This window comes from Sus scrofa, chromosome X (genome assembly GCF_000003025.6).
Source record: "Sus scrofa isolate TJ Tabasco breed Duroc chromosome X, Sscrofa11.1, whole genome shotgun sequence".
NCBI classification, from domain to species: Eukaryota; Metazoa; Chordata; class Mammalia; order Artiodactyla; family Suidae; genus Sus; species Sus scrofa.
The window spans coordinates 59,960,256-60,032,344 of NC_010461.5; the positions used below are offsets into that span (position 1 = coordinate 59,960,256).

At 39.1% G+C, this 72,089-nt stretch overlaps 1 protein-coding gene across 1 annotated transcript; it reads right to left on the reverse strand.

Annotated features, from left to right (window-relative positions):
- On the reverse strand, window positions 7,457-53,683 carry KIAA2022 (KIAA2022 ortholog). The gene is given in 5 exon segments (XM_003484131.4): window positions 7,457-13,212; window positions 13,806-14,034; window positions 14,037-18,179; window positions 19,137-19,262; window positions 52,799-53,683. Coding segments are annotated over 4 exon segments (4,545 nt in total). The 5' UTR covers window positions 19,216-19,262; window positions 52,799-53,683; the 3' UTR covers window positions 7,457-13,118.

The following is a 72,089-nucleotide window of genomic DNA, read 5'->3' on the forward strand; positions in this document are numbered from 1 at the left end:
AATTTTCTTTCTCATTTCACCATCTCTCATATTCAAATTTCAATAGTTTAAAATATCTGTAAGCAGTGTATTTCTTTTTTCTTTTCTTTTTTTTAAGGGCCGCACCTGAGGCATATGGAAGTTTCCAGGCTAGGGGTTGAATTGGAGCTGCAGTTGCCGGCCTATGCCACAGCCACAGCAATGAGGGATCTGAGCTGCATCTGCGACCTACCACTGCAGCTTGTGGCAATGCCAGATCCTTTATCCACTGAGTGAGGCCAGGAATTGAACCCTCATCCTCATGTATACTTGTTGGGTTCTTAACCTGCTGAGCCACAATGGGAACGCCTTAAAAATATTTGTAAGCAGCTTAAATCTGAACTTTTTTGGCTACTCCTTTGGCATGTGGAAGTTCCCAGGGCAGGGACTGAATGCAAGCCACAGCAGTTAACAATGTCAAATTCTTAACTGCTAGGCCACCAGGGAACTCCCTACATTTGAACTTTTAAAAAGAACTTTTGACATCTATAAACTTTAACTTATTTAATATGAACTTATGTAGTGAGAATGTAGTTGATTCTTAAACAACAGGTTTGAACTGCATGAGTCCATCTATATGTGGATTTTTTTCAGTAAATATAGAGTTGGCCCTCTGTAGTCACCAGTGTTGCACATATAAATTCAACCAACCATCCATGGATGTGAATCTTGATGATAGGAAGGGCCAACTATAAGACTTGAACAGCCACAGAATTTGGTATACATGGGGCGTCCTGGTACCAATCCACCACCAATACTGAGGGAGACTGTATAAGTTTTCTTTTTTTGAATTTTAAGCTTAACAAAGGAAAAAAGGAAAATATGCTTGTTTTCTAATAATCCCACCCAAGAAAATTCAGTCCCCAACACTCAATTTCTTGAGGACATTCAATGACTGAGTTGTTAACTGAGTGACTCTCTTGTAAAATGCAAACTAATGGTTTTCTTACTTTCTAGAAGTCTCTGGGAAAATATACAGAAACTGATGCATATTTAAAATATTTAAAGGTTCAGGATAGTTTGACTGATATAAGTTATTGTACAAGAACGTTTGTGCATTTTATAGTTACAAATATGGCCTAAGCTGGGAAGGCACATGGAGGGCCAAATTTGAGAGGATGCAAATTAGGCCCAGTAAAATTACTTCAAAACCGAAGACAAAGTGAAGACTGTTTACGTTTTACATATGTGTATGTAAGTCTTGTTAATTCAAGTTGATACAATTCTGACAAAAGATGGAAGCTACTTTTTTTTTTTTTTTTGGCTGTGCCCATGGCATGTGGAAGTTCCTGGGCCACACCATAGTGGTGATCTGAACCACTTCAGTGACAATGCCAGATCCTTAATCTGCTGCACCACAAGGGAACTCCAGAAGATATTTCTATTTAATGGGTAAAATAATATCAAAATGTGGCAGTAACATAACACAGATTATCTCACATACCTGCTCATTATGAATTAATTATGGCCTTTCTGATAAATTTTTTTATTCAAAGTATTTCAAAAGTTGCACAAACTCTCAATATTTGCATTGTACTATCTTAAAATTGCATAATTAAAATTTTTACAAATTGTGACCACATTGGAATACATTTCCAGCCACACTGGCTGTCTTCTATTTCTTTAAGTACTGCATGCTTCTTTCTGCCAAAGGACCTTTATATGTAGTGTTTCTGGGAAATCTCCCATTTTCATCTCCATATTCTTCACCTAGGTCAATCCTACTCATCCTTAGGGTGCTCAGCCCCAGGATCAGGTCATGTTTCTTTGTCAATGGTTCTCATGAAACTATGTTCCTTTCCTCCAGAGCTCCTATATCAGTTTTAAATTATATGTAAACAAAATGATTTTTTTAAACTAATGTAAGTTTTATGAGGAGAGTGTCAAAGTCCCATTTTGCTCACCATGGCAATCTCAGTACCTAGCACAGTTCCTAGCATATAGTAGGTGTTCAAAAATAATTTGTTAATTGATTAATGAACAAGTGTCCATGGTTGCTTAAGTAATTTCTAATTTTGCCACAACAACCCAGATAATGGGTTTTAAATTAAAATGAAGTGTCCTCCAATATAATAATAGCTAATATTTGTTGAGTATTTAATGTATGTGCCAGCCACTATTATTTAAAATGCTTTATATGCATTATCTCATTTTATCATCCACCAAATCCTATGAGATTGTTACCATAATTACTCTCAGTTACCGATGGAGAAATTGAGGTCTCACTAGCAAGAGGAGAAGATTGAATTCCATCCCAGGCAGTCTACTTCGCACTCCATTCTCTTAAATGCTAAGCCATCTAGCCCAACCTCTTCATCTTCCAGATGGGGAAACTGAGGTCCAGAAGGGAAGCGACATGTCCAAGTTCTTACAACCAATTTAGTAGCAAGGCCAGGAATAGAACCCAGGTATCTTGATTAATAATTTATAACTTTTGGAATTACCATTGTGGCTCAGTGGGTTAAGGACCCAATGTAGTCTCTGTAAAGATTCGGGTTTGATCCCTGGCCTGGTTCAGTAGGTTAAGGATCCAGCGTTGCCACAAGCTATGGCATAGGTTGCAGGTGCGGCTCAGATCCAGTGTTGCCAATGCTGTTAAAAATTTTTTTTAACTACTTCATTCTGCTACTGATAATAAATTAACTCTAATAGAACTATACACACATGTAAGTATAAAATATACGTTTAATATAATGACTCAATTTTATCTTTAAAAATGGCATCTTTTTCAAATAAAAATCAAAGGGTTTTTGAGCCAGGAATTTAGTAATTTTCTTTGTTTTTAGCCTAATAAAAAGACAAATATTTGGGGGGTAAGATGCTAGAGTGATTTCTAAAAAATCAAAATAAGAACCTTTAAGGAAATACCTGTACACATCTGTTAAACGATAGTGAGTGTTAAGTATTACCTGACTGCCCATTTGGTCCCAAGACTTCATAAGTGTGATCTTTAATCCAATGTAAGTTTGTGGGAGCGATAGTTTTGTTATACTAGTTTTTTTTTCAGCATATACTGTGGGATACAGTGATATTAATTTGTCATAAGTGGTAGATGTAAGCTCACTCTCAACTCTGATTGTAAAATAGGATGGAAGGTGAGCTATTGATTACTGGGAGTGGCATTTTGTGGCATTAGTTCCTCCATAACAATGGATGGAAGTTTTTCTTCTTAGGTGCTTCAGGACAGCAAATCATTATAGGCATAACTTGTTTTATTGAGCTTTCCTTTATTGCACTTTGAAGATACTGCTTTTTTAAAAAAAATAAAGGTTTGTGGCAATGCTGCCTTGAACAAGTATATTGCACCATTTTTCCAACAGTGTTTGCTCGCTTCATGTCTCTGTCGTATTTTGGCAATTCTCGAAGTATTTCAAACTTTTTCTTTATTATTTATTTGTTATGTGATCTGTGTTCGGTGATTATTGAGGTTATACCTATGACTTGCTGAAGGCTCAGGTGATGATTAGCAATTTTTAGCAATAAATTATTTTTAAAGTGTACATTGTTTTTTGTAGACATAATGCTACTGCACACTTAATAGATTGCAGTATAGTTAAACATAAATTTCATATACACTGGGAGGCCAAAAAATTCTTGTGACTTGTTTTAGAGTGATATTTGCTTTATTGCAGTGGTCTGAAACTGAGCCTACAATATCTTGAAATGTGCTTGTAGTTACTTTATGTGTGATTATTAAACAGACAAGTGGGTGTTTTTCTTCTTATATTATTAAATTATACTTCTCTGCTTCATCTGTGATCCCCTAGAAGGCAAAAAATGTGCTTTATACAGTTGACACAGGGGTTGAGGCAATGACCCTCTACCCAGTTGCAAATCCACATGTAATACATGTAACCTTATAGTAGGCCTTCTCTATCTGTGCTTCTGCATCCACAGATTCAACCAAACTCAGATCCTGTAGTACTGTAGTATCTACTATCAAAAAAAAAGCTACATATAAGTGGGCCTGCACAATTCAAATCTCTGTTGTTCAAGGGTCAACTGTATTTAAATTTTTGGTCTTTTTAACATCTAGCACGATATCTGACACAGTCAAATATTAATTGAATACATGTTAATGTCAGCACTCATATTGATAATCATATCTTTGAAGTGGCATAGATAATATAGTTTATACTGGAAATAAAACGACATGGCTTGGATGGGACAAGCATAGAGGGCTTTGTCAGCTCTGGTAAAGGTAGTTGAAGACTATTCATTGTGTGATCTTGAGGAAGTTTACTTTGCCTGTGTTCCAATTTTCTTAATTGTAAAATAGAGAAAGTGTCTCTCTTGTTGAGTTGTTGTGAGAATTCAAGTAAGGTGCCTGGCACATAATAGACAATAAATAAATGATAGTTATTATCTTGGGTCAGTAGAGAGGAGGAGATAGACTAAAACTCTATTATAATGTGGGGAAGATGTTTTGGAGAAATCATGCCCCTAATACAGAAGTTCCTAACCTGTAAATTCTCTGAAATTCTATGAAAACTTTTCAGTATGCTCATTTTTTGGGGGGAGGGGAGCAAAGACCCATTGATTTCATTAGATTCTTAAAGTGGTACATTGCCTGAAAACCTTAATAACTAAAATTCCGAAATTTAAGTAGAAAACTGTGTTAAAACAGTGTCATAATCATTCCTCTCTCAAATTAAGTCCATTAACAACTCAACTCCAAGGAAGCTCCTGTAGCGGCTCAGTGGGTTAAGAATCTGACATACTGTCTATGAGGATGTGGGTTCAATTCCTGACCTTGCTCAGTGGGTTAAGGATCTAGCTTTGCCTCAAGCTGCAGTGTAGGTTGTGGATGCAGCTCAGATCCAGTGTTGCTGTGGCTTTGGCATGGGCCAGCAGGTGCAGCTGCAGCTCCTAATAAGTCCTAGCCCAGGAACTTCCATATGCCACAGGTGTGGCCGTAAAGTCAAACAAACAAAATCTCAATTCCAAGACAGATCATATGTCTTTAGACAAAGGACTTGTCATCTTCTCCCTAAGCTCTGGTTACTATCTAATATAAACTTTGGCCAAAGGAGAAAAAAATGATGTGATGTGATGTGAAACCACTGGGAAAAGCAACCATACTATTAGTTTAATTCAAAGAGGAATCTTTCTCTAGGGCCACGTCCATTGGAATACACCTTTGAATCCTGCACAGAGTGAAGAATATACATTTGTGGTATCCATTGCACAGGGAACTTACAGAAATTGGGAAAAACATAGACTCAAAACATTAGAATGGTCAAATTCTGGGGGTTTTAACTGCTCTGGGCCTCATTCTCTACCCTCCCCCCACTTTTTTTAGTCCCCAAACTCAAAACCTCTTTTTACTCTTTAAAGTAATGGCTTGGATGCTTGGTTTTAGTCTTTCATAGTTGCTGGTGAAGAGAAAAGGACAATATAGTGCATTTTAAATAAATGATAGTCTGTCTTTTGGTGTTAAAATGATCTTTTGTGGATTGATAATGAATAGTTTTATGTTTTAAAATGTCTTTACTTTGAAAAATAAGAAGTTGGTGACTCTATAGAGACTCCCCTTGCCATTTCTTTTTCCTGATTTAAAATTTTCCCAGGCGTGAAATGTAAGTCTGGAAATCACTGAATTAGAACACCATTGCAGTGGTCCAGGTGAAATAATATAAAAGCTTGAATTAAAGTAGTGACAATGGGGATAGAAAGGCAGGAGAATTGAGTGGTCAATTGGATATGAGGGTAGAAGAGAAAGGAATTTCTAGTGAACCTAGAAATTTCTAGTGAACCAACTAGCTTGGGTCACTAATTGGATGAATGGCAGCACTGTTCACTGAGCTAGAACACATTCATTAAAGAAATTTTTTTTGGCCATGCCCAGGACATGTGGAAGTTCCCAGGCTAGGGATTGAACCTGTGCCATAGCAACGGCTTGAGCCACAACAGTGACAGTGCCGGATCTTTAACCCACTGCACCACAAGGGAACTCTGGGCTAGAACACAGTCAGAGGATAAAGGAATTATGAAATGATCAGGGATATATAAGTGTGAAGAACTTGCAGGATGTCCAAGTGGAGAAAGCCAGCGTATAACTAGAAATATAAGCTAGAAACTGAGGAAAGATTTGTGGAACTCTAGGTGGTAGCTGAAGTGGTGGATGTGGATGAGATCATCCAGTGAGAATAGAAGGCTACTTTCTCATACACATTTTTCAATTTCTTTGAATAATGATATTTAAAACCACTGAAATGGCTGCTGGCTTGTGTGTGCCACAATGACCTTTTTGTGGTTAGCCAGGGCTCCAGGCTCTCATGGGTGGTTCACATGGTCTGGGCACTTGGAAGCAAAGTCCAGTTTTTCTAGACCTAGACAATGCTAAAATACTGAGCACAGTGGGACTAGAACTTGAGAAAATCCCAATTAAAGGGAATTATGGAAAAATCTGACATATTTTGGGTACTAGGCAAATTAACATTTATTACTTTTCAATAAACAGTTTTGACACTTTGAGAGGACTGCATCTCTGCGGAATTCATCTGGATCACAAAACAAGGACATCATTTGTTATAAATTCCTTGAAGACTGGACACACTAGAAAATGATTCCCCAATTTGAGGAACAGACAAAAATCCTCTGCACAAAGCTTTAGCCCAGTGCTTCTCAAACTTTAACATGCCCACAAATCACCTGGGAATCTTGTTAAAATGCAGATTCTGATGCAGTAGAATTGGTGTAGGTCCTAGAATTCAACATTCCTAGCAAGATCCCAGATGATGGTAATGCTACTGGGATCTTGGTAATTCCTACTCAAAGTGTTACTCAAAGCATGGTTAGAACCTTTTATGGCAATCTGACATTGGTCCGTGGACTTGTCTCAAAGAGGGTACCAAGTTTTTGCAATTCTTTTTTTTTTTTGTCTTTTTGCCTTTTCTAGGGCCACTTCCCGTGGCATATGGAGGTTCCCAGGCTAGGGGTCCAATCGGAGCTGTAGCCACCAGCCTATGCCAGAGCCACAGCAATGCGGGATCCAAGCTGCATCTGAGACCTACACCACAGCTCATGGCAGCGCCGGCTCCTTAACCCACTGTGCAAGGCCAGGGATTGAACCTGCAACCTCACGGTTCCTATTCGGATTCGTTAACCACTGAGCCACGACGGGAACTCCTGCAATTCTTTTCTATTTTCCTATGTTACGTTTGTTTTGAAATGTAACTTTACATGTTGAATACATTAGAGCTTTTATTTTGCATATCTTCATTTCATTTTCAAAAAATTTATTCTTAATGTGTTTTATAATAATATTAGTCTGTAATTTTTTTTTTTAGTCTGTGATTGAATGGAGGAAAAAAAATGGTCCCTCACCACAGATAGTTTGAGAAACACTGCTCTAGACAATGAAGAATTTTTTATTTGGGACATAGAATTTAATTAGAAATGGCTGTTTTCTGTTACATATGATTCTAAAGCGGTATTTTAAACTTTTCTTTTTTATTTATTCCATAAACAATAACAAAACTCAGCTAGGTAACATCATGACAGTTTCACCATACATTCAATCACAAATATTTAAAACCTTTGCAACAAGAACAACAAAACCAGAGGTGTTACAAGAATAATTTACAAGAAAATCTATAAAACAGCAAGAAGCTCACAAATGTTCATTTTCTTTTGCACAAGATCACTACACTCTTTCACAACATGTTTTGTGTTACAAAATTCCCAACAAAAGTGTATTTTATCTTTGTATTTGTGGTTTCTAAAACCAGAAACTTTGAAGTAAATATCCTTTTATTAGCACCTGGTGGTGCAGAAAAAGGAAAATTCTCACATACAGACACTTCACAGCACTTCTCTAAGAAAAATATACACTTACAAAATATGTTACAAATTGGCACACTTAAAAATATACAAGATTTTGTAGGCGTCTTAAGAGTGATCCTTAAGCTTTATACTTCAATTGACTCTACAGATTATTTATAAAGCTTAACTCTGAAAGAAAAAGGCAAATAATTTTCTAAAATTTTAAAGTTGCAGTGTCATATGTCGAACAGAAACTTAGGCTACATTCATAAAAAGGGCCTCTAACACTTTTATTTTAAATTTTCTTAAATGCTTAGGGAGCTTCAGAGAGGAGAAAAAAATGGGGATAATCATTTTATTTAGCACCATAAATCAGTAACTTACTAAAGAGGTGCATTCAGTTTTATAGAAATTAAATTAAGGACTAGTACATTCAAAACACTGTAGGCAGCAAACTCTAGTCAGTGCTACAGGTATCCCAGTAGAGCATCTTAAGCTTTCTACCCTCCTCACTGGGAGTAAAAAACAAAAGGCCTTTTTTAGTTTTCATTCTAAGCCTTTTCTTTTGTGCTGTAAAACCAGGCATCTCTTAAAGAGGCAGAAAGATTTAAATTCTTCTTTTGAAGGGGATAACTTTCTAAGACTCAGAAACAGCTGAGCCTGTTAGATGGACAGATATCCTTTCCATCTCATGTTGATGAGTGTTTCTTTAGCATCTGTTTACTCAGATAACAATTTTAAAAGCCTCATTCACACCTTCTTAAACTTTGTACTAAGCCTCTCTCTTTTACACTGTCCTTCTCCAATGTTTTACCTCTTAGTTATGATTCTGAAACCAAGAGTACATCTCAAGTATTATGTAGCTGGAATGGGAGCTCTGCTTCATGACTGTAGCTACTGTGTAATGCTCTGAGTAAAAAATGTGCCTTAAAGGGTAGCCTGAGTACTGCCATCAAAATAATCCCATGCTGGCTGAGGACCCTCAAGCTGATGACAGTGTTTCCTAAATTAAATACCCCAGCTGAAATTTTTTCTTTCTTATTTGGGTCCTTGAGAAACCTTAAAAAAAAAAAAAAAAAAAAGCCTGGCCTACACTGTGTTGACAAGATCCTTATTTGTTACTAAAGATACCTTATTTTGGTACAAAATCTTCCAAATATATGATGGGCTTAGTGAATTTTATGATGAGAAAATGAATTTCATAATAGTTTTATTTTATAAAAAGGACATATTCCTGTAGTGATGGCCAGTCACTTTAAAAAAATCTCAATGAAAATAAAAACTCCTTAATTAGATAATTTCTCAAAAAATACAGGAGAAAACAAACACTTCTAGTTCTGGTTCTAGCCCTAGTTTGGATTAGCTAGTGCTGCATTCTCTTCTTCAGCGTAGAAACTTAGCTCTCTTCAATTCTTAAAACTGTTCTGAGAGCATCTGTAAATTAAGATGTGGTTGCTCTGCATCAGACGGGTTCAGTTTGGTAAGAGCCTTGGTTAAGAGGTCCTTGGATATGGTTTTTCTCCTTTAGGCAGTAAATGCTAATTAGAACTTACTAAAAATGGAAATTTACTAGGACTGCAGAACTTCAAATAACAGGACAAAGGATGCTAGCCAGAGTTGTTTATAGCTTGTGAAGCATCCTTTATGCTTCTCTCTCTTTCATACACACTTATCCCCCCTCCCTAGCCTCCTCCCCGCTGCACACATACAGATGATTTCCAGCAAGGAAAAAGGTCAGAGAAGGTGAAAGTTGTCACAGAAGCCCACCTAGCACCAAGGACTTCAGGGAGATGGCTAAAGAAGTGATGGCCAAGGTAGTGCTGGAGGTTTGAAAACATTTAGGAAAAGGTAAGGCTTTAACATAATTACACAGAGTAACAAGTCACAAGAGGAAGCTGGGAGGAAGCAGCATGTGAGGAAGCTGGTATATGAGACACTGAAGAGGCCACTGGTTCAAGCCAGTTATCACAGACCAAACATATCCCCCAAAGTCTTGAAGAACCTTGGTCAAGGCCATTGTTTCAGCATCCTACTCTACATAGTCCAACACCTAACCAGGGCAGAAAAGGATCAGATATATTCTTATAATTTTTCAAGGAAAAAGAGTTTCCAACTTTTCTTAGTCTCGTGATATAATTCTGCATGTGTGTGTGCATGTGTATTTGTGTGCTTAAAATCAGATTTGAAAGTGACCAAGGTACTTAAAGGTAATTAAGAGTGAGAAGGTTTCTCTCTGAACTTCTGGAAGGAAGTAGCCTGGCTAAGGTTCTTGTAGTCTAACACTTTGGGGAAGTGGAATGTAAGATTATAAAAGAAGAAAAATTCTAAGATCAAGGACTGAGATTAAGTAAGGAAAATAAGGGAGGATACTGTTCCCAGGAAAATAAAGATTAAACTGGATTCTACTGGGCAGGAATTAATAGGAAGCAGCTTTTCAGAGAAAGAAGAGGTTAGAAGGGAGTGGCAAGCAAGAATTTCAGACCAAGGAAAATTCCATATAGCTGACTTGAGATATCAGTGTTGGGGTAAAAACACTACTTTGATATCACTGATTCCTCATTCCACTAAGGCAGCTGGTTGAATAGGGATCTCCAAAAAGTCAGGCCTACTATGTTGTGATAGGAAGAAAAAGAATTGTGAGAGCAGAGACAGGATCAACAAAGCCCTAAAAACTGAAGAACTTAGAACATAATGTACTGAGAAGGATATTAAGTACAATTAAGTAAATTACCTATTCTGCCTATCCTGTGGCTCATTTCTCAAACTCAGTTTCTTGTTAATGTTTTAGTGCAAAATGATTGGGTTACAAGTTCACTAATTTATATCTTACAAACATACAATGCACTGTAGGCCAAGGAAAAAGGTACTTTAAAATGGCAATTCTCTTCGGAGAAAGGGATGAACCATGCCCTAGAATTGGCCCCTAATGGGCTCCATAGGAGCAACTGAAAGAGTATGCATTCCAATGGACTCATGATAGCAAGTTTGACAAGGAAAGTGTTTATAAAAGTTCCAGGCTGTCCTTCTACCCCACCTCACCTTATTCTCCAAAGCTGAACTGATAGAGAAACTGGGACAACTGATCTCATATTTATTTTTATAAAACACATCGTTCTCATGGAACACTTTCTTTATTTCTTCCTTATTTGCCACATTTTGATTACTTAGAGAGCACTCCATTCCTGCAAGCCAACAGGTGACTTTGAGGTCTGGAGTCTTAGGGATCACAATACAGGCAGAGTTGGTGATTCCGAACTAAATTCAGCTGCAAAACAGAACAAACAAAAACCAAACCAAAACAAAGACCAGTTCCTAGGAACCAGCCATAGCATTTAGTAAAATCAGCTAGCTAGCAGAGTTTAGAAATAGAAAAAAATGTTCCAGTTTGATTATTTCCCCTTTTGGATGGCTGTTGTAGAGCAGGAGACATGTTGCATCTGGTGCCTTTCCATTAAGTAATTTTCTAGGACTCACCACACACAGAGTGTCAAAGCCTAAGAATAGGCCTGAAGCAGCCTCACAAAATGCTCTTCACCCACTCATCCCCACAGACATACACAATCACACCATCAAGAACAGGCTTGTTCATTTTACTACCTAGCTGTAAGTAGTAGAGGAGGCTAGTAAAAGGAATCATGGACTGGGAAGTGTGTATATGTGACAGGCTTCCTTCCATTTATCTCTACTTTCAAATGTTGCTTCTCTGTTTGTGAATATATTTAGGTGGCAATGACTAGGTAGGTTCATATTTTGCTTAATTTTTTCCTTTTGAAACATCCCTTTTTTTTAAAATCCCCCTTGCCCCCACCCACTTATTCTCCACCCTCCCACCCACAGCCTATATATTCACAAGTTATAGGTTAGTAACAATATTAGTAAGAATAGAAAGAGTAACAACAACAACAACCAACAACATTAATAATATTAATCCCCTATATCTGTATAGCACTTTACGATCTACAAAGCGCTTTTACATCCATTATCTCATCTGTGCCATAATGCATCAGTCATCAGACACACAGGCCTTCAACTGTGCAAGGAAAATAGATCAAATGTTAGAAGTCAAGTGGTGAACAAAGGGGAAGAAAAAGCTAATAGTGAGGGATGTTGAAGCTGTGGAATTTTTTAAAAAAGGAAAGGGCTGAAAAAAATTGTGATTTCAAAAATTTGTATAAAGATTGAGATTTAAGTTTAGTGTGTGGCATAAAATACTTGTCATCCTCAGACTAAGTATATATGGCCCCGATTAGTCATTAGCACTAATTGTTCAGCTTATTGGATATACGTGTGCAATTCATAGGAGTCAAACTGAGATGCCTTAACATTTTCTTTAAATGACATTGGCATTGCAAGATTAAACACTTAAAGAACACTAAAGTCATGATATGAGTGCACTTTTGACAAAACTGGAATAAAACATTTAGGAAACTACTTAAATAAAAGCAATCTATGTAGTTCATTTATCTTAGTGTTGATTTTATAGCTATTTTATAATTTATCCCAGACTATTATAAAATATATAAAACTGAGATATAAAGTATCAGCAATATAACTTTGCACTTTAAATAATTTTCAGCTACAGATTTTGCTTTTAGAAAACAAACTTTAAAGCAGCTGTTTTGTTTCCTTGTAAAAGTTTCTGTAAATGCATATACTTGTGTCCCTGATGGACTTAGCTGTTGTAACTTCCAGACTTTTCCAACATTTTAACCTTTAGGCAATGGAACAAACAAACCTTTATTGTGCCTTGATTAATGGTTCATGTTTTCACACAGGACAGTAGAATTTAAAATTTTAAAATAATGTATGTATGCTTATATATGTGTGTATGTGTATATTTTAAAAATCCATTAATGAGCTTTAAGCTGTGGGGTGAATCTGTGAGATGAGGTAAGGAAATTTGGCACATTTCCAACAGTATCCTTTAAGTTTTGGTAAATTGTGTAACACAACATATTTTTCCACTGTGATCTACAGGTGCTATCCACATAAGTGGGAGTGGTTAATAGCAAGAATCACTGGAATGTTTCTAGTAAATTAATGGGGGCAAGCTCCCCATATACTCACAACCAAATGTTGATATAGAAGTAAAAATATATACAATACAGTCACTTGTTTGTAGTTTGGCACAATGTTTTCCTTTTTTTCCCCTTGGGTAAATAGTGCATAAACTACTTGTACAACTGTATGACTTTAAAGTCTTTTACATAGAACATTGGATTAAAGTTTGCTTCCAAAGACTTATTCCCACATTTAAAAATTCTTTTCTTTAAGCACTTACAGGTCAACATACATACCACAAGGCATATTTTGAAAGAAATAAAACACAAACATCAAATGTCTTTCTGGAAAATGCGAGTCTCTTCTTCGAACACAGGTAAAACCCAAAATGCTGTTTCTGCTTTTAGGAGATTGTAGTCGGAATCCCTGCAGAAAAACCAAACAATTTATGCCATCTTAGTTAGCTTTAGTGTATGTCCCACAAAGGGATCATACAATCTAAATTTGTTTACATCATAGTAGATGCCGTATGATGCAGAGAAAGATACAAATAGCAGGGGGCACTAGAAAGCACTCCTAATTGCCCTATGATGAGATTTTGTTTTCCAAATTATGCTCTTTTTGCTTAAATGATCTTGGCCTTTTGTCTATATAACTTTTAAACTCTGTTGTTCAAAATTTTTCTTTACTGCAAAGCCCTTTGCTTCCCAAAATCACTCATATTTTAGTTCTATTTTTTTTTTCAGTAAGTAAAAACTAATGTTGAATAGCAGAAAAAGTAGCCTTGTTAGAATTTATCCCTAGTCAAGCCACAGCAAAATTGCCCAATCTTTTGGGTAGCTTAAAGGTATAGGGATTTTAATGCACTTTTTTCATTTTAATTTTAAAAAGAAGGAAATGGGACAGTTTCTTTCATGCAAACTTTTGCTTTCAAGAGGGAAAAAATTAGGGACTGTGGACTTAGCAAGTAGTAGGAAAGCTAAGGGTGCATCATCTCAGCCATTTTGGTGCAGTATTACCTCAGTTTTTCAAAAGAAGCTGTCCCAGACTCATCCTTGTGGACCTGTTCTCTCTCCATGCGCTTTCCCTTACACTTCTCATCTCTCAAGGTCTTGGAGCTGGTTTTGTGACGATATAATTTTTTGTGTGTCGGTCCGTTATTGCCTAAAGTGCTCAAGTTATTATATTTTTTGTCAAAGAAGGCAGAGCGAGAGTCCTCATTATAACCAGGCATGTTTGCACGACCAGATCACCTACTGTTGCTTTCCCATTGCTTTTACTCACACCCTTGATGGACCTGTGATTCTTAGTGGCTCCTGGAGAGCCACTGTTGACCTTTTTCTTAGATTCCTGTGGTGTCCCAGCCAATATTTTGAGGGTTTTTAATTTTAGACTATTGGACTCAGAGGAGTAGAATACACTGGGGTCGCCATGGTGCTCCATGGGTTCCCAAAGGGGCTCTATGGAGGCCATCATGAATCTCTGCACATCTGCCATACCAGAGGCAATGTTGGATAAGATATAAGAAGGCTCCTGAAATTCCCGCTGGTCATCATCCAGAAGATTGTTGGTATTGGCATTGATGCTCATGTCACTCCAGCCTGGGCTACTCTCCTTCCCCAAAGACCAATCTCCAGAAAGTCCCTTCTGACTTGACATCTTCATAGAGGCCACAGGGCCACCATGTTGGATACATTCGGCCAATGTCTTCCCTGTGGAAGATATGCTGTTGATTTGGCCTCCTCCACGACCAGTGCCAATTTGCATTTTCTCTCCATTGATTGCAGCCATGTATTTCCCTTTCTTTGTTGACTTAGGGACCTGGCGGGAGGTTTTGCCAGGTGGTTTTTCAATCGCTTTGTTGTTGGCTTTGGGCGATTTTTTCCTGTTGTTTTTCTGAGAACAGCCTTGGTTCACAGCCCCACTCTTGCTGGGTGAACTTTTCTTTCTTGATTTTGACACCTTGTTGTTGGTACTCACCTGACCAGATGGATCATTAAACGTTGATAAGCAAGGGTTTTTTTGGAGCAGGCTGACAGAATCCTCATCATTGAACATATGGAACTGAAACTGATGGCTATTTAAAGTAAATCCATCATCTACTTGGACCTGCCGTGAAAAGGTACTGCAGTCCCACTTGATTTTCTCCATATTGCCCAGTGTTCCTTGGATACCCTCTTGGAACCCCTTTAGTGTTCCTAGTGTTTTGATACTCTCACATCTGGTAATTTGAGGGGAAAGACTGGGGGTGTCAGGTGGGGACATCTCTGAGAGGGAGGAGTGGCGGAATTTGTCAGGAGTGAAGTTAGAGATATCCAGGAGGTCAGTGGACTCTTTGAGTGGTGCTATCTCATCAATGCTCTGCTGGATCACCAGCTTGGGGCTGCAGTGGGCCAGGAAATCATCAGTGATATCATCATCACCATCCTTTTCACAAGACTTCAAGCTTAAGGAACAATAATTGTTTGAGTTGACAGAGAGTGGGGTCATCGAATCAAAGCTAAAGAGCCGACTATCATCCATATTGACTGGGACTTGCTGAAAGGGAAAGCAGATCTCTCCATTATTAAAGTGACATAATTGATACGAGTCATCAGATGGGAGCTGGGCATCTTGCACAGAGGCATATAGGATCTTGTTGCAACTACTGCCACCACCACTGAGGCAGATTGGATTGTATGTTGTAGCTGTAAGGTTATTTTCTATGGAGACTACTTGGGAGACTCCAAATTCACCAGATTGGGTTGGAGTTACATCCCTTGAGGCCTCAGCCACAAATTCTTGGGAGCCAGAAGTAGGTTTGTTGGGCCACACATTTCTATAGTTGCTTGATTCCATTTTGAAATTTGGGGATGATTGCAGCAGCTCAGACTCAGAGGGTGAGGAAAGAACACAGTCCTGGGCAGGTTGGAGAGGTACAAATGATTTTTCTGTTTGAGTTAGGCTGCCTTCATTTTGCTCTGGAGAATGGTGAGTGAAGTATGAGATACCAGTATTATTTGACAAGTCAGAAGCATCTAACAATGTCTGTAGATACCCTCCAGGGATAACAGGTATATTATTGTCAACATGAGCAGATGATAGAGGCATTTCAGAAGAGCAGGTTGTTGGTAGGAAAGTAGAATTCTTAGTAACCTTTGTCTCATGAAATTCAGATAAATGTGAACCATTTGAGTTCCCAGGAATAGTTTCATTCTTTGAATTAGCCTTGGAGGATTGGTCTTCCAAAAGAGGGCTCATTTGAACAACTGGCTTGCTTTCTTGCCCAGCTTTGATCTTCTTGGATTTTAACCTGGCTTCACTTTTAAATTTAATTTTGTTGAGCACTTTCCTCTCTGTCCCCTTAAACTGTGCATCTTGGACTTTGACTTTCACTGATTCAGGGCCTGTGATGTCATTTAAATGTGATCCATTTGCACAGCTGGGGGCAGCCAGAGATGCTGACTTTAGTGTACCTTTTAGGCCTCCATCTTCTTTACGACTACTAGCTTGCCTCTCATCATTGCAGAATGAAACCTGCTTACCACCTGCTGAAGTTGCCACGGATGATATTCTCTGAATCCTGTGCCTGTTGCCAAGTTTAGATTTTCGTTTGCGAGCAGGTGGCAAGAATGACACCTCAAAGCTACCTGCTTCAAAATTCTGCTTTTGGCATAAGGGTGTTTTGTTGGAGTCTGTGTTGCTATTTCTCTGTTTCTTCTTCTTTTGCCAGAAGCCCTTCAAGGGGGCCAGCTTGGAATATTTGTTGAGCTGATTCTCACTCAAATTCACTGTTGTCTCACTGGCATCCACCCGACCCAACTTCACCAGCATGTTCTTCTCACCTTTAAAGCGATTGATGATGATATATTTGATAATAACAGGGGGCTCCTTACGGGTTACTTTTCTTCTCTTTTTGGGACACCATTCATCATCATCTTCCTCTTTAGAACCACCTGGCAGCCATTCCTTCCTCTCATTTACTTTTTCACCCTCTAGTGAGTCAACATCATATAGATAATCTTCACTATACCTGACTTTTCTCTTGGCTCGCAGCCCATAGTTCTGCTGGGAGGAGGAGCTGCCAGAATTAGTATCCCGAGCCATATAGCGGCTACAGTCCTTAATCTCCCCCATGGCATCATAAGAGACCTCAATGAAGGAACTGTCATCACTGAAATTTCCAGATGCCTCTAAGGAATTGGCAAGATGGCCCTGCTTTGGATTCTTAAATTGCCCTACCTCAGTGCCACTGCATGGTTTATTTAAGGCAGATTTTTCTCCATTATCCTTTCCATCTTTTTTCCCTACACCTTTGTCTTCCTGGCCTTCTTCTTTACCTTTCTTCTTGTCCAAGTTTTTATCTTCCTCCCCCCAGATAATGCTCACATCAGGGACCTTAAACTGGGAAAGATCACTGCTCTGCTTCAGGGCCCCACTCTTAGACTCCCGCTTGGGGCAGGTAGTAAAGACACTGGGAAAAAAGTTGAATTGGGCATCTTCTTGCATCAAAAGGGTGGTCTTGTCTCGAACATTGTCCTGGAAGGACTCATATCGAATTTTCAGGGAGCAGACATCACTACCCAGTGTTGATTCATCATCATCAAACATATAGTTATCCACATCTTCTTCAGAGAACAGGTTGACAGACAGCTCATTCTTGGAACAGAGATCAAGCAGTTCAATCTTACTCTCACTAATGAAAGTCTCAAAGTAACCCCAATCTTGATTAGAATTTGCCAGCAAAGCCTCTTCTGTATTGCACTTATCTAACAGCAATGCCTCATAATAACTCTTATGAGCTGGGTCCTCCAAGTCAATGTCAGGTTTCTCTGCTTCTCGTCTATCTCCTGCCCTTGATTTGTGCAGGGGGAAGCCTAGGAGCTGGTCTGAGAGCAGCTGCTCTCCGTATTTTATGTTTTCTCCAGCATTAATACACTGAATCCCTATATCAGAGACTGCACAAGTTTCATAATCCCTATTTAGATCACTGACTTTCAGACTGATCCCTGGCTCAGGATCTACTGCATCCTTGGATTCCATGAAGCAGCCCAAGCAAGTCCGACTTGGCTGCATGAGGCAGTCCCCATTCAGAGCTGACATGCCTGCAGGCTCCATTATGGCAAATGGAGCTTTCTCACACTCATTGGGCAGTGACCATGTGTTCAGGCCTTTTGCAACACCAGATGTAAGGGAGATGGCATTCACAGAAGCACTATTAGCAGCATGCTCAGGTGCTTCAATCAGGCCCAAAGGAGAGGGAGGGCTCTGCATACAGGGCTTCTTAGAGGGCAGAGGCAGGAGACCTCTGGGATACATCAGGTTATCTTTTTGAGCCACAGGTATAGGCTGGATTGGTGCAGCAGCTTCTAGTGCTGCAAATGACTTCATTGCCACATCCTGGTCCTCTGAGTCTAGAGAAAAGGGAAAGAAATGACAGAAATAAAGTTAAAGGTCTTAGACAAGACCCTCTCCCTTGATCAGTTTCTGGTACTTGGTCTTATATATTAAAGCTAAGCTTCAGCTCCTCTAACTTTAGAATTAGAAACCACAAAGTTAAAGAATAAACCCAATTTCATATTGAACATTCATGCAAATGAAAAATAATATTTATTTAGATTCAGCTTTTTCTTCAGACACATAGAAAGCTCTTCTCACAAACGAGGAAAAGATTAGATTGCTTGATGAATTGGAAAGTCAAAGCTTTCAGGATGGGAAAATGCTCAGATGAGTATATTCATGATTTTGAACCATGAGGCACAGTCCTATCCTTCAGACCTCACCTCTGTTTTGGAAGCTCCTACTGAATCTAGATATTCCAAACTTCACATCAAATCATATTTCTAATTCACTAGGAATTTGGAAGGAACTTAAGTATCCATTTGATAGAGATGATTTGGGAGAGCAAAGGGGTTGGATTAGATATCTCTTAGAGGTCCTTCTAGTCCAGTTAGAGATTTGGTGGAATAAAGTTTAGGAGTGGAGTTCCCATTGTGGTTCAGCGAAAATAAACCCGACTGGTCCATGAGAACGCAAGTTTGATCCCTGGCCTTTCTCAGTGGATTAAGGATCCGGTGTTGCTGTGAGCTAAGGTGTAGGTTGCACACATGGCTTGGATCCTGCGTTGCTGTGGCTGTGGCTGTGGTGTGGCTGGCAGCTGCATCTCTGATTTGACTCCTAGGCCAGAAACTTCCATATGCTGCAAGTGTAGCCCTAAAAAGTAAAGAAAAAAAAAGTTTAGGATTATGATTAACATTTATCTCAGAGGCATCCTAACTTAACTTGCCCCAACTTTGTGGATACTGAAAATCTATAATAATAACAAAGAAATACTGGGAGAGATATGACACACAATAATTAAATTTACTTACCATTCTCCTTGACCCCGTTAATCATAGTATTTTCTCCATTGGCTGAGGCAACAACAGCCTTATCTTGTTGGTTATCCATGAATGTAACCTCTTAGTGTTTCATTCCAAGTGCAAATGCTGTCCAACCTGAATATTTCAAATATAGGATCAGACATTAATTTTTTTCTCTGTTTTAAGGTTATTTCAACTAAAGAGGTCTTAAAAGGTTTACTGGAATTTACCTGTTTCTAGACTGGTTTCACTACCACTATTGTTTACTTCATAGTTTATACCTACTAAGTCAATTTGAAAACTCACACTTCATTCATACATTCTAGATCCTTCTATCCCCTCTAGGCTGCAATACTATTCAAAACTGAAACTCAAGCAAGCAGGCAATCTTACATTTTCTTCCAGATAGTAACACATTTAACCTAATCATGGGCATCCAATTAGGAAGGACACAAAGTGGAGCCCAGAGTAACCTGAAATAAGGGGTGTGTACATGTGGATATTGGCTTTATTTCTGTTTCCCTCATTTCTGCTTGAGATGATCTTAAGCTTTTTTTAAAAAGCTATTTCAGGAGTTCCTGCCATGGCACAGTGGGTTAGGAATCTGACTGCAGTATCTAAGGTCACTGCAGAGGTGCAGACTTGATCTCTGGCCTGGTGCAGTGGTTTAAAGGATCTTGTGTTGCCACAGTTTGCCGCTGTGGGCTTGGATTCAATCCCTGGCCAAGGAACTTCCATATACCATGAGTGCAGCCATAAAATATTTTATTTTTAATTTTTAACATTATTTTTGTTACTCGAGGGAATTTATCACATCTGTAGTTATATAATGATCATAACAATCTGATTTCACAGGATTTCCATCAAATAACCCAAGCACATCCCCCCACCCCCCAAACTGTCTCCTCCAGAGACCATAAGATTTTCAATGTCTGTGAGTCAGCATCTGTTCTGCAAAGAAGTTCAGTCTGTCCTTTTCTCAGATTCCACATGTCAGTGAAAGCATTTGATGTTGGTGTCTCACTGTATGGCTGACTTCACTTAGCATGATAGTTTCTAGGTCCATCCATGTTGCAAAAAATGCTGGTATTTCGTTCTTTTTGATGGCTGAGTAATATTCCATTGTGTACATGTACCACTTCTTCTGGATCCACTCCTCTGTCAATGGACATTTAGGTTGTTTCCAAGTCTTGGCTATTGTAAATGGTGCTGCAATGAACAGTGGAGTACATGTGTCTTTGCGAGTCGTGGTTTTCTCTGGATAGATGCCCAGGAGTGGGATTGCTGGATCAAATGGGAGTTCTATGTTTAGTCTTCTGAGGAGTCTCCATACTGCTTTCCACAGTGGTTGCACCAATTTACAATCCCACCAACAGTGTACGAGGGTTCCTTTTTCTCCACACCCTCTCCAGCACTTGTTGTTTGTAGACTTTTGGATGATGGCCATTCTGGCTGGTGTGAGGTGGTAACTCATCGTGGTTTTGATTTGTATTTCTCTAATAATGAGTGATGTTGAACATCTTTTCACGTGTTTCTTGGCCATCTGTATGTCTTCTTTGGAGAATTGTCGGTTTAGACCTTCTGCCCATTTTTTGATGGGGTTGTTTGTTTTTTTGGTATGGAGCTGCAGAAGGTGTTTATAAATTTTGGAGATGAATCCCATGTCAGTTGTTTCACTTGCAAAAAATTTCTACCATTCTGTGGGTTGTCTTTTTGTTCTGTTTAGGGTTTCCTTTGCTGTGCAGAAACTTTGAAGTTTGAGTAGGTCCCATTTGTTTATTTTTCTTTTTATTGTCAATACTCTGATAGGTGGATCTGAGAAGATGTTGCTGTCGTTTATGTCAGAGAGTGTTTGGCCTAGGTTTTCCTCTAAGAGTTTGATAGTGTGTGGTCTTATATCTAGGTCTTTAATCCATTTGGAGTTTATTTTTGTGTATGGTGTTAGGGAGTGTTCTCATTTCCTTCTTTTCCATGTGGCTGTCCAGTTTTCCCAGCACCACTTATTGAAGAGGCTGTCTTTTCTCCGTTGTATATTCTTGCCTCCTTCATCGTAGATTAGTTGGCTGTAGGTGCATGGGGTTAAATCTGGGCTTTCTATCCTGTTCCACTGATCTATAGTTCTGTCTTTGTGCCAGTACCATGCAGTTTTGACGACTGTTGCTTTGTAGTATAGTCCGAAGTCAGGGAGCCTGATTCCTCCAGCTCCATTTTTCTTTTTCAGGATGTCTTTGGCTATTCTGGGTCTTTTGTACTTCCAAACAAACTTTAAAATATTTTGTTCAAGTTCTGTGAAAAATGTCCTTGGTCATTTGATAGGGATTGCATTGAATCTGTAGATTGCCTTGGGTAGTATAGTCATTTTGATAATATTAACTCTTCCAATCCACGAGCATGGTATATCTTTCCATCTATTTGTGTCATCTTTGATTTCTTTCATCAGTGGCTTGTAGTTTTCAGAGTACAGGTCTTTTGTTTCTTTACGTAGGTTTACTCCTAGGTATTTTATACTTTTGGATGTGATGGTAAACGGGATTGCTTCCCTAATTTCTCTTTCTGATCTTTCATTGTTAGTATATAGAAACGCTGTTGATTTCTGTGTATTGATTTTGTATCCTGCGACTTTGCCAAATTCATGGATGAGCTCTAACAGTTTTCTGGCAGAGTCTTTAGGACTCTCCAGGTATAGTATCATGTCATCTGCAAATAGTGATAGTTTTACCTCTTCCTTTCCCATTTGGATTCCTTTTATCTCTTTTACTTCTCTGATTGCTGTGGCTAGGACTTCCAGAACTATGTTGAAGAGTAGTGGCGAGAGCGGACATCCTTGTCTTGTTCCTGATCTCAGCGGGAATTCTTTCAGCTTTTCACCATTGAGAATGATGTTTGCTGTGGGTTTGTCATATATGGCCTTCATGATGTTGAGGTAGGTTCCCTCTATGCCCACGTTCTGAAGGGTTTTGATCAGAAATGGGTGTTGGATTTTGTCAAAGGCTTTTTCTGCATCTACTGAGAGGATCAAATGGTTTTTATTCTTTGGTTTGTTAATGTGGTGTATCACACTGATGGACTTGTGGATATTGAAGAACCCTTGCACCCCTGGGATAAGTCACACTTGATCATGATGTACAATCCTTTTAAGATATTCTTGGATGTGGTTTGCTAGTATTTTGTTGAGGATTTTTGCATCGATGTTCATCAGTGAAATTGGCCTGTAGTTTTCTTTTTTTGTGGAGTCTTTGTCTGGTTTTGGTACCAGGGTGACAGTGGCCTCATAGAATGAGTTTGGGAGTATCCCTTCCTCTGCAATTCTTTGAAATAGTTTCGGAAGGAGAGGTGTTAGCTTTTCTCTAAATGTTTGATAGAATTCGCCTGTGAAGCCATCTGGTCCTGGACTTTTGTTTGTTGGAAGTTTTTTAATCACAGTTTCAACTTCAGTTCTTGTGATGGGTTCATTCATCTTTTCTATTTCATCTTGGTTTAGCCCTGGAAGATTGTACTTTGCTAAGAGTTTGTCCATTTCGTCTAGGTTTTCCATTTTATTGGCATATAATTGCATACAGTAGTCTCTTATGATCCTTTGTATTGCTGTGGTGTCTGGTGTTACTTCTCCTTTTTCATTTCTAATTTTATTGATTTGAGTCCTCTCTCTTGTTTTCTTGATAAGTCTGGCTAGGAGTTTATCAATTTTGTTGATCTTTTCAAAGAACCAGCTTTTCGTTTCATTGATCTTTTCTATGGTTTTATTTGTTTCTATTTCATTGATTTCTGCTCTGATCTTTATGATTTCGTTCCTTCTACTAACTTTAGCTCTTGTCTGTTCTTCTCTCTCGAGCTGCTTTAGATGTAAAGTTAGCTTGTTTAATTGAGCTTTTTCTTGCTTCCTGAGGTGGGCTTGTATTGCTATAAACTTTCCTCTTAGAACGGCTTTTGCTGCATCCCATAGGTTTTGGAGTGTCGTATCTTTGTTGTCATTTGCCACTAGGTATTTTTTAATTTCCTCTTTGATTTCTTCAGTGATCCATTGGTTGTTTAGTAGCATGTTGCTTCGTCTCCATGTGTTTGTAGTTTTTGCAGTTTTTTTGTTGTTGTTGATTTCCAGTCGTATAGCATTGTGGTGGGAAAAGATGCTTGATATGATTTCAATTTTCTTAAAGTTACCGAGGTTGGATTTGTAGCCCAGGATATGATCAATCTTAGAGAATGTTCCATGTGCACTTGAGAAGAATGTGTATTCTGTTGCTTTTGGATGGAAGGTCCTATGAATATCTATTAAGTCCATCTGGTCTAATGCTTCATTCAGGGCCTGTGTTTCCTTATTGATTTCCTCTCTGGATGATCTGTCCATTTCTGTAGGTGGGGTGTTCAAGTCCCCCACTATGATTGTGTTATTGTCGATTTGTCCTTTCCAGGTTGTTAGCAGTTGTCTTATATATTGTGGTGAACCTATGTTGGGTGCATAGATATTTAAAATTGTTATATCATCTTCTTGAACTGATCCTTTGATCATTAGGTAGTGACCTTCTTTGTCCCTTAAAATATTCTTCATTGTAAGGTCTATTTTGTCTGATATGAGTATTGCTACTCCAGCCTTCTTTTGATTCATGTTTGCATGGAATATTTTCTTCCATCCTCTCGCTTTCAAATTGTGTGGGTCCCTAGAAGTGAAGTGGGTCTCTTGAAGACAGCATATATATGGGTCTTGTTTTTGTATCCATTCAGCCAGTCTCTGTCTTTTGGTTGGGGCGTTTAGTCCATTAACATTTGAGGTAATTATTGGTATGTATGTTCTTATTGCCATTTTATTAATTGCTTTGGATTTGTTTTTGTTGCTCTTTTTTCTTCCCTTCTTCTCTTGTTCTCTCCTCTTGTGGTTTGATGACGATCTTTAGTATTGTATTTGAGTTGATTTTTCTTATTTGTGTATCAATTGTAGAGTTTTGGTTTGCAGTTGCCCTGAAGTTTGATATAAGAGCCTATATGCATATGAGATTGTTTTAAGTTGTTGGTCTCTTAATTGCAAGTGCATCTCCAGTGTCCTGCATTTGTACCCACCTCTTCTCATGATTTCTGATTTTGGTGGCATAATTGTGCATGGATGATTTCATATCTTTACTGTATATATACCTTTACTGGTGAGCCTTGTCATTTGTGGTATTTTTGTTTCCTGCTGCTGTCTTTTCTTTTCTGCCTTTAGTATTTGTTGTAAGGCTGGTTTAGTGTTGCTGAGTTCTCTCAGCTTTTGCTTATCTGAGAAGGTTTTGATTTCTCCTTCAAATCTGAAGGAGAGCCTTGCTGGGTAAAGGAATCTTGGTTGGAGGGTTTTTCCTTTCCTCACATTAAGTATATCATGCCACTCCCTTCTGGTCTGCAGAGTTTCTGCTGAAAAATCTGCCAATAACCTTATTGGGGTTCCCTTGTATGTTATTTGTTTCTTTTCCATAGCTGCTCTCAATATTTTTTTTTTTTTTGCCTTTAATTTTGGTCAGTTGGATTAACATGTGTCTCGGGTTGTTCCTCCTTGGGTTTATTTTATATGGTACTCGTTGTGCCTCCTGGATTTGAGTGAGTGGTTCCTTTCCCATATTAGGGAAATTTTTGGCTATTATCTCTTGGAATAGTTTTTCTGTCCCCTTCTCTCTCTCTTCTCCTTCTGGCACCCCTATAATACGGATGTTGCTGTGTTTAACATTGTCCCAGAGTTCTCTGAGACTCTCTTCATTTGTTTTCAATCTTTCTTCTCTTTTCTGTTCCGCATCCGTAATTTCCACTAATCTGTCCCCCACCTCAAGTATTTGTTCTTCTGCCTCCTGTATTCTGCTGTTAGCTGCTTCTAGTGAATTCTTTATTTCAGTTATTGTATTTAGCCCCTCTTCTTGTTTATGTTTTGCATCTTGTATCTCTTTGCTCTGTGTTTCCTATAAGTTATCCATGTTTGCCTCCAGTTTATTTCCAATGTCTTGCATCATCTTCAGCATCAACAGTCTGAAGTCTTTTTCCTGGAGGCTGAGAATCTCCTCATCACTTAGCTGTTTTTCTGGGATTTTTTCCTTTCTCCCTCATCTGTGTTATAGTTCTCTGTCTTTTCATTTTATAGGTTTTTGGTGTGGTGACCATTTTACAGATAATAGAGTTGCAGCCTCTCTTACTTCTGATGTCTGCCCACCTGTGGCTGAAGTCAGTATGGGGGCTTGGTGTAGGCTTCCTGATGGGAGGGGCTGATGCCTGCCCCCTGGTAGGAGGAGCCGATTGTAATCCCTCTGTTGGGTGGCACTTTGTCTCTGGATGGGTTTAGAGGTGGCTGTGTGCCTGGGGAGGTGTTTAGGTAGCCTGTTTACTGAGGGGCGGGGCTGTGATCCCACCTGGATTGTTGTTTGGCCTGGGGCTTCTCAGGGCTGATGGGTGGGGCCAGATTTTCCCAAAATGGCCACCTCTAGAGAAAGGCATGCTGCTGAGTATTCCAGAGAGCTTTGTTTGCAATTTCCTTCCCTCACATCAAGCCACATTAATCCCTGTTTTCCAAGGAGGTCCTCCAAGAACTGCAGTGAGCTTTGACCCAGATTCCTATGGAGCCTTTGCTTTGCCCTGGGATCCAGTGCATGTGAACATCTGTGTGCACCTTTCAGGAATGGGGTCTCCATTTCCCCCAGTCCCATGGAGCTCCTGAACACAAGCCCCACTGGCCTTCAATGCCAGATGCTCCAGGGGCTCTTTCTCCCAGTGCCAGATCCCCACACGTGAAGGTTTGATGTGGGCCTCAGAACTCTCACTCCTGTAGGTGAGTCCCTGTGGACCAGTTAGCTTCCAGTCTGTGTGGTTCTTTTTATCATGTAATCACTCCTCCTACCTCTTGATGTGGCCTCTTCTTTGTCTTCTGGAGTAGGGTATCTTTTTAAAGGTTTCTGTTCTATTTTGGTTTAAGATCGCTCAGCCTTTAGTTGTGAATTTTGTTGTTTTTACGAGAGAAGTTGAGCTCCAGTCCTTCTATTCTGCCATCTTAATCCCATCCCCCTGCCTCCATATTTCTAACCTAGTATCTTGAAATCCTGGTAGATATTAGAAAATCAAATTAGCCAAGCAGAATTATGGGTAAAACTGTGCTCTCTGTACTAATGCTAATTTTGTCATTCATCAACTCACTGGGAAAAATTAGACTAGGTAGATCTCTGCTAGGCCAACCTGGAAACCTTCTATAGACCTGTTTACTACATTAGTCCCATCTCCTTGATCTATTTAAGTCTCTAACCAAACCTGTCGATTCTCCATCTATAGTAGCTTGCTGGTCAGTTGCCTTCTTTCCAGTACGACAGCTAAGACCCTTGTCAGCTTTATTTTTCATGTTGGACCTGACAATCAGGCTTATTACTCACCTTGCTTTATTCTCTTTAAGATTTTGATGTTTGTATTTCTGAAGCTACTTTGACTTGGAATCCAGCCACCCCTAATGCTCCTTTTACAACCATCTATTAACTTCTTCACCTCTCTCTTCTCTCTATAGACTGACTCCTGCTCCCTCACCTGCCACATCTAAATCATTTTCCAAATCTACACAGCACATCTCTGCAGTTTTACTCAAATCTTCTTTCCATTTCTATTTCCTTTTCCCTAATTCTAATCTTGACCACTGACACTTGAACCTTGTCTCCTAACCTAACCTTACATCTGATTCTTCCACTCTCACTGGTCCCAATATTCTAATTATAGCATTCCTCTCCTCAAAACCTTTTATTGTCTTCCTGAATTGATTTGGATTGGGGAAATTAAAAAAACAAAAAAGATTTGGGTGGGCAGAATTCCCATCGTGGTGCAGTGGGAATGAATCCAACTAGTATCCATGAGGTTGCAGGTTCGCTCCCTGGTCTCACTCACTTTGTTGGGGATCTGGTCTTGCCATTAGCTGTGGTGTATGCCAGCAGCTCTACCTCTGATTCGCCCCCTAGCCTGGGAACTTCCATATGCCAAGGGTGCGACCCTAAAAAGGTAAAATAAAATGAAATTAAAATAAAGTGATTAATTAAAAAAAAGATTTGGGTGGCCTCCACAGTATAGTTCTTATCTTTTCAACCATATCATTTTGCATATACTTGGTATTTTAGCCAAACATTACTGTTCCCCTAATTCTTCATCTTTTTCTACCATTTAACATCATCATCTAGTCAACTTTTGCAGAGTACATACCATGTTTTTAGCACTATTTGAGCTAAGCCCTGTAGGAGTGAGTGGTGCTTAGTCTTTTGAGGATATCAGATATAAAGAATTAATGTTTATATAAGGTGATAAACAGAGGAAATAAAAGTTATTTGGGAACATGGAGAAGGGAAGAGACTAATGTTGTTTGGGATGAGAAGAATCAAGAAAGTGTCAGAGAAGTTTTCAGTAGGGAATAGAAGATGGAAGTGAAAGAGGAGCTAGAAAGGGGAGGAAAGGAAGGAGTAAGGGAAGGGGATAGAGTCAGGGGAGGCATTCCAGGCAGAGAGAATATCAAGGGCAATACACCTGGAAACAAAAAATGGTCTGGCTTATTAAGGAAACAGAGAGAGGTAGAATATTTGAGAGTATGGGGGAGGGAGGTGAAGAGACTGAAAGGAGAATAAAACTTGAGAAGTTGAGTATTGATTGAAAAGGGTCTTATATGCAAGGTAAATTGTCAGGCCTATGATACCATAGCAGTTGTTTAGAAGATAGACTTCAGTGGGGAGAGACTCATAGCACCTCATGAAGTTCCTTTACCCTGGAATGACTTTCGTTCCTCTATACCTCCCACCTCCTGAAAGACCATCCTCCAAAGTCCATCTCAAATGCTGCTGCTGCTAGTGATGCTTTCACTAATTTCCTTCCTCTCTAGAAGTGGAATAATTTCTCTCCATTTTGAACTCCTACAGAAACCTTTTGCCTCTCTTTAAGTGTATTGTACATTAATAAGAATTTGCCTATGGCTTAGTTTCCCCCATAGACTCTGAGCACCTTGAGAACATGGATCTAGTCTAAGTCACCTGTCTTTTCCACTGCAGTTTCTGGTACACTACCATGACCATAGTAGTACCTAGTCAATTTGTTGCACTGATTTAAAATAGTATTCCAGGAGTTCCCGTTGTGGCACAGCAGAAACGAATCCGACTAGGAACCATGAGGATGTGGGTTCAATTCCTAGCCTAGCTCAGTGGGTTAAGGATCCAGCATTGCTGTGAGCTTTGGCGTAGGTAGCAGACATGGCTCGAATCTGGAGTTGCTGTGGCTGTGGCGTAGGCCAGCGGGTACAGCTCTGATTAGACCCCTAGCCTGGGAACCTCCACATGCCCCGGGTGAGGCCCTAAAAAGCAAATAAATAAATAAATAAAATAGTATTCCAGACATCAGCACTACTCCAGTCCCAAAAGCTATGTTGTCCAGGTCCATAGGCAGAAACATGATTCTCGCCTTGTTTTATATTTTTTTCCCAGCTGGAAAGGCCAAGGAGAGCCCCCAGCGTGAATGCTGTTGTGGGTCATCTAGACTCTGAGACCTGAACCTTAAAGGTCTTTAGGGAAGAGCATAGCTGGGACAGGATCTATAAACCCTCTTCAGGCCCATTTGAGGGGAAGGGCAAGTGGGAGGGGTTGCTTTTCTGCTTTGACAGAGCATTTTCTTGTTTCAAAATACCTGTCTCCATGCTCATGTTATATTGATGCTGTTAAATGGCATGATTTACCATGATCAGCAAAGCAATTTGTTGTACATTATTCTAAAAGTACTAATCAATTTTAGCTCAAAATAGATTTTAATAACTCTACAAAATTTATTCTCCTAAAATGCTGATCAGTGGAGAAGAGCTTAAAGCAAACCCAGAGCTGTTTGTATTATAGCTATAAAAAAATCATAATCCCTTTCCCAAATCATCTTTATAAGTGGCGAAAGTATAAATTTTTTTTTGTCTTTTTGTCTATTTTCTAGGGCCGCACCCACAGCATATGGAGGTTCCCAGGCTAGGGGTCTAATTGGAGCTGTAACCACCGGCCTATGCCAGAGCCACAGCAATGCCAGATCCAAGCAGCGTCTGCAACCTACACCACATCTCGCAGCAATGCCGGATCCTTAACCCACTGAGTGAGGCCAGGGATCGAACCTGCAACCTCATGGTTCCTAGTTGGATTCCTTAACCATTGAGCCACAATGGGAACTCCAAAGGTATAAATTTTTAAAATGTGGGAAAATATATATCTTTAAGTTGTCTCATTTAGAGCTGAAATTTGAAGTCATAGGAAAGGACTAAAGGATTGTCTGCTCAGTGTCCTAATTCTGTAGAAAAAAAAAGGGCCCCAAATGGATAATCATTAAGTTAATATCTAGGATATTATCTGTGCTAGTATCTAAATTAGTACCTATGATACTGTTTGCCCTTTTGAAAAAAAAAAAATGAAAACCTAGTAGAAACAACCTTACAAGGTGACCAGAAGTGCAAAATGAAGATAACGTCTGTAACTGTAACCAGCCTAGCACCTAATGGGTATTCCCTTCCTCTCTCCTTCACAACTTATCAAGTTCCCATACCCACCTCCAACTCCTCTTTATCTTTTGCCAAAGCATATTTCCTCTGTTCTCAACCCTTTAAGATTTCCTTTACTTCAGAGCCATAAATCCTGGGTGCTTGGTCAGATTTTTCTGAGAAGAAACTTACATCCTTAGGGAAATAACATCCCAGAGTAAAGTTGACAATGGCACTAATATGTCCCATGACACACTGTTTTTGTCATGTCTGACAAGACTGGATAATTTGTGATATTTAAGTGTATTGCTACTGTATATATTTTATGGTACATTAATTTTACTAATAAGCAATACTTCTCTAAGGCAGCTGTTCTTTATTTCATTACCTGAAAGGGGGTAAAATTGTATATCAGTAACCTGTGGAAACTTAAATTTCTACAACCTTGTTTTGGCCAGGGGTTGGAAGTGGTAGGAATAGAGAAAGCATTTGTGTTTCCAGAAAAAAAAAATATCTGGCTTTTTGGTCTGGAGATTTAGGTTCCTTTTAGATCTGCCATTATGTTATTTTGTGACCTTATTTTATTTTTTGTTTCTCTGTGCCTTGGTCTTCCTGGTGATAAAAAAAGACTTCATTGTAGTTAGCCTTAGGTATAAGGGACAAGAAGACACTAATTTTTTTTTTGAAATCTACAAATAATTTGCACCTTATCAAGTCCCAGCCAACGTGAAATTACTGGAGGGATTAAAGAAGAATAAAATGATGCCTGAAGTTCTTTTGAGTTCCCTTAAAAAAAACAGAGTAATCCATCATGACAGTATGATTCCATCTGCCCATAGGGTCCTCTCTGAAAGAGAGGCTTAGCCATCTGATCTGTTTAAAACTTTGACATTGTTAGCCAATAGTCTCCATCTTTTACAAATCTCCAGCCCTTCTTTCCGTATAAATACAACAAGTAGGCATTTCTTTCTCTCTTCTCTGATACCTGTGGCCTATTAGCTATTCTCATGTAAGGTCTTGTATAAAATTGGAAGAAATTTTGTCAGTTATGATATGTAAATATCAAGGGGAAACCCAGGATAATCTAATATTTTTTAAACTGGATGATTGTCTAGTACAGACTTCTCATTTTACACATAAGGAAATAGGCCCAGATAGGTAAAGTATAAAGATTGAAACATGTAAAATGTGTCTTGCTCCCTCAGAGACAGACCTACCTTTTACAGTATACTCATATTTTATGATAAGCGACTATATAATTGAGATTCTTATACTATCTGTTTGGCTAACAGTAGTCTTTTTTTAAATAAAGGGATGGATTCTGGGCTGAGGAGAAGGTCTAGAAAAGAGGGTTTGGGATAAATATAGCCACTACAGCAGCTATAAATCCTACCATCTTGGGCAGTAGATACCTCCATCTTGGGTAGCTATTCATATACCTACCCTGCACGTAGGTGGGCAAGAGAAGAGTGACTAGAAATATGAGTTCTATGCACTAAAAATACCGATAATCCTGGGACCTTTTCAGAAATCCCAGATCATTTTTAAATCACATTTTAAAAACCTGCTGTGGGCTTGGAGGAATATTTATCAAAATCAGAGTTAGGGTCAATGAAAGTCAAGAAACGAAGGAAGGAATTCTCTACCTCTTTTATCATTAGCAGTCAAATTTAAACACAGAGAAAATATGAGTGTGTGAGGAGTGTGTGTGTGTGTGTGTGTGTGTGTATACTGGCTTTTAAAAATTTTTATGGCTGAGGAGGACAGGATTAAGATGGCAGAATAGAAGGACTGGAGCTCAACTTCTCTCGTAAAAACAACAAAATTCACAACTAAAGGCTGAGCGATCTTAAACCAAAATAGAACAGAAACCTTTAAAAAGATACCCTACTCCAGAAGACAAAGAAGAGGCCACATCAAGAGGTAGGAGGAGTGATTACATGATAAAAAGAACCACACAGACTGGAAGCTAACTGGTCCACAGGGACTCACCTACAGGAGTGAGAGTTCTGAGGCCCACATCAAACCTTCACGTGTGGGGATCTGGCACTGGGAGAAAGAGCCCCTGGAGCATCTGGCATTGAAGGCCAGTGGGGCTTGTGTTCAGGAGCTCCATGGGACTGGGGGAAATGGAGACCCCATTCCTGAAAGGTGCACACAGATGTTCACATGCACTGGATCCCAGGGCAAAGCAAAGGCTCCATAGGAATCTGGGTCAAAGCTCACTGCAGTTCTTGGAGGACCTCCTTGGAAAACAGGGATTAATGTGGCTTGATGTGAGGGAAGGAAATTGCAAACAAAGCTCTCTGGAATACTCAGCAGCATGCCTTTCTCTAGAGGTGGCCATTTTGGGAAAATCTGGCCCCACCCATCAGCCCTGAGAAGCCCCAGGCCAAACAACAATCCAGGTGGGATCACAGCCCCGCCCCTCAGTAAACAGGCTACCTAAACACCTCCCCAGGCACACAGCCACCTCTAAACCCATCCAGAGACAAAGTGCCACCCAACAGAGGGATTACAATCGGCTCCTCCTACCAGGGGGCAGGCATCAGCCCCTCCCATCAGGAAGCCTACACCAAGCCCCCATACTGACTTCAGCCACAGGTGGGCAGACATCAGAAGTAAGAGAGGCTGCAACTCTATTATCTGTAAAATGGTCACCACACCAAAAACCTATAAAATGAAAAGACAGAGAACTATAACACAGATGAGGGAGAAAGGAAAAAATCCCAGAAAAACAGCTAAGTGATGAGGAGATTCTCAGCCTCCAGGAAAAAGACTTCAGACTGTTGATGCTGAAGATGATGCAAGACATTGGAAATAAACTGGAGGCAAACATGGATAACTTATAGGAAACACAGAGCAAAGAGATACAAGATGCAAAACATAAACAAGAAGAGGGGCTAAATACAATAACTGAAATAAAGAATTCACTAGAAGCAGCTAACAGCAGAATACAGGAGGCAGAAGAACAAATACTTGAGGTGGGGGACAGATTAGTGGAAATTACGGATGCGGAACAGAAAAGAGAAGAAAGATTGAAAACAAATGAAGAGAGTCTCAGAGAACTCTGGGACAATGTTAAACACAGCAACATCCGTATTATAGGGGTGCCAGAAGGAGAAGAGAGAGAGAAGGGGACAGAAAAACTATTCCAAGAGATAATAGCCAAAAATTTCCCTAATATGGGAAAGGAACCACTCACTCAAATCCAGGAGGCACAACGAGTACCATATAAAATAAACCCAAGGAGGAACAACCCGAGACACATGTTAATCCAACTGACCAAAATTAAAGGCAAAAAAAAAAAAATATTGAGAGCAGCTATGGAAAAGAAACAAATAACATACAAGGGAACCCCAATAAGGTTATTGGCAGATTTTTCAGCAGAAACTCTGCAGACCAGAAGGGAGTGGCATGATATACTTAATGTGAGGAAAGGAAAAACCCTCCAACCAAGATTCCTTTACCCAGCAAGGCTCTCCTTCAGATTTGAAGGAGAAATCAAAACCTTCTCAGATAAGCAAAAGCTGAGAGAACTCAGCAACACTAAACCAGCCTTACAACAAATACTAAAGGCAGAAAAGAAAAGACAGCAGCAGGAAACAAAAATACCACAAATGACAAGGCTCACCAGTAAAGGTATATATACAGTAAAGATATGAAATCATCCATGCACAATTATGCCACCAAAATCAGAAATCATGAGAAGAGGTGGGTACAAATGCAGGACACTGGAGATGCACTTGCAATTAAGAGACCAACAACTTAAAACAATCTCATATGCATATAGGCTCTTATATCAAACTTCAGGGCAACTGCAAACCAAAACTCTACAATTGATACACAAATAAGAAAAATCAACTCAAATACAATACTAAAGATCATCATCAAACCACAAGAGGAGAGAACAAGAGAAGAAGGGAAGAAAAAAGAGCAACAAAAACAAATCCAAAGCAATTAATAAAATGGCAATAAGAACATACATACCAATAATTACCTCAAATGTTAATGGACTAAACGCCCCAACCAAAAGACAGAGACTGGCTGAATGGATACAAAAACAAGACCCATATATATGCTGTCTTCAAGAGACCCACTTCACTTCTAGGGACCCACACAATTTGAAAGCGAGAGGATGGAAGAAAATATTCCATGCAAACATGAATCAAAAGAAGGCTGGAGTAGCAATACTCATATCAGACAAAATAGACCTTACAATGAAGAATATTTTAAGGGACAAAGAAGGTCACTACCTAATGATCAAAGGATCAGTTCAAGAAGATGATATAACAATTTTAAATATCTATGCACCCAACATAGGTTCACCACAATATATAAGACAACTGCTAACAACCTGGAAAGGACAAATCGACAATAACACAATCATAGTGGGGGACTTGAACACCCCACCTACAGAAATGGACAGATCATCCAGAGAGGAAATCAATAAGGAAACACAGGCCCTGAATGAAGCATTAGACCAGATGGACTTAATAGATATTCATAGGACCTTCCATCCAAAAGCAACAGAATACACATTCTTCTCAAGTGCACATGGAACATTCTCTAAGATTGATCATATCCTGGGCTACAAATCCAACCTCGGTAACTTTAAGAAAATTGAAATCATATCAAGCATCTTTTCCCACCACAATGCTATACGACTGGAAATCAACAACAACAAAAAAACTGCAAAAACTACAAACACATGGAGACGAAGCAACATGCTACTAAACAACCAATGGATCACTGAAGAAATCAAAGAGGAAATTAAAAAATACCTAGTGGCAAATGACAACAAAGATACGACACTCCAAAACCTATGGGATGCAGCAAAAGCCGTTCTAAGAGGAAAGTTTATAGCAATACAAGCCCACCTCAGGAAGCAAGAAAAAGCTCAATTAAACAAGCTAACTTTACATCTAAAGCAGCTCGAGAGAGAAGAACAGACAAGAGCTAAAGTTAGTAGAAGGAACGAAATCATAAAGATCAGAGCAGAAATCAATGAAATAGAAACAAATAAAACCATAGAAAAGATCAATGAAACGAAAAGCTGGTTCTTTGAAAAGATCAACAAAATTGATAAACTCCTAGCCAGACTTATCAAGAAAACAAGAGAGAGGACTCAAATCAATAAAATTAGAAATGAAAAAGGAGAAGTAACACCAGACACCACAGCAATACAAAGGATCATAAGAGACTACTGTATGCAATTATATGCCAATAAAATGGAAAACCTAGACGAAATGGACAAACTCTTAGCAAAGTACAATCTTCCAGGGCTAAACCAAGATGAAATAGAAAAGATGAATGAACCCATCACAAGAACTGAAGTTGAAACTGTGATTAAAAAACTTCCAACAAACAAAAGTCCAGGACCAGATGGCTTCACAGGCGAATTCTATCAAACATTTAGAGAAAAGCTAACACCTCTCCTTCCGAAACTATTTCAAAGAATTGCAGAGGAAGGGATACTCCCAAACTCATTCTATGAGGCCACTGTCACCCTGGTACCAAAACCAGACAAAGACTCCACAAAAAAAGAAAACTACAGGCCAATTTCACTGATGAACATCGATGCAAAAATCCTCAACAAAATACTAGCAAACCACATCCAAGAATATCTTAAAAGGATTGTACATCATGATCAAGTGTGACTTATCCCAGGGGTGCAAGGGTTCTTCAATATCCACAAGTCCATCAGTGTGATACACCACATTAACAAACCAAAGAATAAAAACCATTTGATCCTCTCAGTAGATGCAGAAAAAGCCTTTGACAAAATCCAACACCCATTTCTGATCAAAACCCTTCAGAACGTGGGCATAGAGGGAACCTACCTCAACATCATGAAGGCCATATATGACAAACCCACAGCAAACATCATTCTCAATGGTGAAAAGCTGAAAGAATTCCCGCTGAGATCAGGAACAAGACAAGGATGTCCGCTCTCGCCACTACTCTTCAACATAGTTCTGGAAGTCCTAGCCACAGCAATCAGAGAAGTAAAAGAGATAAAAGGAATCCAAATGGGAAAGGAAGAGGTAAAACTATCACTATTTGCAGATGACATGATACTATACCTGGAGAGTCCTAAAGACTCTGCCAGAAAACTGTTAGAGCTCATCCATGAATTTGGCAAAGTCGCAGGATACAAAATCAATACACAGAAATCAACAGCGTTTCTATATACTAACAATGAAAGATCAGAAAGAGAAATTAGGGAAGCAATCCCGTTTACCATCACATCCAAAAGTATAAAATACCTAGGAGTAAACCTACGTAAAGAAACAAAAGACCTGTACTCTGAAAACTACAAGCCACTGATGAAAGAAATCAAAGATGACACAAATAGATGGAAAGATATACCATGCTCGTGGATTGGAAGAGTTAATATTATCAAAATGACTATACTACCCAAGGCAATCTACAGATTCAATGCAATCCCTATCAAATGACCAAGGACATTTTTCACAGAACTTGAACAAAATATTTTAAAGTTTGTTTGGAAGTACAAAAGACCCAGAATAGCCAAAGACATCCTGAAAAAGAAAAATGGAGCTGGAGGAATCAGGCTCCCTGACTTCGGACTATACTACAAAGCAACAGTCGTCAAAACTGCATGGTACTGGCACAAAGACAGAACTATAGATCAGTGGAACAGGATAGAAAGCCCAGATTTAACCCCATGCACCTACAGCCAACTAATCTACGATGAAGGAGGCAAGAATATACAACGGAGAAAAGACAGCCTCTTCAATAAGTGGTGCTGGGAAAACTGGACAGCCACATGGAAAAGAAGGAAATGAGAACACTCCCTAACACCATACACAAAAATAAACTCCAAATGGATTAAAGACCTAGATATAAGACCACACACTATCAAACTCTTAGAGGAAAACCTAGGCCAAACACTCTCTGACATAAACGACAGCAACATCTTCTCAGATCCACCTATCAGAGTATTGACAATAAAAAGAAAAATAAACAAATGGGACCTACTCAAACTTCAAAGTTTCTGCACAGCAAAGGAAACCCTAAACAGAACAAAAAGACAACCCACAGAATGGTAGAAATTTTTTGCAAGTGAAACAACTGACATGGGATTCATCTCCAAAATTTATAAACACCTTCTGCAGCTCCATACCAAAAAAACAAACAACCCCATCAAAAAATGGGCAGAAGGTCTAAACCGACAATTCTCCAAAGAAGACATACAGATGGCCAAGAAACACGTGAAAAGATGTTCAACATCACTCATTATTAGAGAAATACAAATCAAAACCACGATGAGTTACCACCTCACACCAGCCAGAATGGCCATCATCCAAAAGTCTACAAACAACAAGTGCTGGAGAGGGTGTGGAGAAAAAGGAACCCTCGTACACTGTTGGTGGGATTGTAAATTGGTGCAACCACTGTGGAAAGCAGTATGGAGACTCCTCAGAAGACTAAACATAGAACTCCCATTTGATCCAGCAATCCCACTCCTGGGCATCTATCCAGAGAAAACCACGACTCGCAAAGACACATGTACTCCACTGTTCATTGCAGCACCATTTACAATAGCCAAGACTTGGAAACAACCTAAATGTCCATTGACAGAGGAGTGGATCCAGAAGAAGTGGTACATGTACACAATGGAATATTACTCAGCCATCAAAAAGAACGAAATACCAGCATTTTTTGCAACATGGATGGACCTAGAAACTATCATGCTAAGTGAAGTCAGCCATACAGTGAGACACCAACATCAAATGCTTTCACTGACATGTGGAATCTGAGAAAAGGACAGACTGAACTTCTTTGCAGAACAGATGCTGACTCACAGACATTGAAAATCTTATGGTCTCTGGAGGAGACAGTTTGGGGGGTGGGGGGATGTGCTTGGCTTATTTGATGGAAATCCTGTGAAAATGGGTTGCAATGATCATTATACAACTACAAAAAATAAACAGATAACACGGCTAGGAAAAAATAAAATAAAATAAAATAAGATAAAAATAAAATAAAATAAAATAAAAAATTTTCTAAAAAATAAATATGGAGGTATAATTTTTTTAGGTATAGAAAACATGCTTAAATGTGGGTCCATAAAAGTCTGAAAATATTAAGAATGAGAGAGACATCAAAAAAAAGATGATCACAGTAAAATGCTGAAAAACTGTCTCAAAAGTACAGTATGAATGTATGTCATCTTTTATGGTAAATATTATATAATTCAAAAGGAATGTACAAAAACTCATATAGGAAATGATATCATATAATGGATGGAGTATAACCACTTACTAGCTGGGTGTCTTCAGATAAGTTCCTTCTCCTCTCTGGTCCTAAGTTTTATTCACTATATAATAAGAGAGCTGAAGTAGATTATATCTAAGGGTAATTCTAGCTTTGAGCAACCTATAATTGATTTAATTTTTGTTTCTTCACTTAAAAATGGAAATTCCATTTATGAGGAAAAAATAACATATATGAAGCGTTATGATTAAGTTTTGTATGATACTGAGATGATCCTAAAATGTACACCTGATGGAACTCTTTACTTTCTTCCATCTCATGTTCCTTCCTGTATTCCTCTGATTTTTGTGTATTCCTACTCCAGTCCTACCAGAGGCAGCAAATACGATGTTGCTCCTAGTGACAGCGTTCTGTATCTTCCACCTGCCTTCATTTTTGGCAGCCACCTGTCTAAGGGAGGGGTCTTCTTTGCTGTTAAGACTCCTGGGCAGCAGCTATAGTGGCTGCATTTTTGTCCTAGCTCATTGGTTTAGCATTTGGATCTCCCTTCCTCTTCTTTCTCCCCCCACCTTCTTATCTGCATCATTCTTTGTGACATCACCCTAAAGAAATTTCCAAAAAAGGAAAGTGCATAGGATCCAAAGTCAATGAAAAAGCATTGGAAAATGCAATGTTTATATTAAAGCACTACACAAATGTCAGAAAACCTAATCTGCAATAAGACCTGAATTAGGGGTGGAGAGAAACAAGCAGAGGCATTCACGGGCTCAAGTCAGGAATAGCCAAACTTCCCACTAGCCTTAACTTATAAACTTTTAGACCACAGGTAGCTCGACTTTACTAACACATCTCAGAGTCCCTCTGCCTTTGAAAAAATTATTTATTTGCAAAATAATTTTATTTTTAGGACTTCTGCCTGCTCTCTTTCTCGAGTCCAAGGAACAAGTGTTAGAGAAGTCCAATCACTGTCAGATCAAGAATGGAGTATTTCTTTCCAAAAAGAGTCTCTCTCTTCTTGCCACCAGATTCATTATGGGCAGTATGATGGCACATTAAGCACAGAGAGACCAACCCGGAGCACCCATTGATGTGTACAAGATGATGAGTCCTTGGAAGGATTGACATTACTTATTTGTGACAGCATTTCCTCCAATAAAGATAATAGAGGAGTTCCCATCTTGGCGCAGCAGAAACAAATCCAACTGGGAACCATGAGGTTGCAGGTTTGATCCCTGGCCTCGCTCTGTGGGTTAAGGATCTGGCATTGACGTGAGCTGTGGTCTAGGTCACAGATGTGGCTTGGATCCTGCATTGCTGTGGCTGTGGCGTTGGCTGGCACTTGTAGCTCCGATTGGATCCCTAGCCCGGTAATCTCCATGTGTCGTGGGTGCCGCCCTAAAAAAAGAAAAAAAAAAAAGAAAGACTAATAGGAAGTTAGTAGCCCTCTGATTAGTGGACTTTTCTTTATAAGTTATATTTCACCTTATATGTAACTTGGTGCCATGGGGATATTTCCAAGGATGTTTTGTGTTACCAATTCACTATATGACATTAAGCAAATATTTCCCCTTTGTGGGACTTGGTTACCCCATATGTAAAATGGAGATTTGGGGATCTGACTATATTCCAAGATCCTTCTAGCCCTGTGGTTCAGTGATTATACTTCTTAAAATATTTTAATAAGATTTTAAATGCAATTAATAGGCTATATTAGTAGTAAGAAAAGAGATTAGAAACCATATGGAGAAAGTTATATCATAATTCAGTCAACAGTTATTGTACTTAAACATTAAATGTAACTCAGTGCTCCTGAGTTGTATAAACCCATTCTCACAAACTGCGGTGACCTGAGCCACTATAGTCAGATTCTTTACTCATTGCATCACAGCAGGAACTCCTATTTCTTATGTCATCCTAATTCCCAAAGCAAGAAACAAGAATATAAAGAAATAAATATCAAATTATCTACTGTATTTATTCAGAACTCCTAAGGAAACATAGATATATCTATCATTTCCTGAGAGAGAGCTATTTGTAGTAAGTAGACTAGAATCATATATAAATGGTTTCAAATAAATTGAAGACAATACATAACCAAATAGAAAACATCCGATGAGCAAAACTGATACTGTTAACCTGACCCAGTAATTTGGAATCAATCTAGGTCCTACTGGAATATTCTCATGAGATGATGAACTATCTTTTACAGCCAACTGGGGTTCTCAGTTTACCACTGGTAAAATCTCTGGCTTTTTTTTTTTTTTTTTTTTTTTAGCTTTTCAGGGCCTCACGGCATATGGAGATTCCCAGGCCAGGGGTCAAATTGGAGCTACAACTGCCAGCCTACACCACAGCCACAGCAATGCAGGATCCAAGCCGTGTCTGCACCCTACACCACAGCTCACGGCAATGCCGGATCCCCAACCCACTGAGCCAGGCCAGGGATCAAACCTGCATCCTTATGAATACTAGTCAGATTTGTTTCCACTGAGCCACAAGGGGAACTCCTTGGCCTTTGTTTCTAATTTCAGAGATAGCTCTAAGGTTTTTACAGTATCTGTACTTGCAAGAGGGGTACATATCCTCCACCCTAAGCAGTGAAGAACAGCATAGTTCAATACTGATGAAGAGCTATGGATCTGGGGCTTGGTTGAGCACCCTACTTCCTTACCTCTTTTGACTATGTGGAAACCAGTACAAACAGCTGGTTGGAAGGCTGGGATGGCCATATAAGTGTGGACTTATGTTAACTACTTATACAACTATTAAATGCCTGTTTTATGCTAGACTATGCCATGAGAAAAACAGGAGTGAGAAACACAAGCTCAACTGCCAAGACAGTTATAGTCTAGGAGAGGTAGGAGTATACTTGGCATAGCAGGTTATCTCTCAGTGCAATAACTCTTAGATTGGCTCAGACATTTACTGCTAAATTTTTATTTTATTTTTTTATTTGTTTTTATTTTTTTCATTTTTTAAGAATTAAATTTTTATTTTGTCTTTTTGCTATTTCTTGGACCGCTCCCGCGGCATATGGACGTTCCCAGGCTAGGGGTCGAATCGGAGCTGTAGTGCCAGCCTAAGCCAGAGCCACAGCAATATGGAATCCGAGACGTGTCTGCAACCTACACCACAGCTCACGGCAACGCCGGATCCTTAACCCCCCTGAGCAAGGCCAGGGATTGAACCCGCAACCTCATGGTTCCTAGTCGGATTCGTTAACCACTGTGCCACAACGGGAACTCCAAGAATTTAAATTTTTTTTTAATTTCCCCGATACATTATTTTTTCTTCTACTGTACAGCATGGTGACCCAGTTACACATACATGTATACATTCTATTTTCTCACATTATCATGCTCCATCATAAGTGACTAGATGTCGTTCCCAGTGCTACACAGCAGGATCTCATTGCTAATCCATTCCAAAGGCAATAGACTTCATCTATTAACCCCAAGCTCCCAATTCATCCCACTCCCTCCCCCTCCCCCTTGGCAACCACAAGGCTGTTCTCCAAGTCCATGATTTTCTCTTCTGTGGAAAGGTTCGTTTGTGCCATATATTAGATTCCAGATATAAGTGATATATGGTATTTGTTTTTCTCTTTCTGACTTACTTCACTCGGTATGATTTTACTTTTATTTATTATTTATTTTTCTTTTTAGGGGCACACCTATGGCATATGGAAGCTCCTGGGCTAGAGGCTGAATCAGAGCTGCAGCTGCCGGCCTACACTACAGCCACAGCAACTCGGGATCTGAGCTGCATCTGCAACCTACACCACAGCTTGTGGCAGCACTGGATCTGTTACCCACTAAGCAAGGCCAGGGATCAAACTCGCATCCTCAAAGAGACAGCATCAGGTCCTTAACCCACTGAGCTACAAGGGGAACTCCTGATTTTACTTTTAAACTATTCTCCTAGCCTTGTCAATCTCCAGGATAGGCCTTCCAGATATTGGCTCAACTAGTATTTCTTTCGCCAAGGTGGGAAAAATCCCTCTGATCCATATACAAAAAGCCTAGAAAAATGGATCTGTCTTTGGTCACTCCATGAAGATAAGTGCAACTTCCCACTTGACTCTACACCTGCTCTTATGAGCTGCTGGGAAACCCTAGCAAGTGGTGAGACTACTGTTTCAGATTCTACTCATATACCTTTTACAGATATACTTGTAATAGAGTTTGACTGTCACTCTCAGACTGATAGGATAGGTTGGTAAATGCCTGAATCTTTTCACAACCAAAAGATCTGTCACTGCCAAAGGTCCCAGACAACTTTCTCCAGTAAGTGGACTCTATCAGCGTATCTCTTCATATAGCTATTTATATGTATAAAAAATACTTTAAAATGAGTTTGACCATCTAAAAAAGTTCTGTAAATTTGCTGCAGAAGTTTTATTTAACTCAGGAAAGAAAAATTCCAATAAGCCCACAAAAGCACCCAGCAACCCAATGCCATATATTCACAAGACTGTGCACCCTCTCCCATCAGAAGGATTTTTCTCATATTCCTTTAATTTTTTATACGGGACCAGGAATGGTCATCCAAGATAAGAAGGGAAATGATAGTGGTACAAGTGGAGAGACATCAGAAAAGAAGAAGGGTTGGGCCTAAGAATAGGTATGTTGCCATTCTGGTTGGAGTTCTGCAACAGCCTAGCAATCATCTATCATTATTATCTCTCTATTCTGGCCCCTGGCAATTCATTACTGTCATCCCTAGCCAAAGCAGCAAAAAAGCCTTCATAGTAGCAGAAACTCTGAAATAGCTTCCTGGGCTATTTTCTCCAGCACTCAGCTCAAGCAAATCCTGGCTGATGCCTAAAGCCATAAAGATGGCATTCTAAGGCACTGTGCTCATTAAAGCCTATATAGGAAACACTCTTTGCATGTGCAATTCCAAAGCATACATTTGCTGAACAGCAGCAGTCAGCTCTGTAGGACTCTTTCCTATTTCAGCAGCCAAGTCCACAGCAGGGATGAACCCTCAGGGCCAGGCTTCTGGAGGTTCACCTACTGTTGGGAAAAGCAAGTCCTGGAGAAGGCAAGGATAAGCGCTATTCTTTCCTACTGATCCCGGATTTCTAAGATTCCTTTGCTATCTTCTCATCTACAGGTAATACCAAGTGTTTCTTAGAAGGAATGCTGTCTGCAACTACAGCATCTGTTATCTTTTCTATGCCAGTATCTGGGCTCACTTGCAATTTCTAACCTGCTCTGTCCAATACAGTAGCCACTAGTCACATGTAGTTATCAAAATCTAAATCTCAATTAATTAAAATTAAATAAAATTTCAGTCCCTTAGCCATACTAGTCATATTTCAAGTGCTAGACAATCATATGCGGCTAGTGGTTACCATATTAGACAGCACAGATACAGAATATTTTCATTATCAAAGAAAATTCTACTAGATAGTACTGTTATTCTTACTCCCCAATCATCTAGTCACCTTCTCTATTTCTAGCATTTTATTTATCATATTGTCCTTACACACTGAAGGTTGATGTCATCATATTCCTCAATTGATCCGTAATCAAAGTAAAGCTTTTTTTCTTGCCATTATTCATTTATTCATATACTCTTTCATAGGTAATCATTCTAATGTGGTAAATTCCAGAGTCTCCTGGTGGCTTATCAGGTTAAGGATCCGGCATTGTCAGTGCTATGGCATGGGTTCGATCCCTGGCTCAGGAACTTACACATGCCATGGGTGTGGCCAAAAAAAAGACCTCTAATGTGGTAAATGTCTATCTTTGTATGCATTCTTTTAAAAGGTAGAATGCCTTATGTGTATATTTTTAAATTTATGAAAATAACATGTTATATATCTCATTATTTAATTATTATTATATGAATCATGCACTTAAGACCCATTCATACTTCTATATCTAATCTGTTGTTTTTTTTCTGTTGCATAGTGCTCTATGCACATTTTACCTATTTGCTCTCATTATAACTATAATGACCCAGGGATGCCTGGCTTAACACTTTATAGAACTCTTGGCAGAAATTCCTGGCTTCACAGAAAATCTTCAAAGAAAATCATAACCAAAAGTACTTGTAATTTGGTAAGTGACCTCACTTTTAATTGTGGGTATCTTCACTCCTTGGAATATGCTCTTGTCCTAGTCTTCAGTATTCTAAGTTAACTGGTATTCCTTTTTGCCTGTTATTGGTCATTATCTATTTTTAGCTTGGCTCTGGTCTTATATGAGGTTTCTTCCCTATTCTTAATTCCAAATAATGGTTTTCCATTGGTCTTTGGCTCTTATTACTGTACTCAGGTTATCAGTGTATGAAGTACCTTATCTTTTCTGCTTTTTTCTGACTTCCTCTAGCACCTTTGCTTTGCTTTGCTGCCACTCAAGGTTCAGTTTAGTGGGTAGTTTCCTGGCTAAAGTTTTCTTGAGCAGTGGGGTTTAGAAACCTAATGGAGGCAGGATTGCTGCACTGATAGCCAAAGACATTCAGGCCTATTGGGAGGTTTCATGTTCTCTGTTAGCTTGACACACCAGGGAAATAACCTTTTAATCCAGTGCAGCATACTTCATTTATTGCAGTGTTATCCAGTTCTAAAATGTTATGAAAAACACCCCCAGAGAGACTTAAGATTTCAAAAACATCCTGAGTTTTAATTCAACTACTCTAGAAGGCTAAAACTGGAGAAGATGACCTTTTAGGCACTTCATATGCCAGGCACTGTTAGGCCAGATAATGTCATGCCAAATTAGAGTGTGTGTCTCCTGGGAAGGGAGGAGGGTTGTTGGGAAGGAGAGGTTGAGGGTATGTGTTTTAATTAAAATCATCTGTCAGTGCTAATGACCTAGCATTTAAAAATCATTAATCTATGGAGATACAAAGAAGGAATTGAACATGGGATACTTGATGTCATTACAGTGGCAGAAAGGGAACAAATATATATTCTAATCATCTTTGATAAAGGATATAGACAAATTATAAATAATTTAAAGGAAAAAGTTCAGAACAAGGGAACCCAAAACTGATGGAAGAAAATTCAATGTGTTTTCTGTCTTCAAATACCTGAAGAGCTATCTCAAAAAAGTGAAACTAAATCCACGATGAGGAGTAACTGGAGGGAGGAAAATTGTAGCTCAACATATGGATCAAGAGAGATGTCAAGATGAAATGGGTGCTGAGGGAGGGGCATAGGGAAAAAAAGTGAGCTCACTAGCTATATTAAAGCAGAGGCTGGGCAAAAATTCAGCAACATTGAAGAACAGATTTGAGCATTGGATGGAGAAGCTGGACTAGATTACTTTATAATTAATTATGACAGCAAAAAAAATCATTTGTACAATCTGAAACAAATTCTATGAGGTTTAAAAAAGATATGAGAGAAAATACAGCAAAGTCAAAAAAATTGAGTCCTACTCAAGCTACCCAGCCATGCATGTGAGAAAAGGAATAACAGAGGACATTCCCACACTCTTGACACCAAGTTCCACCTTGGGTGTGGGACCATAAAACAAGTCTGTCCATGGACTCAAGACATGTTAAGTCAAGTTTTTAAAAATGACAGAGAGACTCAGAAACAAGGGGCTTTGGGCACTGGAGGAATGCTATTTAAAAATCAAACCTTAAAAACCAATCGATAGTTTTTTTCTCAGCCAAGTTATAACAGTTTTTCCAAAGCAAATAAGACACATGAAAATTGGCCTAGGTAGATGAGGGTACTTGCCTTCACTACATTGGCACTATCTTCCCTCCCAACCTAAAATAAGTGTTTTCTCCAGGAAAGCTTTGCCACATTTCTCCAGGGCTCTGCCCAGAGTTTGAAAGCCCAACGACATGACACTCCACTTGGCTGGATTTTATTGCTTGCTGTACTCTTCAGTTTCCCTTCTAGCCCAGACTCAGTTACAATCAAGGTTTGCAGAAGGCAGACAACATGCAGTGAACCTGCCACAGTGCCAATTAAGCACAAACATACCGTGAAAAATAAAATGAAAATCAAATGCTGACACTATGAAGAGAAACTAGCAGTTTCTTTAGAAATGGTGAATAAGGCAGAGAGAAGAAAAAAACACAAACTTGCTCTTAGCCTAGCAATGCAGCTCCAATCCTGTTATATAGTATTCCATTATCTCCCATATCTGCATATTCTATGTTTATCAAATTTTTTATGCTTTAGCATATTTATAATAAAAATGTCTTTATTCTGATTTCATGAATTTTATTTAGTGGCACATGGCTCCTCTAAGTTTCCAAGACAACATATGTACTTTACCCCAGCCACCCAGTAAACCATGACGATTCACAATCTTCAGGTCTCATTTCTGTGTTAACAGGACAAGAGACACTTTATGGCCTAGGGAATGGCTCCAGCATTATGGCTAGCATCAAAATTGGTTAGTTTGAAATCCTTGATTATACAGACCAGATTTATTTCAATAAATACGAGCTGTGGAGTCAAAGATCTCAAATCAACCTTAGGGCTATAGTCCAAAAGTAGTTACAAGTTACTGTTGTATGTCCCCTCAGTGCCTAGTACAGGGCTTAATAAATATCAGTTTCATTTATTTTTCTCCCCTTTCTCTCTATACCTACTTCAGTTCAAGAGGCAAGTGGTAAATAATGTAATAATATTAGTGGTAATGGTAATAATAGCTAATATTTAATTAGTACTATCTTCCTTTGAAGATGAATAGAAGCAGGGATGGGGAAAAATGAATTAACCAATATTGAATGAATTTAGTAGGCTGACTTCTAGTCCCAGCCCTGCCACTTAGGTAGCTATGTGATGCTGGGGACATCATTTAAACCCTCCAAGCTCCAGTTTCCTTATCTGTCAAACAAAGTACAAGTTGCCCCCACTATGGGGTTGTGGGATGTAAATCCTATAAAATTGGATTGTGATGATCACTGTACAACTATAAATGTAATAAATTCATTGAGTAATTAAAAAATAAATAAAAGTAGAACATACTTGGGAAACTTTCATAAGCCAAAATGGCATAAAGTGAAGAAGCAATTAGATACATCTCACTAATGGATACACAAAATAAATCAAGATAAAGCACAGATGCTTACAGACACAGTTCAAAGCTATAGTTGCTTAATGCTGACATGCTGAGTGTTATTCGGAAAGGAGCTTGCTGGTGCCACTCTCACTGACTTAGGTACACTCTGCCTCTTAAAACAGCTGGTTGCAAACAAATGTTGAGCACAATTTTCACTTTTTTTTTTTTGTAAAAATGAAAATCCTTTTCAGATTTACTTTGGTTAGTGAAAACAGGTACTAATGTAGGTCTTTCATAAAAGTGATGAAAAACAAGCTTTCAAAGAGTGAGGGATAAATTAACCCCCACAAACCCCAAGTGTAATAATTACCTCATAGGGTTACTGTGAGAGTTAACTAGTTTGTGACTATATATAAAATAGTACAGCACATGGTTCATAGTGGGTCCTCAAAAGTAGTAGTTCTCATCTTCTTCTCTCTCCCTCATCCCAGAGTACCATTTAAAAAATTCCTGGCAGGAAGCTCCTTTTTAGAAATAATTTTTTTGGAGTATAGTTAACTTACAATACTGTATTAGTTTCTATATATATATATCCATTCTTTTTTCCCATATAGGTTATTACAGAACATTGAGTAGATTCCCCTGTCCTGGCAGGAAACTCTTAAATTGGGAGGTGGAATCCCAAGGATCTTGTGGATAATTCAAGGCAGGGGGCACAAAAGCAACTCGGCAGGTTTGAAGCAACTCAATAGGTTAGAAGAGGAGAACTACTTGAATGGGGCAGTCTGGTCCTTCTTTCATCTTTCCTGCTGATCTCTAAGATATTTTCTGGTACTAAAAGCAATGGGAGTGATAAAGTTCTTACAATCTATTTGGTGCCTGCAAAGTATTGCTGAGTGGAGAAGGGGCTATAAAATGTGATGGGACATGGTTTAAGATAAATTTAAAAACTTTGCCCTCTGCCATACAGCTGAGCTCCCACATGGCTGCAGACTGCATAGTTTTACATGGCCTTAGTACAATCCTACTTTTTACCCCCCCTACTTTCAGGCCCCTCCTCAATAGCGCTATCCTGTTATCTTGCCTTTCCCCCACATCTTGACAAGTTTATGATGTCAATATCGAAACAGACTGATGTTGAATCCAGAATCCATTTGGGTTTTTAGGTGTGGGGGAGAGGTACCAGTGGTTTCTGCCCCCAGAAAGTTTATGGCAAATGTCTCTGTTACTTTTCCCTTCTAGCCCCTCCTTGGGGAAAGAAAAAAAAAAAAACAAAAAAAACCTCTATCTCCACTATCTGCTCTGTTGAACTGGTTTTACTCAGTGACAGTTTCTATCTTGCTTATTGCCTCACTCAGCTATGCAACAAGGAGGAACGAAGCTTTGATGTAGAATCCCTAGAGTCATCTGTTCCCTGCAGATATGAAAGAAACAGGACTTTCTGGGAAAAAACAACACGTCATTAAAGCTTCCATTCCAAAGTGAAATGAACTCCTTAGCTCATCAGGTATCCACTACCTCATGTTTTCCAAATGCTAATCCAACTTCTTATTCAGATTTTTAAAATGCAGTTAGTTCTTGGGAGGATGGCTGGGATGTGTGTGGTGGGGGAGGGGAGCAGGGGAAATCAAGCTTCAATTAAAGTTTTTAGCCAGAAAAAAACAAATCAGATGGTGATGAAATCCCAGGATAAAACATAGATTAAAGCCTGTGCTTTCTAAATCTGTTACTCAACTAAACACAGCTGTTAAAGATGATGTCTTTGCTGTGCATGTATACCTATAATAATGCTGTCATTAGTATTCAGATGTGGTGCTGGAAACCCTCCCTATCCCTAAGATATGCACTCAGAAGGACTTTCTCCAGGAGTGAGAGGTACTACACTGATCCATCCACAGGCTCACCTGGTTACCCTATGTCCACAGTATGGGAAAGGAAGGAAAATAACACTTATTGAGTAATATTCTACAAAGAACTTAAATACATTTATTATTTTAATTCAAACAACAATTTTATGAGATATATTTTATCATCTCCTTAATAGATAAGAAAACAGACTCAGAAAAAAAGTTAAGTAACTCTTTCAGGCCCATCTATGTAGCGGAGGGGAATCAGGATTCAAACCTAGCACTGAGTTACTCCAAAGCTCATGGTCCTGCCACTCATCACAGGCTTTTGAGATGCCTGGGCTGAGGGCCAGAGTTCAATCTTTGGTGGGACCATAAAAATGAACTGACTCGCCCCAAGATTGATAGGGCAACTTCAATTCAGTAACATGCTGCTCTAAACAATCCAGTTGAACTCTTTATATATAAAACTTCTCTTGAAAGAAAAGGAGAGAAGAGGTTACAGTAGGTTCCCAATCTGAAAAACATCTGAAATTTGGAGCTAGCAGTTATTTGAGGTATTTTTTTTCAAGTCAAACTTACCAAAAGACCCCCAACACAATAGTGTTTTAGCCAAGAACAGACTTTTGCACAGCTAAGAAAGCCATATATATTATTTTTCCATGGCCAGTCCTAATTAAACTTAAGGAATTAAGTGAATATGGTATCAGGCATATAGAGGGCTTGACAGTTTAGTAGAACTATCATATTCATCCTGGCACTTGAAAATTATCGCCTGTGAGTCAGGAAAATAAGTACCATCATCTCTGTTTATAGATGAGAAAACTAAGGATCAGAGAAGTAATAACATAAAGTTGTTGAAATTGGGCTGAGTGGGCCCCAAAGTCATGAATAGTATCTTTTCTTCAGTACATTTTTAAGTAGGGGAGTGTCATGATTGAAGAGGTATTTTAATACTAGTCGACTATGGATGAATCATGAGAATCAGAATGGTAGCCAAGAGGAATGCTGGACTAGAAGTCAGGGGTTCTGGGTTCTAGTCATGGTTTTATCACCTTTATTTTTAATCTGTGAGCTTGTAAAATGAAGATGAATATCCCTACCATTTCTACTTACCAGGGCTGTTGAGGACTCAAATGAGAGAAATAATGGATATAAGTATGCTTAATAGGTCATCAGATACCTTTAAAGAAATCAGACCCTCAGTGACTAGAGGAGTTATAGTCAGTTTTTAATAAATACTCTGAGGATCATTCATTCTGTTGTCACTTATGGTACATAAGTACACTGTCATGCCAACCTAAAACATTCTTAGTGAAGAAATAAGACAATAGCTCACCTGAAAATGTGTTCCAAAGCTTTTGGATACTTTAGGTACTTTTTTCTTGAAGTATAGTTGATTTAGAATAGTATAGTAGTTTCAAATATATAGCACAGTGATTCAATATTTTTACAGATTATACTCCATTATAGGTTATTACAAGATAATGGCTATAATTCCCTGTCCTATACAGTATATCTTTGTTGCTTACCTATTTTATACACAGTATTTTGTATCTCTTATGCATCTCTTAATCCCATACCCCTAATTTGTCCCTCATCCCTTCCATCTCCCCTTTAGTAACTACTAGTTTGTTTTCTTTTCTTTTCTTTTGGTCTTTTTAGGGCCGCACTCACGGCATATGGAGGTTCCCAGGCTAGGGGTCTAATTGGAGCTACAGCTGCCAGCCTACACCACAGCCACAGCAACGCCAGATCCAAGCCACGTCTGTGATCTATACCACAGCTCATGGCAATGCCAGATCCTTAACCCTGGATCCTTAACCTACTGAGAGAGGCCAGAGATTGAACCTGCAACCTCATGGTTCCTAGGTGGATTCATTTCCGCTGCGCCACGACAGGAACTCTACCACCAGTTTGTTTTCTGTATCTATGAGTCTGTTTCTGTATGCTATATACGTTAGCTTGTATTTTTTTATATTCCAAATATAAGTGATATCATATAGTGATATGATACTATATGTATCAGAATGATATGATACATGTCAAAAACAAGTGATACGATATAGTGATATCATTTGTTTTGCTCTCTGACATTTCATTTCTTCCAAGTCATTTATGTTGCTGCAAATGGCAAAATTCAGTCCTTTTTAAGGGCCGAGTAGTATTCCACTGCATGTAAATGTGTATATGCATATATATATATATGCATATATATATATATATATGTATGTATCACACATCTTCTTTATCCATTCATCTATCTATGAACACTTAAGTTGCTTCCATGTCTTTACTATCGTAAATAGTGCTGCTATGAATATTAGGGTGCACATATCTTTCAAATTAGAAGTTTCTATAGATATATGCCAAGGAGTGGATTGCAGGATCGTATGCTAACTCTATTTTCAGTTTTTTGAAGAACCTCCATACCATTCTCTGTAGTGGCTGCACCAATTTACATTCCTGCCAACAGTGTACAAGGGTTCTATTTTCTCCACACCCTCTCCATTATTTGTTATTTCTGTTCTTTCTGATGACAGTCATTCTAACAATTGTAAAGTGGTACCTCATTGTAGTTTTGAATTAGGTAATTTTCTTGAATTAGTTAAGAATGAGATGAATGGGATTAAATTGCTGACTCTGCCCTTATCTGGGTACCTCTTTACCTACCTGAGTTTCCTCAGAACTCACTAGGACTTAAAGGAAGCAGCCTCATTTAAAGGCCAAGATACATGTAAGAAGGGAGGAATAGGGAGCATATGACTCACAGAAGGGAGAGGTACAGCATAATGCTTCCTAACATCTGCCATCATGGGGTGCAGGATGAAGAAAAAGAAAATCTGCACACTCACATTTTAATATTTCCCCAGTGCCAGAGACAGTTTAATTAGCTCTCATAATATACCTAGATACAAATCTTATTATATACTTAGACCAAATAAGTTCACCATTAGGCTTGCTTATGGACTATAGACAAACAGTAGCATCTTGACACCTATGACAAGACTTCTAGGAGGAAAAAGGAAATTGTTATATCAACCCAGTTTTTTTTCAGCCATGCCCATGGCATGTGGAAGTTCCTGGGCCAGTGGTCAAACCTGTGCAACAGCTGTGACCCAAGCCACTGCAGTGACAATGATGGATCCTTAATTCGCTGAGTCACACAGGAATTCCATAACTCATGTTTTCTTTATTCTTTTCTTCTTGCCACATCCCTTACTAGCCCTTTTTCACTTCCACTCCAAATGTTTTCCCAATTTTCTTGTTTCAACCAGTTTTGTGCTATCATTCACCCCTTCTGCTCAGAAAATGTTCAAAAATATTTATAACAGTTCTGAAATAATTGTACCACCCTCAGATAGGGTAATCTCATCCCCACTCTACCCCACAATTTGTTTGAATGGGTGTTTTTTGCCAGGATGCTGGTCCTTGAGAAGGTGAAAGCCAGTATTATAAAGACAGTGTCTGAAATGTGATCAAGTAATTAACAATTCAGAACTCCCACTGATAGTATCTAATAAAAGGCACCTTGCCATTTGCAAATACATCGCAGAATCAGTTTAGAGCCTGTCATTTTGTTCATGCCTTTTTCATTACTGAGCTCACTCTGACAGAGAGGTATTCTTGGGTTCTTAGAATATGAAAAATTGAGACAAAGGAGCTAGAGTTTTCCATTCAATAGGTATACGGAGTTGAAAATTTTTCCAGTGGGTTAACATGAAAAAGTCTCTTGCTATTTTTTACCTCTGCCCCCAGCTAAATATACTAGGGCTCAATCCTGTCACCTCAGGGTGGCAACTCTAGCTGCTGACACTAAAATCTCTGCAGTTACCCAGTTGTCACCAAGAAGCTTTGGAGTGATAAGTTGATACTGCGATTTGACTTCATTTCAATGGAGTAGCCACCATAGGCTCAGCATTATATTACCTGTGAAATTACTATGGAGAATTACGTGGTACCTTAGAGCCAGTGATTTCCAAATATTTAATTACAGCTACATGATTTTTTGATATTTTTCTGTAGATTTATTTATACTGAAATTTTGTTTATTTATTTATTTACATACCTGCTTAATTATTTACTTAACCAGACAGTAATCAAGGATAAGGGGGCAAGATGTACAGAGTACTTTACCTGGAAAAGTCCTGGTGGCCTTCGTACTATCTTAGATAAGATCTTGGTCCTGATGAACAGAGAAGGAAAGCCATTCAATTTTTATAAAAATATGAGCATGTCAAAATATTTCCATGTACTGCACATGAATGGAGAGTTTTTCATGTTCTGGTATGTCTGAATGGGTGGCACAGATAGCACTCATAGGTGAATGAATGGCAATAAACAGCTCTCACCATTAATACCTCATATACTATCTTTCATTCTCTCTTGAGCTTTGCCAAATGAAGCTACACTATAGTCAAAGTTCATGAGGAAATACAAGGGTGTAGGTTTTGAAGCAGACTAGAATTATATTTCCTTAGCAGAGGACTCACTTTATTCATAGAACGTAGGATTACTTTATATTATAATAAGTCAACTTTTTAAGGTTAAAAATATAGTATTTCGGCAGGACAAGTTATACATTGGATTTACCAGCTGCTGACCACTACCCCAACATAACTCCAACCCAGTTGTGGGAATTTACACGAACTAAAACCCTGAATGCTATTTAAGCAGCTGCTGATTGGACCGGGTTAAATTCTACATATTTGCAAATACTTAAACAGCAAACTGGAGAACACTTTGGCTGCCTTTAGATGAATGCACATGAGTCCAAAAACCTCATAATGTCTAATGATAAAGGTATTAACGTTTATCCATCATTTACTGTGCACTAGAAGCTTTACATTATTTGCATATAATCCTTACAAAATCCCTGGGAAGTAGGTAGGAATTAACATTGTTATTTTATAAATGAGAATACTAAAGCTTCTCAGAGAGTTTAATTAACTTGCTCAAACTCACACAGCCTATTACCATCATTCTGGGCCAATATGCTCAGGTCACATATAGAAATTTTTTATTTATTTATTTATTTATTTATTTATTTAGTCTTTTTGCCTTTTCTAGGGCTGCACTTGAAAAGGAGGTCCCCAGGCTACGAGTCTAATTGGAGCTGTACCTGCCAGCCTACGCCAGAGCCACAACAATGTGGGATCCGAGCCACATCTTCAACCCACACCACAGCTCACGGCAACGCCAGATCCCTAACCCACTGAGTGAGGCCAGGGATCGAACCCGCAACCTCATGGTTCCTAGTTGGATTCGTTAACCACTACGCCACGATGGGAACTCCCACATACAGAAATTTTAATAGAGTAAAGAGACGTGTGTGTGTGTGTGTGTGTGTGTGTGTTAAGCCAACAGTATTTAAATGAGTAACTAAAAACAATGTTTTTCTCTTATCTTCATGCAACTTCTTTATTTGCAATCTTTATAGTGTTTTGTTCAATTTGTCTTTGGCTCATTCTTAATTTCTTTTCATAGGCAATAGAGGTCTTTATTTTAACCCACTCATAGGAACATAAATGCTGGGTTCTCCAGCTCTGGGAGAGCCTAGAGAAGATAGAGATTCTTTCCCGTGCTTGTTGCTAGAAACAGGTCAGGTGCAGAAGCCATTCACTGATTCAACTCTGGGAACCCACTGTATTTTAAGCCTATAAAGTTAAATAACCATTTAATGTTTAAAAAATGTGCTTCTAACTGACAGAAACCTTTTTTTTCCCACAAAAATCATCTAATGCCAGAGTTCTAATTGATTAAATAAGACATAACCTGATCTTCTGTTATGACCCATTGTTCTTGTTCTCTTTTCTTAGCAATATCTTGTTTTCAATAGTCCTTCTCCATGCCAACCATTGCTTCAGAAAAGGGGAGCTAGCAAATGGGTTTTTGGTAGTGGGTGCCTATCTCTAAGTTCACCCTGCACAATGCTTCCTAACACACTATTCTTTTTTTTTTTTATTTTCCAACTGTACAGCAAGGGGGTCAGGTTATCCTTACATGTATACATTGCAATTACAGTTTTTCCCCCACCCTTTCTTCTGTTGCAACATGAGTATCTAGACATAGTTCTCAATGCTATTCAGCGGGATCTCCTTGTAAATCTATTCTAGGTTGTGTCTGATAAGCCCAAGCTCCCGATCCCTCCCACTCCCTCCCCCTCCCATCAGGCAGCCGCAAGTCTCTTCTCCAAGTCCATGATTTTCTTTTCTGAGGAGATGTTCATTTGTGCTGGATATTAGATTCCAGTTATAAGTTATATCATATGGTATTTGTCTTTGTCTTTCTGGCTCATTTCACTCAGTATGAGATTCTCTAGTTCCATCCATGTTGCTACAAATGGCATTATGTCATTCTTTTTTATGGCTGAGTAGTATTCCATTGTGTATATATACCACTCTTCCAAATCCAATCATCTCTCGATGGACATTTGGGTTGTTTCCATGTCCTGGCTATTGTGAATAGTGCTGCAATGAACATGCGGGTGCACGTGTCTCTTTTAAGTAGAGCTTTGTCCGGATAGATGCCCAAGAGTGGGATTGCAGGGTCATATGGAAGTTCTATGTATAGATTTCTAAGGTATCTCCAAACTGTTCTCCATAGTGGCTGTACCAGTTTACATTCCCACCAGCAGTGCAGGAGGGTTCCCTTTTCTCCACAGCCCCTCCAGCACTTGTTATTTGTGGATTTATTAATGATGGCCATTCTGACTGGTGTGAGGTGATATCTCATGGTAGTTTTGATTTGCATTTCTCTTATAATCAGCGATGTTGAGCATTTTTTCATGTGTTTGTTGGCCATCTGTATATCTTCTTTGGAGAAATGTCTATTCAGGTCTTTTGCCCATTTTTCCATTGATTGATTGGTTTTTTTGCTGTTGAATTGTATAAGTTGCTTATATATTCTAGAGATTAAGCCCTTGTCAGTTGCATCATTTGAAACTATTTTCTCCCATTCTGGAAGTTGTCTTTTTGTTCTAACACACTATTCTCTTATCAGTCTCCTGGCTCAAAAAGTCACAATGACTGAGTAGTATTCCATGGACTTGGAGAATGGACTTGTGGTTGCCCACTGGGAGTGGGAGGGAGTGGGAGGGACTGGGAGCTTGGGGTAAATAGATGCAGAATGTTGCCTTCAGGATGGTTAGCAATGGCATCCTGCTGTGTAGCACTGGGAACTCTGTCTAGTCACTTATGATGAAACACGTAATGTGAGAAAAAAGAATGTATACATGTATGTGTAACTGTGTCACCATGCTGTACAGTAGAAAAAATATACATATATAAATGATAAAAAAAAAATTTAAATTAAAAAAAGTCGCAGTGAGTCATCAGTGCTTATCACATCAAACTCAGTCTCCTCTACAAGGATTCAAGAACTTTCATAATCTGGCTCCACCATGTCTCAGCAGCCTTACCTAGCACCATGCACAGCATTTGATATGCTTACTGTCCCAAAATAGGTAGGCTTCCTTGCATTTTTCTTTTTTTTTCTCATTTTTTTTTATTACTCAAAAGAACTTATCACATCTGTAGTTGTATAATGATCATAACAATCTGATTTCACAGGATTTCCATCCCACACCCCAAGAACAACCCCCACCCCCAAAACTGTCTCCTCCAGAGACCATAAGATTTTCAATGTCTGTGAGTCAGCATCTGTTCTGCAAAGAAGTTCAGTCTGTCCTTTTCTCAGATTCCACATGTCAGTGAAAGCATTTGATGTTGGTGTCTCACTGTATGGCTGACTTCACTTAGCATGATAGTTTCTAGGTCCATCCATGTTGCAAAAAATGCTGGTATTTCGTTCTTTTTGATGGCTGAGTAATATTCCATTGTGTACATGTACCACTTCTTCTGGATCCACTCCTCTGTCAATGGACATTTAGGTTGTTTCCAAGTCTTGGCTATTGTAAATGGTGCTGCAATGAACAGTGGAGTACATGTGTCTTTGCGAGTCGTGGTTTTCTCTGGATAGATGCCCAGGAGTGGGATTGCTGGATCAAATGGGAGTTCTATGTTTAGTCTTCTGAGGAGTCTCCATACTGCTTTCCACAGTGGTTGCACCAATTTACAATCCCACCAACAGTGTACGAGGGTTCCTTTTTCTCCACACCCTCTCCAGCACTTGTTGTTTGTAGACTTTTGGATGATGGCCATTCTGGCTGGTGTGAGGTGGTAACTCATCGTGGTTTTGATTTGTATTTCTCTAATAATGAGTGATGTTGAACATCTTTTCACGTGTTTCTTGGCCATCTGTATGTCTTCTTTGGAGAATTGTCGGTTTAGACCTTCTGCCCATTTTTTGATGGGGTTGTTTGTTTTTTTGGTATGGAGCTGCAGAAGGTGTTTATAAATTTTGGAGATGAATCCCATGTCAGTTGTTTCACTTGCAAAAAATTTCTACCATTCTGTGGGTTGTCTTTTTGTTCTGTTTAGGGTTTCCTTTGCTGTGCAGAAACTTTGAAGTTTGAGTAGGTCCCATTTGTTTATTTTTCTTTTTATTGTCAATACTCTGATAGGTGGATCTGAGAAGATGTTGCTGTCGTTTATGTCAGAGAGTGTTTGGCCTAGGTTTTCCTCTAAGAGTTTGATAGTGTGTGGTCTTATATCTAGGTCTTTAATCCATTTGGAGTTTATTTTTGTGTATGGTGTTAGGGAGTGTTCTCATTTCCTTCTTTTCCATGTGGCTGTCCAGTTTTCCCAGCACCACTTATTGAAGAGGCTGTCTTTTCTCCGTTGTATATTCTTGCCTCCTTCATCGTAGATTAGTTGGCTGTAGGTGCATGGGGTTAAATCTGGGCTTTCTATCCTGTTCCACTGATCTATAGTTCTGTCTTTGTGCCAGTACCATGCAGTTTTGACGACTGTTGCTTTGTAGTATAGTCCGAAGTCAGGGAGCCTGATTCCTCCAGCTCCATTTTTCTTTTTCAGGATGTCTTTGGCTATTCTGGGTCTTTTGTACTTCCAAACAAACTTTAAAATATTTTGTTCAAGTTCTGTGAAAAATGTCCTTGGTCATTTGATAGGGATTGCATTGAATCTGTAGATTGCCTTGGGTAGTATAGTCATTTTGATAATATTAACTCTTCCAATCCACGAGCATGGTATATCTTTCCATCTATTTGTGTCATCTTTGATTTCTTTCATCAGTGGCTTGTAGTTTTCAGAGTACAGGTCTTTTGTTTCTTTACGTAGGTTTACTCCTAGGTATTTTATACTTTTGGATGTGATGGTAAACGGGATTGCTTCCCTAATTTCTCTTTCTGATCTTTCATTGTTAGTATATAGAAACGCTGTTGATTTCTGTGTATTGATTTTGTATCCTGCGACTTTGCCAAATTCATGGATGAGCTCTAACAGTTTTCTGGCAGAGTCTTTAGGACTCTCCAGGTATAGTATCATGTCATCTGCAAATAGTGATAGTTTTACCTCTTCCTTTCCCATTTGGATTCCTTTTATCTCTTTTACTTCTCTGATTGCTGTGGCTAGGACTTCCAGAACTATGTTGAAGAGTAGTGGCGAGAGCGGACATCCTTGTCTTGTTCCTGATCTCAGCGGGAATTCTTTCAGCTTTTCACCATTGAGAATGATGTTTGCTGTGGGTTTGTCATATATGGCCTTCATGATGTTGAGGTAGGTTCCCTCTATGCCCACGTTCTGAAGGGTTTTGATCAGAAATGGGTGTTGGATTTTGTCAAAGGCTTTTCCCGCGTCTATTGAGAGGAACATATGGTTTTTATTCTTTGGTTTGTTAATGTGGTGTATCACACTGATGGATTTGCGGATATTGAAGAACCCTTGCACCCCTGGGATAAATCCCACTTGATCATGATGTACAATCCTTTTAAGATATTCTTGGATGCGGTTTGCTAGTATTTTGTTGAGGATTTTTGCATCGATGTTCATCAGTGAAATTGGCCTGTAGTTTTCTTTTTTTGTGGAGTCTTTGTCTGGTTTTGGTACCAGGGTGACAGTGGCCTCATAGAATGAGTTTGGGAGTATCCCTTCCTCTGCAATTCTTTGAAATAGTTTCGGAAGGAGAGGTGTTAGCTTTTCTCTAAATGTTTGATAGAATTCGCCTGTGAAGCCATCTGGTCCTGGACTTTTGTTTGTTGGAAGTTTTTTAATCACAGTTTCAACTTCAGTTCTTGTGATGGGTTCATTCATCTTTTCTATTTCATCTTGGTTTAGCCCTGGAAGATTGTACTTTGCTAAGAGTTTGTCCATTTCGTCTAGGTTTTCCATTTTATTGGCATATAATTGCATACAGTAGTCTCTTATGATCCTTTGTATTGCTGTGGTGTCTGGTGTTACTTCTCCTTTTTCATTTCTAATTTTATTGATTTGAGTCCTCTCTCTTGTTTTCTTGATAAGTCTGGCTAGGGGTTTATCAATTTTGTTGATTCCCTTGCATTTTTCGTTTCTGCCTCTTTAAACTCCACTTTTCAAGGTCCAGCCCACTGACCAAAAAACAATTTCCCCCCTATGTTTTGTGGACGCAATCAGAATTTGTGCTCCTGGAAAGAAGGCTTTCAGAATTTTATGTCTACTCTGATACCATGCCCCTTGCACAGAGCTGGGCATGTAACAAGAGATCACTAAATCCTTGCTGCTTGAGTCCAAAAAATATTTCCTTTGGTGAATTCGGAACACAGATTTATATAGTTTATTCTTGGAAATGGCTGGGGAAATACAGATTCGGTTTTCATCTAAGTTTGTTACATTTTACTAATTGCCTTTAATGTACTTCCTCCACCAGAGCCAGTCTTCTTTAATTATTCCTTGGCATTCTTTTGGGAATTTCACCAAGATACCAAAGGAAAATGAAATCTAACTAAATTCAAGTGATGTAATTTGCTATTGGCTTTTGTATCAAAAACAGATAAAGGTTGGATTTTGTTTCTTTCTTAGCATCAGCTTTAATCAAGATGTCCAAATGAACTGAACCTGAGCAAACCTAGGTCTATAAATAGGCTTGGAACACCACAACATAATATAGGTGGAAGCATAGTTCACCAATATGATAAAATTATGTGTTTTTTGAGATTTATTGACTAGCCCAATAAAACTGCCTTACATTTTTTACAGCACTTTATAGGTTATATAACATTTCATATCTGTTATTTTGTTTGATCTGTGCAATAAAACTATGAAGCAGGTATTATCTCTTGTGTAAGGTGAAATGAATTCAGAGTCAGAGAAGTTAAGCAACCTACCCAAGGCCTCAAGCTAGGAAGAGGAAGAAACATGACCTAAACTCAGAGAATAGGGAAGTTGGGCAGGAAATGGTGACTATAGCACAGGGGGTGCCTGGTGACTCGACTGAATATCAACTGTGTGCTAGGTACTGTCAGATGATACAAATACGTACCACAGTCCTACCATAAGGTCACATAAATGTGTGAGAAATATATGTAAAGACTTGACAACTGTTAGTTAAAAGAAAATTAAGTCCAAAAATCTTTATACTTAATGCTCATTTTATTTTTCCACACTACCTCCCAATATTATGTTGCAAGGGTCCAGCTCCCACTTACCACCTTCTGTCTTTTCTCCCTTTAGCGTTCAGAGGTCACCTTTTGGAACAGTTAGAGAGTAGATTTTGCTGAAACTCCATGGCTCTCCAGAGAAAGAATAAGAGCATATTGGTTGGAAAGAAACATTGAGAGAGGTTGCTAGCATCTCTTACAGAGACAACTGAATCAGGAAGTTAGTGGTGTGAACAAATGAGAACAGGAATTTTGTATTTTTGTCCATTGCCAAATATGCAATTGGTACTGGACAGCAAACTATAAGAAGTATGTATGAAAGAGGGAGTCAATGGGAGTTCCCACTGTGGCTCCATGGGTTAAGAACTCGACTAGTACCCATGAGGATGTGGGTTCAATCCCTGGCCCCACTCAGTGGGTTAAGGATCTGGCATTGCCATGGGCTGTGGTGTAGGTCACAGATTCAGCTTGGATTCCGTGTTGTTGTGGGCAGCTGCAGCTCCCATTTGACTCCTAGCCCGGGAACTTCCATGTACTGCAGGTGCAGCCCTAAAAAGCAATAAAAAGCAAAAGCAAAAGCAGGAAGGAAGGAAGGAAGGAAGGAAGGAAGGAAGGAAGGAAGGAAGGAAGGGTGAGTCAAAGGGGGAATAGAGGGAGAGAAAGGGGAGGGGAAGAGGGGAGAGAGGTTTGGTGTATATGAAATTTGTACTAAGATTTACCCTCTTACCAGGGTGTGGTAAGCTGTTAGTGGAGGCCAATGCTTTATTAATACTTGCTATTCCTGAAGACAGGGCAGGGAAAGACTGATTGTGCATTTGTTAAGTCTTTGCAATACAGGGAACCAACCAGATGATATGAACATTTGAAAGTCTGAACGGTAGGTAAGAACTTGAGTACCCTGAACCAAAACAGTGGCTGAATGACAATGTTAGTTTAACCTCCCTAACTCCAAAGGTTAAAAAGGTGCAGGGGAGGGTGGCTTAAGGATGTACACTCTACCCCCCCCCCAAAAAAGGATGTACACTCTCTCTTTGGAACTCCATTTACTCTAAACTCTTCTAATTTAGAGAGCCAGAGAGAGGTCTCTAGGAGCTGGCAGCGTCTCCAGGGCAAGGCAAAAATCCTCATTACTGTGACAAAGAGTTCTGAAACTCTTTCTTTTTATTTAATTACTCAATGAATTTATTACATTTATAGTTGTACAATGATCATCACAATCCAATTTTATAGCATTTCTATCCAACTACCCCAGCACACCCCCTCCCACCCCTTGAACTGTCTCTTTTGGAAACCATAAGTTTTTGAAAGTCTGTGAGTCAGCATCTGTTCTGCAAAGAAGTTCAGTCTGTCCTTTTTTCAGATTCCACATGTCGGTGAAAGCATTTGATGTTGGTGTCTCATTGTCTGACTGACTTCACTCAGCATGATAATTTCTAGGTCCATCCATGTTATCAAAAATGCCAGTATTGGAGTTCCCGTTGTGGCACAGTGGTTAACGAATCCGACTAGGAACCATGAGGTTGCGGGTTTGGTCCCTGGCCTTGCTCAGTGGGTTAAGATTCCGGCGTTGCCATGAGCTGTGGTGTAGGTCACAGACATGGCTCAGATCCCGCGTTGCTGTGGCTCTGGCGTAGGCTGGTGGCTACAGCTCCGATTCAACCCCTAGCCTGAGAACCTCCATATGCCGCAGGAGTGGTTCAAGAAAAAGGCAAAAAAAAAGACAAAAAAAATGCCAGTATTTCATTCCTTTTAATGGCTGAGTAATATTCCACCGTGTATATGTACCACATTTTCTTGATCCACTCCTCTGTCGATGGACAATGTCTTGGCTATTGCAAATAGTGCTGCAATGAACATCGGAGTACATGTGTCTTTGCGAGTTATTGTTTTCTCTGGATAGATGCCCAGGAATGGGATTGCTGGATCAAATGGTAGTTTTATTTTTAGTTTTCTGAGGCATCTCCCTACTGTTTTTCAAGGTGGTTGCACCAATTTACAATCCCACCAACAGTGGAATAGGGTTCCCTTTTCTCCACACCCTCTCCACCATTTATTGTTTGTAGACTTTTTGATGATGGCCATTCTGGCTAGTGTAGGGTGGTACCTCATAGTGGTTTTGATTTGCATTTCTCTAATTATGAGTGATGTTGAACATCTTTTCATGTGTTTTTTTTTTTTTTTTTTTTTTTTTTGTCACCCGTAGGTGTTCTTTGGAGAACTGTCTGTTTAGATCTTCTGCCCATGTTTTGATGGGGTTGTTTGTTTTTTTTGGTATGGAGCTGAAGAAGGTGTTTATAAATTTGGGAGATTAATCCCTTGTCAGTCGATTCATTTGCAAAGATTTTCTCCCATTCTGTGGGTTGTCTTTCGTTTTGGTTAGGGTTTCCTTTGCTGTGCAGAAACTTTTAAGGTTAATTAAGTCCCATTTGTTTATTTTTGTTTTTATTGTCATTACTCTAAGAGGTGGCTCTGAGAAGATGTTGCTGTCGTTTATGTTGGAGACTGGCTGAAACTCTTTCAAATTTGCAAGAGGGCCCCTTCTGAGCTTAGATTTGGAAATTTGGCAACTAAGATTTTGTGCTAGTTAGCAATTAGAATATTTTAATGAAATATATTTCATATTCAGAGCTGACCAAGCCAGGAGGTAAGAGTTGCAGAGATTTAGGTCCCTGCCATCATTTCTAACCCAAAAGGGTTGGCAGACCAGAAAATCGTAAGTCCTCACTACTACAGAACTTTCCCCCATATGAAGCTACCTGCATGGGCCTTATTTCCTACCATATCATGTCGTAATATTTCTACATGGCTTTCAAGACCTGCCTCCAAACAATTTCTTTTGCCCTGGTTATTAGATTTGGCCTCATTTCTCCACAGATCATGCTCTTCCTCCCATCTTTCTATGTGCTTTCACATCTAGATCTATCTAAAACACCCTCCACTCTGCATCTTATCCAGTGAAATTATACCGATATGTCAAAGTCCACCTCCTCCTTAAGGCCTTTCCTGACTATTAGAGACTTCACTTATCTTCCTCATTTCTGAAGAGTAAATGTGATCTGCAGTAAGAAGCCAGGATAATGGAAGCAGTATGGTGGAGAATTTAAAATAGTAGTACAGGATTAGGAGAAAATTAATTCAAGTTCCAGGTCTGCCAGTAATTATAATAAATGACTTTGGCAAAGTTACCTAAGCTTCAAGTACTTGTTTTTGTTTTTCTCTATTTCTACTCCATTATTCATTAACTTGTCTGTTAATGCTAGTTGTTGGTGAATTCTATCTAGATCATGCCATTGACGATTTTAGTCTATTAAATGAGACATGTATACAAATAATTAGAAGTAAAAACAGGAAAAATGGTTAAATACAAAAAAAGCATCATAGAAAATTCCTCAGGAGGTTAGAGGAAGTTTAAATTTCCCTTTGTAGAAAACAGCATTTGAACTTGGCCTTAGAGCATGAACAAAAAAATATTCTAAGGATCAAATAATGTACAGAAACATGCTAGAAAAGTATAAAATGCCATACAAATGCAAGGGCTAGTTAGTAGTTGAATTAGGTGAGTGATAGGAGAAGCTGTTCTAAGAAATGATAAAGTGGAGCAAGGAGTGTTTCAATCCCTTAATTTTTTAGATACAACCTGCCAAATACTTTGCTTCAGAAGAAGCAATGGTCTCCCTTGATAACAGGGTCTCATCTACATTTTCTGTCCTTTTCTGACAGCACACAAAAGAGCCTACATTATATTGTACATGAAAACATTCCAGAGCCACCTGGAGCAGGGGACTCAGCCTCAGATAATACTCAGTAACTCTGGCAGCAGATAGCCAATTTGAGCAGAACCAATTACAGCTCTCCATATACCTCTAAGATAAATGGTAAAAGAATACATAAGCAAGACAAATGAGTTAGTTTTATCTTATATGCAGAATAAGGGCAATTGCCTCAGGTCCCTCTCTTGGGCAGGTTGCCGGGGGTGGTGGGGGCGGGGCGAAGAGGTGGCTACAGCAGCTACAAAGGTATATAGCAGAGAAGCCTGACAGCAGCTAAAATACTCTAACATGCACTCCCACACCAAAGCTCCATCAGGAGGCTTGTCCATCTGTAAGATTCACCCTCCCCCAAGCTGTTCTCCAGTCTACTGACTGCCACTACCAACTGGGTTCAGATAATATAGACAATCCCTTGGTAAATGCTTCCAGCAGTTTTAGGTATAAGTAAGTGGGCACCCTCTGGATGACCCTCTTTGTGCCCCTCTGTGCCAGGAAATCATCCTAGTGCACAATGCCCAAGTTTCATTTCTATGTCTTCTTCTTCATCTTTAGAGGGCAATTTTTAAAAAATGATCAGAGTTTGGCTGGGCATCTAGCCCAGTATTTATCTCAAAATGATATTCCAACAGTATTAAGGTTCACGTAAATACATCTCAATTCAGACTCAAATTCACTGTTGGTATTAGTCATCATATTATTAATTATAGTCTTTCATTGGGCCTTTCTCAGGGTTTGCTGGGAAGAACCTGTCTATGCCTTTTTCCAGAGGCTCAGTCCTGCACCTTCTTTGAGAGGGTCACATCCTTGCCAAACTCAATCGTGGGTGGTGGAAAAATTTGGCTTGTCCAACAACCCAACTGAAAAATGGGCAAAGGACCTGAATAGACTGTTCTCCAAATAAGATATACAGATGGCCAACAAGCACATGAAAAAATGCTCAACATCCCTGATTATTAGAGAAATGAGAATAAAAACTACCATGAGGTACCACCTCACACCAGTCAGAATGACCATCATTAATACGTCCACAAATAACAAATGCTGGAGGGGGTGTGGAGAAAAGGGAACCCTCCTGCACTGTTGGTGGGAATGTAAGCTGGTACGACCACTATGGAGAACAGTATGGAGGTACCTTAGACAATTATACATAGAACTACCATATGACCCAGCAATCCCACTCTTGGGCATAGATCTGGACAAAACTTTCCTTAAAAAAGACACATGCACCCACATGTTCATTGCAGCTATTGCTATTCACAATAGCCAAGACGTGGAAACAACCCAAATGTCCATAAACAGATGATTGGATTAGGAAGATGTGGTATATATACACAATGGAATCCTACTCAGCCATAAGAGAGAACAAAATAATGCCATTTGCAGCCACATGGATGGAACTAGAGACTCTCATCCTGAGTGAAGTAAGGCAGAAAGACAAAGACAAATACCATATGATATCCCTTATATCTGGAATCTAATATATGGCACAAATGAACCTTTCCACAGAAAAGAAAATCATGGACTTGGAGAATAGACTTGTGGTTGCCAAGGGGGAGGGGGAGGGAGTGGGATGGCTCGGGAACTTGGGGTTAATAGATGCAGACTATTGCCTTTGGAATGGATTAGTGCTGTGTAGCACTGGGAACTATGTCTGGTCACTTATGATGGAGCATGATAATGGGAGAAAAAATAGTGTACACATGTATGTGTAACTGGGTCACCATGCTGTACAGTAGAAATAAAAATGTATTGGGGAAATAACAATAAAAAAATTAAAAAAAGAAAAATTTGGCTTGTGCAACCCCAAAGAAATACACAGCTAATGATAAAAAAGTACAGTTTCAAACTGGAGAGGAACAAAATGTTTCTAGTCACAAAATTATCTCTATCACACAGAAAAACTCCTCAGTGGGATCTTTTTTGACAGTCTCCCATTCACTGCTCTGAGGAGTTGCCTTGCAAATATCCATGCTTACTGGGCTCAATCACACCCTAGGATAGCTCTAGCCCTCTTACTCACTTGTGGTATTACTAATACCTTACATTTAATGTGCTGCTTATCATATATGCAACATGCCATGATATTTGATATATATTTATTTACATTTATATTTTGTAATGTGAGAAAAAGAATGTGTGTGTGCGTGTGTGTGTGTGTGTGTGTGTGTGTGTGTGTGACTGGGTCACTTTGCTGTGCAGTAGAAAATTGACAGAACACTGTAAATCAACTATAACAGAAAAAACAAGTCATTATAAAAAAAAGATGCGACAGAACTACTGAACCAAAAATAATTATAATTTAATAACTTAATGTATGTATATTATAATATACTGCTTTATCATATATGTGTATACATGGGACATTAAATTCACAATAATTTAGAGATTCTTTTTTTTTTTTTTGGCTGTGCCTGTACCATGTGGAAGTTCCCAGATCAGGGATTGAACCCATGCCACAGCTGCAGCCTGAGCCACAGCAGTGACAATGCCATTTCCTTAGCCTGCTACACCACTAGAAACTCCAAATTCACATTAATTTAATACCTATTGGAATTCTCTTGTGGCACAGTGGATTAAGAATTCCAGCATTGTCACTGCAGCAGCTCAGGTTGCTCCTGTGGTTCGGGTTTGATCCCTGGCCCAGGAACTTCTACATGCTGTAGGGATGGCTAAAAAATAAATAAACAAACCCATCTGTGAAGTAAAGAATTAACTCAGCAGGCCTGATTTACTCAAATCTTGTACATTCTCAGAAGGACCTACTTGAATGACCAGCTTTTGGCTTGCTCCTGGGAACTGTGGTCTTAGAATGTTCCCTAAGCTAGTAACTGATTAGGGCACTGTGCATGTTTGAAGTCTTGAACCACTATTATACCAGCTTGTTTATGTAAAAACTGTGATTTACGGTGAACACCTGCTTTACCTCGGGGGTGGGGGGAGATGTTGAAGTTTTGTTAACTGCTATCAGCACTACAGTTATCCCAGTTAAAACCCTCGACAGAAAACATTTTGCATGTGTTCTCCAGTTCATTGCTGGAGGATTTAATTTGTCCTGTGTGACTCCACTGGGAGAGTACTCTTGGAAGCTTACATATGGTATCCTCCAGCCTCTGCCTGATATACCTTTTTCGGTCACTGAACCTGCCTTTCATCCTTTTTGCTGTAATAAACTGTAGGGTGACTATAATGACTTCTGAGTCCTGTGAATCCTAGCATATCAGTGAACTGGGGGTGAACTTGTGGACCACCAATACAGTTTTACAATGTTATGAGGACAATCGCTTTCATTTTACATATAAGGAAAATGAGTTTCAGATAAAAGACTTCCTTGAAAGTAGAGTTAGTGCTTGAGCTGGAACTAGAACACAATTCTTTCCAAATCCTGTGCTTTTCCTACTACACTGAACTTCTCCCTGTATAAATTTTGTTGTGTTTGGAGGGGTAGGGATCAAACCCAGGCAACCACAGCGACCCAAGCTGCTGCAGTGACAACGCCAGATCCTTAACTCACTGTGCCACAAGAACTCAATGTTACACATTTTAAAGACAACACTAAAGCAAATGAATGAATTAGGCTGTAGCCTTGCTTTTATCTCCAATATTAAAATATCACTGGGTGGGTTTCAAGGCCCTGGGCTGAGCTTTGCTTCGCCATGCTGGGCAAAATTTTCCACTGAGCAGGGGAAGTGGGCAGACACCCATCTGTGTAACAATCAATCTTATCCATGACAATAACTTCCTAAAGGGTATTTCTGCTCCGATTTTGGCATCAAAAGTCCATTTTCATGACAATGTCTGGGTGTTTTCACAGATTTGTATCACTCAGAAAATAAACTTGTTTGTCTATGCGGAGAATGTTGAGTTAGTTGTACATTGGGGGAGGGGATAGAATTTGGCTTGTCCAGAGATAGAAAATACCTCTGAGAAAGCATTAAAGGACAGCTAAACACATCAAGATTAGTTTTCATCATATACAGAAGGGAATATTTGGGGAGAAAAGAGGAAGATGCAGCTCAATTACTTATAAAGATATTTTCAGGTATATACTGGCACACAGCATCTCATATCCGTTAATAAAACTGGGTACTAGCAGACAAAAGGTAGATCATTTCCTCTTATTAAAAAGCTCCAGTTTTGAGAAACTATTATTACCCTGAATCCAGCAAATTCTCCCATATATAACTATACACACCTAGCCAGATAAGCACACAATATTCCTAGACTAAGGATATTCTTTAACTCTGCCTTCATTTACAAACCCGCAAAAAAGGAGTTCCCGTTGTGGCTCAGTGGTTAACGAATCCGACTAGGAACCACGAGGTTGCAGGTTCGGTCCCTACCTTGCTCAGTGGGTTAATGATCCGGCGTTGCCGTGAGCTGTGGTGTAGGTCGCAGACACAGCTTGGATCCTGCGTTGCTGTCGCTCTGGCGTAGGCTGGTAGCTACAGCTCCGATTAGACCCCTAGCCTGGGAACCTCCATAAGTCGCGGAAGCAGCCCAAGAAATGGCAAAAAGACAAAAAAAAAAAAAAATCCCGCAAAAAAGCACATATTTACTAAATGGTTCTGACAGGAGGTGGGGGGGAGAATGAAGTACTTAGGCAAAATGAAAGTGGGTAATTGAAAACAAGATTGTTTGCACACACACAGAGCCATCCTTCTTGTGCTCTATATTGCATCAGCCATTTGCAGTTAAGCTATGCCACTTTCACTAGAGGAAGATAAAGATTGGAACAATGGGCATTTCAGAGTGCCTTCTCTACTTGCCCAATATCTACTCTGACTTCTGTTAAGAGTCACTCAATGTGACCAATAATAAAGTGAGACCTGCCAAGCAACTTAGGACTATTTTTGATCTAGGTCTCACTATTGCCAATTGTAAAATGAAGGGACAGAACTGGAACTCCCAAATCAGCTAACATCCTATGGCTGTTTGACTTTATTACAAATAACTGCATGTGTCACAGGCCACAAGATAAATGTCAAAGATGCTTTCAAGCCTTACTTCTTACATACATGCCCACATATACATATGAGAATCTTCTTCTTTCTTGATTCAGAAAGGCAAGGAAGTTCAAGGGTCAAAGCTTTCCCAGATGCAAATAAATAAGCTGAGAAGATTATAATAAGTACATGCTCTTTCTCTCAATTTGCCTCTTTTTAGGGAGAGAGGAATGCTGAGCTACAATGGTAAGGTCTAAAAGAATTTGAGCATAGTTATGACAGTGCTTTGATGACTGCTGGTTTCTGTACTGCTGATAAGAGAAAGAGTACACTCCTCCTCCTCTTCCTTAAGAGGCCAAACCTTTCTCCGAGCTTTGAGCCAAAGAAACTACAGATGCTTTCTAGGCTAAAGATGAGGACACAGCTAAAGATGGGGTTTGCTGGACCCTGGTACACACCAAACGTAAGGGGATAACCAGGGCCATGAGCACCAAAGTCAGCCAAGAATTCCAAATGGAACCCCAGATAGTAACTTTTACTGAATGTGCCTGCGTTTACTTGGTAAACTGAAATAATGTGGATTTTATGGGGATAAGGACATACCCTATAAAATTAGTTCACTCTGTAATGAAGATGATGTATTTTCTAAAAGTACTAGAACAAAAACAAAAACCTACCCATCCACTAAATTCTGAGGGAAATATTGTGACACTTTAAGAACTAAATATCTACCTCTCCTGATGGCGGGAAAACAGATTGTATCTTCAAGACTGATTTTTAAATGTATGATACCACTTAACATGTGTAGCATTTTATATTGTCTCATCTGACTACTAATACTTAATAATTCACATTTGTGTGATGTTAAATTTATAAAGTACTTTAGTATATTTCACATTATGTATCATATGTTGATCCCTATCAACAATGCTGTGAGTGTGAATGGGCAGGCTTTAGTTTCATTTTACAGATGATGAATAGGAGGCTAAGAGAGGTTGGGCACTAGATAGCTGGCATTAGTAACCAGGCACCAAGGTTCCAAACTCCCTCTGCTTTGCAGAGAGGCCAAAAAGGGACACAAACATGATGTGATGCTGCATACCCCATTCCAGGTCAAAACTTTTTATCTAACCCAAAGGTTATTATTACACAAGGTTATCTATTGAAATGCTTGTCAACATCAAATCCAAGCCCAAATTACTGAATTTAGCAGTGAGGTACATGCTAAGAGTCGTAAATCTTGATTATGTTTCCTGATTTGGGCTCATATATCCTTTCACCAAGAAAAGAGAAGACGATAAAATTTTAAGCCTCCCAGAATCTTCCAAAGATTTCCAGCTCACAAAGGGGTCAGCAAGCACCCTGCCATCTAATGGTCATTTGCTGAAATTTCATCTTTCTGGTATCCATGGGAGGAAATACTCTGTGGATCTTCCATCACTATGGAATATGGTATGAAAGTAATCACTATTCCAACCAAGCTCAACAGCAGATATCCCACTGCACCATACACAAACCCTCTAGTCAGACTTCTTGGAAAGGTATTGTATTAAAAGTATTCTAATCACAGCAGCAAGTACACTCCAAGGTATATACCCAAGTGAACTGAACATACCCACACAAAACCCTGAAGGTGATGTTTATAGAAATTTTATTCATAATTTCTAAAAGTTATAAATGATCCAGATGTATTTTAATAAGAGAATGGATAAACATCTTTACAATGGAATATTCTTATTTTTTTTAAAGAACGTGATTTGGGGGTTTTTTTTGTTTTGGGGTTTTTTTTAAAAACTTTTTCATTTTTTAATTATAGTTCATTTACAATGTTTCTCCAATTTCTGTTGTACAGCAAAGTTACCCAATCATACACAGTTCCCTGTGCTGTACAGTAGGGGCCCACTGTCCATCTATTCCAAGTATAACAGTTTGCATCAAGAAACCCCAAACTATCTACAGAAAAGAAAAAAAATGTCATGGACATAGAGAACAGACTTATGGTTGCCAAGGTGGGGGAGAGAGTGTGATGGACTGGGAGTTTTGGATGAGTAGATGCAAAGTTTTGCATTTGGAGTGGATAAGCAATGAGACCCTGCTGTATAGCACCGAGAACCATATCTAGTCACTTGTGATGGAGCATGATGGAGGATGATGTGAGAAAAAGACTGGGTCACTTTGCTGTACAGCAGAAATTGAAAGGACATTGTATATCAACTGTAATACAAAATTAAAAAAAAACTGCCTGTCCATCCCATTCCCTCCCCACCTCCCTGGGAACCACATGTCTTCTCTCCTTGGCTATGATCTGTTTCTGTTTTGTAGACAGGATCAACTATGCCATATTTTAGATTCCACAAAGAAGTGATATCATATTACATTTGTCTTTTTATTTCTGGCTTGCTTCACTTAATATGAGAATCTCTAGTTCTAACCATGTTCCTGAAAATGTCATTAGTTTATCTTTTTTTATGGCTGAGTAGTATTTACAATGGAATATTATTCAGTGACAAAAAGGAACTATTTGAAATAACTACTGATTCACACAACAACATGGATAATCCTTAAGTGCATTTTGCTAAGAGACAGAAGACCTACACAAAAGGGTAAATATTGTATGATTCTATTCATATGACACTTTGGAAATGGTAAAAAATTATAGGGATGGGATTCCCACCAGTAGTTTCCACGTGTTGATAACAAAGGGGATACACAGAAGAATTTTGAGAGTGATAGAACTCTTCATTATGGTTCTGGGGTGGTGAATACATGATACTATGCATTTGTCAAAACCTATAGAGCTATATATAACACACATTGAGTGAGCCTTTGTGTATGAAAATTTATTTTATTATTATTTTTTAATGAAGTTTGATGATAGCTTTATTTTTTTATTTCCCCAATACATTATTTTTTTGCTACTGTACAGCCTGGTGACCCATTTACACATGCATGCATACATTCTTTTTTCTCCAATTATCATGCTCCATCATAAGTGACTGGATATAGTTCCCAGTGCTACACAGCAGGATCTTACAGCTAATCCATTCCAAAGGCAATAGTCTACCTCTATTAACCCCACCCTCCCAATCCTAAAAATCAACCAGGATGTCAAGATGGAATGCAGACTATGACAAATAAATCTAACTGTGTTATAAATATGTGACATAGGTATGGTGGGTGCAGATATAAAGTTGATTTAACTTTGGAAAATTGTGTTTTGA